Genomic DNA, 71,923 nt, shown 5'->3' on the forward strand with positions numbered 1-71,923 from the left:
GCCCTGGGAGCAAGCGGGTCCCCAGGATGTCACAATGGGTCCTGGGGACAATGGGAGGTTCCCAAGATGTCACAATGGACCCTGAGGACAAGCGGGGGTTCTCCATGGTGTCACAATGGGTCCCCAGTGACAAGGGGGGGTCCCCTTGGTGTCACAATGGGCCCTGGGTACAAACGTGGCTCCCCTCAATATCAAAATGGGTCCTGGGGACAAAGTGGGCTCCTCGGATGTCACAATGGACACTGGGGACAAAGTTGGTCCCCACGATGTCTCAATGAGCCCCAGTGACAAAGGGGGGTCCCCAGAATGTCACAATGGGCCGTGGGGACACTGAGGGGTCCTGGGACATCACAATGGGCCCTGGGGACAAGGGGGGGACCCCTGAATGTCACAATGAGCCCTGGGGACAATGTGGGGTCCTGGGATGTCACAATGGGCCAGAGTGACAAAGGGGGTCCCCTGAATGTCACACTGGGCCCTGGGGAAAATGGGGGGTCCTGGGATGTCACAATGGGTCCTAGGGACAAGGAGGGATCCCCAGGATGTCACAATGGGCCCTGGGGACAATGGGGGGTCCTGGGACGTCACAATGGGCCCTGGGGACAAAGAGGGGTCCCCAAGATGTCACAATGGGCCCTGGGGACAAAGAGGGGTCTCTAAAGTGTCACAATGGGCCCTGGGGACACAGAGGGCCCTAGGACGTCACAATCAGCCCTGGGGACAAGGGGGCGTCCCCAAGATGTCACAATGGGCCCTGGGGACAAAGAGGGGTCTCTAAAGTGTCACGATGGGCCCTGGGGACACAGAGGGGCCCTAGGACGTCACAATCAGCCCTGGGGACAAGGTGGGGTCCCCTGAAAGTCACAATGAGCCCTGGGAACAGAGGGGGCTCCCCAGGACGTCACAATGGGCCCTGGGGACAATGGTGGGTCCCCTGAATGTCAAAATGGGCCCTGGGGACAAAGGGGGGTCCGCAGGATGTCACAATGGGCACTGGGGACAAAGGGGGGGTCCCCATGGTGTCACAATGGCCCCAAGTGACAAGTAGGGTCCCCACGGTGCCACGATGGGTCCTGGGGACAAGGGGGTCCCCCAGATGTCACAATGGGCCCTGGGGACAATGGGGTTGCCCAGGATGTCACAATGGACTCTGGGGACAAATGGGGTCCCCTGGATGTCACAATGGGCCCTGGGGACAAAGGGGGGTCCTGGGATGTCACAATGAGCCCTGCGGACAAGGGTGGTACCCACGGTGTCAAAATGGGCCCTGGGAACAAGGCGGGGTCCCCATAGTGTCACAATGGGTCCTGGGGACAAGGGGGTCCCCCAGATGTCACAATGGGCCCTGGGGACAATGGGGTTGCCCAGGATGTCACAATGGACCCTGGGGACAAAGGGGGGTCCTGGGATGTCACTATGAGCCCTGCGGACAAGGGTGGTACCCACGGTGTCAAAATGGGCCCTGGGAACAAGGGGGGGTCCCCATAGTGTCACAATGGGTCCTGGGGACAAGTGGGGTCCCCAGGATGTCACAATGGGTCCTGGGGACAATGTGGGGTCCTGGGATGTCACAATGGGCCCCAGTGACAAAGGGGGTCCCCTGAATGTCACAATGGGTCCTGGGGACAATGGGGGGTCCTGGGACGTCACAATGGGCCCTGGGGACAAGGAGGGATCCCCAGGATGTCACAATTGGCCCTGGGGACAATAGGGGGTTCTGGGACATCACAATGGGTCCTGGGGACAAGGGGGGGTCCCCAGGATGTCACAATGTGCCCTGGGTACAAAGAGGCATCCCTTGAATGTCACAATGGGCCATGGGGACAAGGGGGTGCCCTGAATGTAACAATGGGCCCTGGGGACAAGGGGGTGCCCTGAATGTCACAATGGGTCCTGGGGACAATGGGGTGTCCTAAGACGTCACAATGGGCCCTGGGGCCAAGCAGGGATCCCTAGGATGTCACAATGGGCCCTGGGGACAATGGGGGGTTCTGGGAAGTCACAATGGGCCCCAGTGACAAGGGGGGGTCCCCAGAATGTCACAATGGGCCCTGGAGACAAAGAGGGGTCCCCTGAATGTCACAATGGGCCCTGCGGAGAAAGGGGGTCCCCAGGATGTCAAAATGGGCCTTGGGGACACAGTGGGGTTCTTGGATATCACAATGTGACACAGTGACAAAGGGGGACCCCATGGTGCCACAATGAGCCCCGGGGACAAAGAGAGGTCCCTAGGATGTCACAATGGGACCTTGGCACAATGGGGTTCCTGGGATGTCACAATGGGTCCCCAGTGACAAAGGGGGTCCCCAGGATGTCTCAATGGGTCCTGAGGACAATGGGAGGTCTTCATGGTGTCACAAAGGGTCCCCAGTGACAAGGGAGGTCCCCACGGTGCCAGGATGTGTCCTGGGGACAAGGAGGTCCCCAGGATGGGTCCTGGGGACAAGGAGGTCCCCAGGATGTCACAATGGGCCATGGGGACAAAGAGGCTCCCCAGGATGTCAAAATGTGACCTGGGGACAAGGGGGTCCCCAGGAACTCACAATGGGCTCTGGGTACAATGGAGGTTCCCCAGGATGTTCACAATAGGCCCTGAGGACAAGGGGTGGTCCCCATGGTGTCACAATGGGTCCCCAGTGACAAGGGGGTCCCCAAGGTGTCACAATGGGCCCTGGGGACAATGGGGAGTCCTGGGATTTAACAATAGGCCCTGGGGACAAAGGGGGTCCCCACGGTGTTACAATGGTCCCGGGGGAGAAAGGGGGATGCCCAGGATGTCACAATGGGCCCTGAGAACAAGGAGGGGTCCCCATGGTGTCACAATGGGTCCCCAGTGACAAGGAGGGTCCCCATGGTGTCACGATGGGTCCTGGGGACAATGGGGTCCCCAGGATGTAACAATGAACCCTGGAGACAATGGGGGCTTCTGGGACGTCACAATGGGTCCTGGGGACAAAGGGGGTCTCCAGGATGTCACAATGGGCTCTGGGGGCAATGCGGGGTCCTGGGATGTCACAATGGGTCTTTAGGACAAAGAGGGGTCCCCAGGATGTCACAATGGGCCCTGGGGACAATGGGGGGTCCTGGGACGTCACAATGGGCCCTGGGTACAAGGAGGGATCCCCAGGATGTCACAATGGGCCATGGGGACAATGGGGGGTCCCGGGACAAAGAGGGGCCCTAGAACGTCACAATCAGCCCTGGGTACAATGGGGGTCCCTTGAAGTTCAAAATAGGCCCTGGGGACAATGGTGGGTCCCCTGAATGTCAAAATGGGCCCTGGGGACAAAGGGGGGTCCGCAGGATGTCACAATGGGCACTGGGGACAAAGGGGGGGTCCCCATGGTGTCACAATGAGCCCAAGTGACAAGGAGGGTCCCCACGGTGCCACGATGGGTCCTGGGGACAAGGGGGTCCCCCAGATGTCACAATGGGCCCTGGGGACAATGGGGTTGCCCAGGATGTCACAATGGACCCTGGGGACAAAGAGGGGTCTCTAAAGTGTCACAATGGGCCCTGGGGACACAGAGGGGCCCTAGGACGTCACAATCAGCCCTGGGGACAAGGTGAGGTCCCCTGAAAGTCACAATGAGCCCTGGGAACATAGGGGGCTCCCCAGGACGTCACAATGGGCCCTGGGAACAATGGGGGTCCCTTAAAGGTCACAATGGGCCCTGGGGACAATGGTGGGTCCCCTGAATGTCAAAATGGGCCCTGGGGACAAAGGGGGGTCCGCAGGATGTCACAATGGGCACTGGAGACAAAGGGGGGGTCCCCATGGTGTCACAATGGCCCCAAGTGACAATTAGGGTCCCCACGGTGCCACGATGGGTCCTGGGGACAAGGGGGTCCCCCAGATGTCACAATGGGCCCTGGGGACAATGGGGTTGCCCAGGATGTCACAATGGACTCTGGGGACAAAGGGGGTCCCCTGGATATCACAATGGGCCCTGGGGACAAAGGGGGGTCATGGGATGTCACAGTCGGCCCTGGGGACAAGGGAGGTCCCCATGCTGTCACAATAAGCCCTGGGGACAAAGTGGGGTCCTGGGATGTCACAATGGCCCCCAGTGACAAAGGGGTTCCCCATGGTGCCACAATGGGCCCTGGGGACAAAAGGGGTCCCCAGGATTTCGCAATAGCACTGGGGATAAAGGGGGGTCCTGGGATGTCACAATGGGCCCCGGTGACAAAGGGGGTCCCCATGGTGCCACAATTGGCCGTGGGGACAAATGGGGTCCCCAGGATGTCACAATGAACCCTGGGGACAAAGGGTGGTCCTGGGACATTTCAATGGGCCCTAGGGACAAAGGGGGGACCCTAGGATGTCACAATGGGCCCTGGGGACAAAGGGGGGTCCCCAGGATGTCAAAATGGGCCCCAGTGACAAAGGGGGTCCCCATGGTGCCACAATGGGCCCTGGGGACAAAGGGGGTCCCGTGCATGTCACAATGGGCTCTGGGTACAAGGAGGGTCCAGGATGTCACAATGGGCCCTGGGGACAAAGGGGGGTGTCGACGGTGTCAAAATGGGCCCTGGGGACAAAGGGCGTCCCCAGGATGTCACTATTGGCCCTGGGGACAAAGGGGGTCCCCACCATATCAGAATGGGCCCTGGGGACAAAGGGGAGTCCCGTGAATGTCACAATGGGCACTAGGGAAAAGGGGGTGCCGAGGAGGTCACAATGGGCCCTGGGGACAATGGGGGGTCCTAGGACGTCACAATGGGCCCTGGGGACAAGAGGAGATCCCTAGGAAGTCACAATGGGCCCTGGGGACTAATGAGGTCCCCACGGTGTCACAATATGTCCTGGAGACAAAGGGGGGTCCCCAGGATGTCACAATGGGCCCTTGGGACAATGGGGGGTCCTGGGACGTCACAATGGGCCCTAGGGACAAGAAGGGGTCCCCAGGATGTCACAATGGGCCCTGGAGACAAAGAGGGGTCCCCTGAATGTCACAATGGGCCCTGGGGACAAGGGGGTGCCGAGGATGTCACAATGGGCCCTGGGGAAAAGGGGGGTTCCCAGGATGTCACAATGGGACCTGGGGACAAGGGGGTCTCCAGGAACTCACAATGGGCTCTGGGGACAATGGAGGTTCCCCAGGATGTTCACAATAGGCCCTGAGGACAAGGGGTGGTCCCCATGCTGTCACAATGGGTCTCCAGTGACAAGGGGGTCCCCAAGGTGTCACAATGGGCCCTGGGGACAATGGGGGGTCCTGGGACGTAACAATAGGCCCTGAGGACAAGGGGGTCCCCACAGTGTCACAATGGGCCCTGGGGACAAAGGGGGTCCCCACAGTGTTACAATGGTCCCGGGGGAAAAAAAGGGATGCCCAGGATGTCACAATGGGCCCTGAGGACAAGGGGGGGTCCCCATGGTGTCACAACAGGTCCCCAGTGACAAGGAGGGTCCCCATGGTGTCACGATGGGTCTTGGGGACAAGGGGGTCCCCAGGATGTAACAATGGGCCCTGGGGACAATGGGGGGTCCTGGGACGTCACAATGGGCCCTGGAGACAAAGGGGGTCCCCTGAATGTCACAATGGGCCCTGGGGACAAGGGGGTGCTGAGGATGTCACAATGGGCCCTGGGGACAATGGGGGGTCCTGGGACGTCACAATGGGCCCTGGGGACAAGGAGGGATCCCCAGGATGTCACAATGGGCCCTGGAGACAATGGGGGGTCCTGGGACGTCACAATGGGCTCTGGGGACAAGGGGGGGTCCCCAGGATGTCACAATGGGCCCTGGGGACAAAGAGGGGTCTCTAAAGTGTCACGATGGGCCCTGCGGACACAGAGGGGCCCTAGGATGTCACAATCAGCCCTGGGGACAAGGGGGGGTTCCCCTGAAAGTCACAATGAGCCCTGGGAACAGAGGGGGCTCCCCAGGACGTCACAATGGGCCCTGGGAACAATGGGGGTCCCTTGAAGGTCACAATGGGCCCTGGGGACAATGGTGGGTCCCCTGAATGACAAAATGGGCCCTGGGGACAAAGGGGGGTCCGCAGGATGTCACAATGGGCACTGGGGACAAAGGGGGCGTCCCCATGGTGTCACAATGGGCCCAAGTGACAAGGGGGGCCCCACGGTGCCACGATGGGTCCTGGGGACAAGGGGGTCCCCCAGATGTCACAATGGGCCCTGGGGACAATGGGGTTGCCCAGGATGTCACAATGGACCCTGGGGACAAAGGGGGATCCCCAGGATGTCACAATGGGCCCTGGGGACAATGGGAGTCCCCAAGGTGTCAGAACGAGCCCTGGGGACAAAGTGGAATTCTGGAATGTCACAATGGCCCCCAGTGACAAAGGGGTTCCCCATGGTGCCACAATGGGCCCTGGGCACAAAGGAGGTCCCCAGGATTTCACAATAGCACTGGGGACAAAGGGGGGTCATGGGATGTCACAATGGGCCCTGGGGACAAGGGAGGTCCCCATGGTGTCACAATAAGCCCTGGGGACAAACTGGGGTCCTGGGATGTCACAATGGGCCCCAGTGACAAAGGGGGTCCCCATGGTGCCACAATGGTCCGTGGGGACAAAAGGGGTCCCCAGGATGTCACAATGGGCCCTGGGGACAAGGAGGGATCCCCAGGATGTCACAATGAGCCCTGGGGACAAGGGGGGGGTCCCCAGGATGTCACAATGTGCCCTGGGTACAAAGAGGCGTCCCCTGAATGTCACAATGGGCCCTGGGGACAATGGGGGGTCCTGGGACGTCACAATGGGCCCCAGTGACAAGGGGGGGTCCCCAGGATGTCACAATGGGCCCTGGGGACAAAGAGGGGTCCCCTGAATGTCACAATGGGCCCTGGGGACAAGGAGGTGCAGTGGATGTCACAATGGGCCCTGGGGACAATGGGGGTCCCCAGGATGTCACAATGGGCCCTGGGGACAATAGGAGGTTCTGGATGTCACAATGGGTCCTGGTGGACAATGGGGGGTCCTGGGACGTCACAATGGGCCCTGGAGACAAGGAGGGATCCCCAGGATGTCACAATGGGCCCTGGGGACAATAGGGGGTCCTGGGATGTCACAATGGGCCCTGGGGACAAGGGGGGGTCCCCAGGATGTCACAATGTGCCCTGGGTAGAAAGAGGCATCCCCTGAATGTCACAATGGGCCCTGGGGACAAGGGGGTGCCCTGAATGTCACAATGGGCCCTGGGAACAATGGGGGGTCCTAAGACGTCACAATGGGCCCTGGGGCCAAGCAGGGATCCCCAGGATGTCACAATGGGCCCTGGGGACAATGGGGGGTCCTGGGACGTCACAATGGGCCCCAGTGATAAGGCGGGGTCCCCAGGATGTCACAATGGGCCCTGGGGACAATGGGGGGTCCTGGAATGTCACAATGGGCCCTGGGGACAATGGGGGTTCCCAGGATGTCACAATGGGCCCTGGGGACAATAGGAGGTTCTGGGATGTCACAATGGGCCCTGGGGACATTGAGGGTCCCCAGGTTGTCACAATGGGCCCTGGGGACATTGGAGAGTGCCCAGGATGTGAGAACGAGTCCTGAGGACAAGGGGGGGTCCCCATTGTGTCACAATGGGTCGCCAGTGACAAGGAGGGGTCCCCATGGTGCCACAATAGGCCCTGGGGACAAAGTGGGGTCCTAGAATGTCACAATGGGCCCTGGGGACAAAAGGGGTTGTCATGGTGCCACAATAGGCCCTGGGGTCAAAGGGGGTCCCCATGGTGCTACAATGGGCCCTGGGGACAAAGGGGGGTCCTGGGATGTCACAATGGTCCCTGGGGACAAAGGGTATGTCCCCATGGTGCCACAATGGGCCCTGGGAGCAAGCGGGTCCCCAGGATGTCACAATGGGTCCTGGGGACAATGGGAGGTTCCCAAGATGTCACAATGGACCCTGAGGACAAGCGGGGGTTCTCCATGGTGTCACAATGGGTCCCCAGTGACAAGGGGGGGTCCCCTTGGTGTCACAATGGGCCCTGGGTACAAACGTGGCTCCCCTCAATATCAAAATGGGTCCTGGGGACAAAGTGGGCTCCTCGGATGTCACAATGGACACTGGGGACAAAGTTGGTCCCCACGATGTCTCAATGAGCCCCAGTGACAAAGGGGGGTCCCCAGAATGTCACAATGGGCCGTGGGGACACTGAGGGGTCCTGGGACATCACAATGGGCCCTGGGGACAAGGGGGGGACCCCTGAATGTCACAATGAGCCCTGGGGACAATGTGGGGTCCTGGGATGTCACAATGGGCCAGATTGACAAAGGGGGTCCCCTGAATGTCACACTGGGCCCTGGGGAAAATGGGGGGTCCTGGGATGTCACAATGGGTCCTAGGGACAAGGAGGGATCCCCAGGATGTCACAATGGGCCCTGGGGACAATGGGGGGTCCTGGGACGTCACAATGGGCCCTGGGGACAAAGAGGGGTCCCCAAGATGTCACAATGGGCCCTGGGGACAAAGAGGGGTCTCTAAAGTGTCACAATGGGCCCTGGGGACACAGAGGGCCCTAGGACGTCACAATCAGCCCTGGGGACAAGGGGGTGTCCCCAAGATGTCACAATGGGCCCTGGGGACAAAGAGGGGTCTCTAAAGTGTCACGATGGGCCCTGGGGACACAGAGGGGCCCTAGGACGTCACAATCAGCCCTGGGGACAAGGTGGGGTCCCCTGAAAGTCACAATGAGCCCTGGGAACAGAGGGGGCTCCCCAGGACGTCACAATGGGCCCTGGGGACAATGGTGGGTCCCCTGAATGTCAAAATGGGCCCTGGGGACAAAGGGGGGTCCGCAGGATGTCACAATGGGCACTGGGGACAAAGGGGGGGTCCCCATGGTGTCACAATGGCCCCAAGTGACAAGTAGGGTCCCCACGGTGCCACGATGGGTCCTGGGGACAAGGGGGTCCCCCAGATGTCACAATGGGCCCTGGGGACAATGGGGTTGCCCAGGATGTCACAATGGACTCTGGGGACAAATGGGGTCCCCTGGATGTCACAATGGGCCCTGGGGACAAAGGGGGGTCCTGGGATGTCACAATGAGCCCTGCGGACAAGGGTGGTACCCACGGTGTCAAAATGGGCCCTGGGAACAAGGCGGGGTCCCCATAGTGTCACAATGGGTCCTGGGGACAAGGGGGTCCCCCAGATGTCACAATGGGCCCTGGGGACAATGGGGTTGCCCAGGATGTCACAATGGACCCTGGGGACAAAGGGGGGTCCTGGGATGTCACTATGAGCCCTGCGGACAAGGGTGGTACCCACGGTGTCGAAATGGGCCCTGGGAACAAGGGGGGGTCCCCATAGTGTCACAATGGGTCCTGGGGACAAGTGGGGTCCCCAGGATGTCACAATGGGTCCTGGGGACAATGTGGGGTCCTGGGATGTCACAATGGGCCCCAGTGACAAAGGGGGTCCCCTGAATGTCACAATGGGTCCTGGGGACAATGGGGGGTCCTGGGACGTCACAATGGGCCCTGGGGACAAGGAGGGATCCCCAGGATGTCACAATTGGCCCTGGGGACAATAGGGGGTTCTGGGACATCACAATGGGTCCTGGGGACAAGGGGGGGTCCCCAGGATGTCACAATGTGCCCTGGGTACAAAGAGGCATCCCTTGAATGTCACAATGGGCCATGGGGACAAGGGGGTGCCCTGAATGTAACAATGGGCCCTGGGGACAAGGGGGTGCCCTGAATGTCACAATGGGTCCTGGGGACAATGGGGTGTCCTAAGACGTCACAATGGGCCCTGGGGCCAAGCAGGGATCCCTAGGATGTCACAATGGGCCCTGGGGACAATGGGGGGTCCTGGGAAGTCACAATGGGCCCCAGTGACAAGGGGGGGTCCCCAGAATGTCACAATGGGCCCTGGAGACAAAGAGGGGTCCCCTGAATGTCACAATGGGCCCTGCGGAGAAAGGGGGTCCCCAGGATGTCAAAATGGGCCTTGGGGACACAGTGGGGTTCTTGGATATCACAATGTGACACAGTGACAAAGGGGGACCCCATGGTGCCACAATGAGCCCCGGGGACAAAGAGAGGTCCCTAGGATGTCACAATGGGACCTTGGCACAATGGGGTTCCTGGGATGTCACAATGGGTCCCCAGTGACAAAGGGGGTCCCCAGGATGTCTCAATGGGTCCTGAGGACAATGGGAGGTCTTCATGGTGTCACAAAGGGTCCCCAGTGACAAGGGAGGTCCCCACGGTGCCAGGATGTGTCCTGGGGACAAGGAGGTCCCCAGGATGGGTCCTGGGGACAAGGAGGTCCCCAGGATGTCACAATGGGCCATGGGGACAAAGAGGCTCCCCAGGATGTCAAAATGTGACCTGGGGACAAGGGGGTCCCCAGGAACTCACAATGGGCTCTGGGTACAATGGAGGTTCCCCAGGATGTTCACAATAGGCCCTGAGGACAAGGGGTGGTCCCCATGGTGTCACAATGGGTCCCCAGTGACAAGGGGGTCCCCAAGGTGTCACAATGGGCCCTGGGGACAATGGGGAGTCCTGGGATTTAACAATAGGCCCTGGGGACAAAGGGGGTCCCCACGGTGTTACAATGGTCCCGGGGGAGAAAGGGGGATGCCCAGGATGTCACAATGGGCCCTGAGAACAAGGAGGGGTCCCCATGGTGTCACAATGGGTCCCCAGTGACAAGGAGGGTCCCCATGGTGTCACGATGGGTCCTGGGGACAATGGGGTCCCCAGGATGTAACAATGAACCCTGGAGACAATGGGGGCTTCTGGGACGTCACAATGGGTCCTGGGGACAAAGGGGGTCTCCAGGATGTCACAATGGGCTCTGGGGGCAATGCGGGGTCCTGGGATGTCACAATGGGTCTTTAGGACAAAGAGGGGTCCCCAGGATGTCACAATGGGCCCTGGGGACAATGGGGGGTCCTGGGACGTCACAATGGGCCCTGGGTACAAGGAGGGATCCCCAGGATGTCACAATGGGCCATGGGGACAATGGGGGGTCCCGGGACAAAGAGGGGCCCTAGAACGTCACAATCAGCCCTGGGTACAATGGGGGTCCCTTGAAGTTCAAAATAGGCCCTGGGGACAATGGTGGGTCCCCTGAATGTCAAAATGGGCCCTGGGGACAAAGGGGGGTCCGCAGGATGTCACAATGGGCACTGGGGACAAAGGGGGGGTCCCCATGGTGTCACAATGAGCCCAAGTGACAAGGAGGGTCCCCACGGTGCCACGATGGGTCCTGGGGACAAGGGGGTCCCCCAGATGTCACAATGGGCCCTGGGGACAATGGGGTTGCCCAGGATGTCACAATGGACCCTGGGGACAAAGAGGGGTCTCTAAAGTGTCACAATGGGCCCTGGGGACACAGAGGGGCCCTAGGACGTCACAATCAGCCCTGGGGACAAGGTGAGGTCCCCTGAAAGTCACAATGAGCCCTGGGAACATAGGGGGCTCCCCAGGACGTCACAATGGGCCCTGGGAACAATGGGGGTCCCTTAAAGGTCACAATGGGCCCTGGGGACAATGGTGGGTCCCCTGAATGTCAAAATGGGCCCTGGGGACAAAGGGGGGTCCGCAGGATGTCACAATGGGCACTGGAGACAAAGGGGGGGTCCCCATGGTGTCACAATGGCCCCAAGTGACAATTAGGGTCCCCACGGTGCCACGATGGGTCCTGGGGACAAGGGGGTCCCCCAGATGTCACAATGGGCCCTGGGGACAATGGGGTTGCCCAGGATGTCACAATGGACTCTGGGGACAAAGGGGGTCCCCTGGATATCACAATGGGCCCTGGGGACAAAGGGGGGTCATGGGATGTCACAGTCGGCCCTGGGGACAAGGGAGGTCCCCATGCTGTCACAATAAGCCCTGGGGACAAAGTGGGGTCCTGGGATGTCACAATGGGCCCCAGTGACAAAAGGGGGTCCCCATGGTGCCACAATGGGCCGTGGGGACAAAGGGGGTCCCCAGGATGTCACAATGGGCCCTGGGGACCAGGGGGGGTCCTGCGATGTCACAATGGGCCCTGGGGACACAGGGGGTCCCCTGGATGTCACAATGGGCTCTGGGGAGAAGGAGTGTCCCCAGGATGTCACAATGGGCCCTGGGGACAAAGGGGGGTGTCGACGGTGTCAAAATGGGTCCTGGGGACAAAGGGCGTCCCCAGGATGTCACAATATGCCCTGGGGACAAAGGGGGTCCCCACAGTATCAGAATGGGCCCTGGGGACAAAGGGGGGTCCCCTGAATGTCACAATGGGCCCTGGGGACAATGGGGGGTCCTGGGATGTCACAATGAGCCCTGCGGACAAGGGTGGTACCCACGGTGTCACAATGGGCCCTGGGAAGAAGGGTGGGTCCCCATAGTGTCACAATGGGTCCTGGGTACAAGTGGGGTCCCGAGGATGTCACAATGGGCCCTGGGGACAATGTGGGGTCCTGGGATGTCACAATGGGCCCCAGTGACAAAGGGGGTCCCCTGAATGTCACAATGGGTCCTGGGTACAATGTGGGGTCCTGGGACGTCACAATTGGCCCTGGGGACAAGGAGGGATCCCCAGGATGTCACAATGGGCCCTGGGGACAATGGGGGGTCCTGGGACGTCACAATGGGCCCCAGTGACAAGGGGGGGTCCCCAGGATGTCACAATGCGCCCTGGGGACAATGGGGGGTCCTGGAATGTCACAATGGGCCCTGGGGACTATGGGGGTCCCCAGGATGTCACAATGGGCCTTGGGGACAATAGGAGGTTCTGGGACGTCACAATGGGCCCTGGGGACAATGAGTGTCCCCAGGATGTCACAATGGGCCCTGGGGACAATGGGGGGTGCCCAGGATGTGAAAATGAGTCCTGAGGACAAGGGGGGGTCCCCATGGTGTCACAATGGGTCCCCAGTGATAAGGAGGGCTCCCTATGGTGTCACAATAGGCCCTGGGGAGAAAGTGGGGTCCTAGAATGTCACAATGGGCCCTGGGGACAAAACTGGTTGCCATGGTGCTACAATGGGTTCTGGGGTCAAAGGGGGTGTCCCCATGGTGCCACGATGGGCCCTGGGAGCAAGGGGGTGGCCAGGATGTCAAAATGGGTCCTGGGGACAATGGGGGGTGCCCAGGATGTTACAATGGACTCTGAGGACAAGGGGGGGTCTCCATGGTGTCACAATGGGTCCCCAGTTACAAGGGGGGGTTCCCATGGTGCCACAATGAGCCCTGGGGACAAAGGGAGGTCCCTAGGATGTCACAATGGGCCCTGGGGACTAATGAGGTCCCCACGGTGTCACAATGCGTCCTGGAGAAAAAGGGGGGTCCCCAGGATGTCACAATGGGACCTTGGCACAATGGGGTTCCTGGGATGTCAAAATGGGTCCCCAGTGACAAAGGGGTCCCCAGGATGTCTCAATGGGCCCTGAGGACAATGGGAGGTCCCCATGGTGTCACAATGGGTCCCCAGTGACAAGGGCGGTCGCCACGGTGCCACGATGGGTCCTGGGGACAAGGAGGTCCCCAGGATGCCACAATGGGCCCTGGGGATAAAGGGGGTCCCCAGGTTGTCACAATGGGACCTGGGGACAAGGGGCTCCACAGGATCTCACAATGGGCTCTGGGGACAATGGAGGTTCCCCAGGATGTTCACAATAGGCCCTGAGGACAAGGGGTGGTCCCCATGGTGTCACAATGGTTCCCCAGTGACAAGGGGGGTCCCCAAGTGTCACAACGGGCCCTGGGGACAATGGGGGTCCTGGGACGTAACAATAGGCCCTGGGGACAAGGGGGGTCCCCACAGTGTTACAATGGGCCCTGAGGACAAAAGGGGTCCCCACGGTGTTACAATGGTCTCGGGGGACAAAGGAGGGTGCCCAGGATGTCACAATGGGCCCTGAGGACAAGGGGGGCTCCCCATGGTGTCACAATGGGTCCCGGGGACAAGGGGGTCCCCAGGATGTAACAATGGACCCTGGGGAGAATGGGGGGGCCTTGGACATCACAATGGGCCCTGGGGACAAAGGGGGTCTCCAGGATGTCACAATGGGCTCTGGGGACAATGGGGGGTCCTGGGATGTCACAATGGGTCCTGGGGACACAATGGGGGTCCCCAGGATGTCACAATGGGCCCTGGGGACAATGGGGGGTCCTGGGATGTCACAATGGGCCCCAGTGACAAAGGGGGGTCCCCTGAATGTCACAATGGGCCCTGGGGAGAACGGGAGGGCCTGGGACGTCACAATGGGCCCTGGGGACAAAATTGGTCCACACGATATCTCAATGAGCCCCAGTGACAAATGGGGGTCCCCATGATGTCACAATGGGCCCTGGGGACAAGGAGGGGTCCTGGGACGTTACAATGGGCCCTGGGGACAAGGGGGGTTCCCTGAATGTCACAATGGCCCCTGGGGAGAAAGGGGGTCCCCAGGATGTCAAAATGGGCCATGGGGACAAAGTGGGGTTCTGGGATATCACAATGTGCCACAGTGACAAAGGGGGTCCCCATGGTGCCACAATGAGCCCTGGGGACAAAGGGAGGTCCCTAGGATGTCACAATGGGCCCCGGGGACTAATGAGGTCCCCACGGTGTCACAATGCGTCCTGGAGACAAAGGGGGGTCCTGGGACGTCACAATGGGCCCTGGGGACAAAGGGGGTCCCCAGGATGTCACAATGGGCCCTGGGGACAAAGAGGCTCCCCAGGATGTCACAATGGGCCCTGGGGACAATGTGGGGTCCTGGGACATCACAATGGGCCCTGGGGACAAAGGGGGTCCCCAGGATGTCACAATAGGCCCTGGGGACAAAGAGGCTCCCCAGGATGTCACAATGGGACCTGGGGACAAGGGGGTCCCCAGGATCTCACAGTGGGCTCTGGGGACAATGGAGGTTCCCCAGGATGTTCACAATAGGCCCTGAGGACAAGGGGTGTTCCCCATGGTGTCACAATGGGTCCCCAGTGACAAGGGGGTCCCCAAGGTGTCACAATGGGCCCTGGGGACAATGGGGGTCCCGGGACGTCACAATGGGTCCTGGGGACAAAGAGGGGTCCCCAGGATGTCACAATGGGCCCTGGGGACAATGGGGGGTCCTGGGACGTCACAATGGGTCCTGGGGACAAAGAGGGCTCCCCAGGATGTCACAATGGGCCCTGGGGACAATGTGGAGTCCTGGGATGTCACAATGGGTCCCCAGTGACAAGGAGGGTCCCCATGGTGTCACGATGGGCCCTGGGGACAAACGGGGGGTCCCCTGAAAGTCACAATGAGCCCGGGGAACAGAGGGGGTCCCCAGGATCTCACACTGGGCTCCGGGGACAATGGAGGTTCCCCAGGATGTTCACAATAGGCCCTGAGGACAAGGGGTGGTCCCCATGGTGTCACAATGGGTCCCCAGTGACAAGGGGGGGTCCCCACAGTGTCACAATGGGCCCTGGGGACAAAGGGGGTCCCCACGGTGTTACAATGGTCGCGGGGGACAAAGGAGGGTGCCCAGGATGTCACAATGGGCCCTGAGGACAAGGGGGGCTCCCCATGGTGTCACAATGGGTCCCCAGTAACAAGGAGGGTGCCCATGGTGTCACGATGGGTCCTGGGGACAAGGGGGTCCCCAGGATGTAACAATGGACCCTGGGGACAATGGGGGGTCCTGGGACGTCACAATGGGCCCTACGGACAAAAAGGGTCTCCAGGATGTCACAATGCGCTCTGGGGACAATGGGGGGTCCTGGGACCTCACAATGGGTCCTGGGGACAAAGAGGGGTCCCCAGGATGTCACAATGGGCCCTGGGGACAATGTGGGGTCCTGGGATGTCACAATGGGCCCTGGGGACAAAGGGGGCTCCCCAGGATATCACTATGGCCTCAGGACAAGGGGAGGTCCCCATGGTGTCACAATGAGCCCTGGGGACAATGGGGGGTCCTGGGATGTCACAGTGGGCCATGGGGACAAGGGGTTAGGGGGTTGTGTTAGGGGTTTGGAGGATTAGGTGGTGCAGGATTTGGGGGTGCAAGGCCAAGGGAGCAGGATTTTGCGGGGCGTGATTTGGGGCTACAGGGTCTGTGGTTGCAGGTTCCAGGGGTGCAGGATTTGGGGATTCAGGGTTTAGGGGTGCAGTGGTTTGGAGTGCAGTGTTTTGGGGTGCAGGGTTTGGGGAAGGAGGATATAGGGGTGCAGGGTTTAGGGTGCAGGATCTTGGGGTGCAGGGGTTTGGGGTGGAGGGCTTGGTAGGGCAGGATTGGGGGTGGAAAGTTTAGGGGGTAGGGCTGGGGGTGCAGGATTTGGGGGTGAAGGGGTTGTGAGGTGCAGGCTTCTGGGGTGCAGGGTTTGGGAGATCGGTACGTGGGGCTGGAGGATTTGGGGTGCAGGGTTTGGAGCAGCAGGATCTGGGGGTGCAAGATTGGGGGTAGCAGGGTTTTGGGGAGCAGGGTTTAGGGGTCAGGCTTTAGGGGGAGAGGGTTTAGGGGGCAGGGTTGGGAGGGATGATTTTGGGGTGCAGGGTTTAGGTCAGCACGATCTTGGGGTGAAGGGATTTGGGGTGAAGGGTTGGGTAGGACAGGATTTGGGGTGCAGGTTTTTAGGGTGCAACTTGTGGGGGTCAGGATTTGGGGTAGAGGGTTTGGGGGTGCAGGGTTTAGTGGTGCAGGGTTTGGGGGTGCAGGTCTTGGGGAGGCAGAATTGGGGGTGCAGGTTTTTGGAGTTCAGGGATTTGGGGGTGCAGATTTTGGGTGTTCAGGACCTGTGGGTGCAGGATTTGGGGATGTAGGTTTGGGGGGGCATGGCTAAGGGTTTCAGTATCTTGGGTTGAAGAGGTTTAGGGTGAAGGGTTGTGTACGGCAGGATTTGGGGGTGCAGGGCTTCGGGCTGAAGGTTTGGGGGTGCAGGGTTCACATGTTCAGGAACTGGGGGTGCAGGATTTGGGTTTGCAGGTTTGGGGAATTTTGCGGTAAAGGATTTGGGGTGCAGGGTTGGGGGACGCAGGATCTGAGGGTGCAGCGTTTGGGGTGCAGAGTTAGGGGCTGCAGGATCTGGGGTGCAGGGTTTGGGGGGCACTGTTTTGGGGGGAAGGATTTGCGAGATGCAGGGTTTAAGGGTTTAGAATTTGGAGGTGTCGAATTTTGGGGTGCAGGAGGTGTGGGGTTTGGGGTTGCAGGATTTGGGGGAGAATGGTTTGGGGGTGCAAGACTTGAGGGTGCAGGGTTTGGGGGTTTGGGACATGGGGCTGGAGGATTTGGGGGTGCAGGATTTGGGGTGCAGTGTGTGGGAGTGCAAGATCTGGGGGTGTACGAGCTTTGGGTGTGGGATTTGAAGGACAATGATTTGGGGGTGCAGGGATTGGGGGTGCAGGGTTTTGGGGTCAGGGATTTGGGGGTGGAGGATTTGAGGGTGCATGCTGTTGGGGCACAGAGTTTCGGGGACAGATCTGGGGGTGCAGGGTTTGTGGGGCAGCATTTAGGGCTGTAGGCTTTGGGGGGTAGAGTGTTTGGGGAGGATTTGGGGTGCAGGGTTGAAGGGTTTAGGATCTGGAGCTGCAGAGTTTTGGGGTGCAGGATCTGGGGTTCCAGGATTTATGGGTGTAGGGTGTTGGGGGCTTAGGGTAGGAGGATCTTGGGGTGCAGGGCTGAAGGGTTTGGTAGGGCCGGATTTGGGGGTGCAGGGCTTTAGGGTGAGGCTTTGGGGGTGCAGGTTCCATGTCTTTAGGAACTGGGGGGGCAGGGTTTTGTGGTGCAGATTTTTGAATCAAGTTTGAGGGGCCTTGATTTTGGGGTGCACGGTTTGGGGAAGCCGGATTTAGGGTGCAGTGTTTGGGGGTGCAGGGTTGGGTAAGGAAGGATCTGAGGGTGCAGGGTTTGAAGTTTCAGGACTTGGGGGTGCATGATCTTGGGGTGTACGAGTTTTGGATGCAGGATTTGAAGGAAAATGATTTGGGGGTGCAGGGTTTGGGGTGCAGGGTTTGGGGAGCCAGGGTGAGGGTCAGGGTTCTGTGGGGCCAGGCTTGAGGAGGCAGAATTTTGGGAAGCACAGTTTTGACAGCTAAGTTTGGGGTGCAGGGGTTGGGAATTCAGGCTTTGGGGGTGAAGAGTTTTGGGGAGCAGGGTTTGGGAGTTCATGACGTGGGGATGGAGGAACTGGGGGTGCAGGGTTTGGTGGGGAAGGGTTTGGGGTGCCTGGTTTAGGGTTGCAGGATTTGGGGGTCAAGGGTTTGGAGGTGCAGGGTTTTGGGGGGCAGGATATAGGGGTGCAGGATTTGAGGGTGCAGGGTTGTGGAGTGCAGAGATTTAGGGGTGCAAGATATGGGCTTGTATGGTTTTGGGGTGCACGTTTTGGGGAGGGAAGATTTGGGGTGCAGAGTTTGGAGGTGCCAGGTTTGTGGTTGCAGGTTTTAGGGGTACAGGCTTTGGGAGTTCAGGACGTGGGGCTGGAGGATTTGGGGGTGCAGGATTTCCAAGGTCAGGTTTTGTGTATGCAGGGTTTGGGGGTACAGGGTCCACACGTGTAGAGCCTGGAGGTGCAGAACTTAGGTGTGCAGGGGTCTGGGGTGCCGGGTTTTGGGGTGCAGAATCTGGGGGTGCAAGGTTTGGGGGTGCAGGGTTCGGAAGCGCAAGGTGTTGCAGTGCAGGGTTTGAGATTTCAAGATTCGGGGTTCCAGGATTTGGGGGTGCAGTGTTAGGGGGTGAATGCTTTCGGGGTGCAGGGTTTGGGGGTGTATGATCTGGGGTTGAAGGGTTTCAGGGTGCAGGGTTAGGGGGGAAGGATTTGGGGGTGTAGGGGTTTGTAGTGCAAGGTTTGGTTCCAGGATTTATGGGTGCAGGGTGTTGGGGGTTTAGGGTAGGAGGATCTTGGGGTGCAGGGCTGAAGGCTTTGGTAGGGCAGGATTTGGAGGTGCAGGGCTTTAGGGTGAGGTTATCGGGGTGCAGGTTTCATGTCTTTAGAAACTGGGGGGGAAGGATTTTGGGGTGCTGGGCTTTGGGGTGCAGTGTTAGGGGGCAGGTTTTGGGGTGCAGGGTTTAGGGGGCAGGTTTTGCATGTTCAGAACTGGGGGTGCAGGATTTTGCGTTGAAGGGCTCTGGGGTGCCGGGGTTGGCCTGCAGGGGTTGGGGTGCAGTATTTTGGGGTGCAGGGTCTTAGGGAACAGGATTTCAGGGGTACAGGATTTAAGGGGTGCAGGGGCTTTGGGAGAGGGATTTGGGTTTCAGGGTCTGAGGGGTGCAGGGTTTGGTGGGGAAGGGTTTGGGGTGCCTGGTTTAGGGTTGCAGGATTTGGGGGTCAAGGGTTTGGAGGTGCCAGGGTTTTGGGGGGCAGGATATACAGGTGCAGGATTTGAGGGTGCAGGGTTGTGGAGTGCAGAGATTTGCAGGTGCAAGATCTGGGATTGTAGGGTTTTGGGGTGCAGGTTTTGGGGAGGAAGGATTTGGGGTGCAGGGTTTAAAGGTTCACGATCTGGAGGTGCAGCGTTTTGGGGTGCAGGGTTATGGGGCTATGGGTTTTAGGAGGGAAGGATCTGGGGGTGCAGGGTGCAGGGATCACAGTATGGGGGTGCAGGATTCTGGGGTGCAGGATCTGGGGAGCAGGATATGGGGGAGCAGCGTTTGGGGTGCAGAACCTTGTTGTTCAGGGTTTAGAGGCAGGATTTGGGGGTGCAGGGCTTTGGGGTGAGGAGATGGGGGTGCAGGGTTCAGGACTTGGGGGATGGAGGATTTGGGGGTTGGAGGATTTGGGGGTGCAGGGTTGGGTAAGGAAGGATCTGAGGGCGCAGGGTTTGTGGGGCAGGATTTTGGGTGCAGGGTTTGGGGAGCAGGATCTGGGGGTGATGGAATTGGTTGACAAGGTTTCGCAGGCCGGCTTTGGGGGAGCAGAGTTCAGGGGTGCAAGGTTTTGGGGGACAGGTTTGGACATAAAAGATTCGGGGGCGAATGGTTTGGGGCAACGATTTTGGGGTGCAGGATTTGGGGGTGCAGGATTTGGTATTACAGGTTTTGGGGATTCATGGCTTGGGAGGAAGGATTTAGGGGTGCAGGGTTTCAAGATGCAGGATTTGGGGTGCAGTATCTGGGGTTGCAGGTTTGGGGGGTGCAAGTTGTGGGGCGGCAGGATATCGGGTATAGGGTTCTGGGCTGCAGGGTTTGGGGGTGCAGGATTTCAACGTGCAGGGTTCTGGGGTGCAGTATCTGGGGGTCCAGGGTTTGGCAGTGCATTGGCTTTGGGGGTTGAAGGATTTGGGGGTGCAGGGTTTAGGGATGCAGGATTTGGGGGTGCAGGATTTGGGGGTGCAGAGTTAGGGGGCAGGATTTTCAATGCAGGGCTTCAGGGTACAGAACTTGGTGGTGCAGGATCTGGGGGTGCAGGTTTTCGGTGGGGAATTTGGGGGTGCAGGGTGTTGAGGAAGGATCTGAGGGTACAATATTTGGGCTTTAAGGGTTTAGGGGGGCAGGATCTGGCAGTGCAGAGTGTGGGGACAGGACCTGGGGGTGCAGCGATTGGGGTTACAGGTTCTGGGGGTGCAGGGTCGAGGGAATTATTTGAGGTGCAGGGTTATGAAAGTGCAGGATTTCTGGGTGCAGAGTTTGGGGTGCGGGGTATGGGGCAGCAGCATCTGGGGGTGTAGGTTTTGGGGGTTCATTCATTTGGGGGGAGGATCTGGGGGTGCAGGGTTTAAGGGTTCAGGATTTGGAGGTGTAGGGTTTTGGGGTACAGGGTTCTGGGTTGAGGTTTTGGGGTGAAAGATTTGGGGATGCAGTGTTAAGGGGTGGAGGCTTAGAGGTGCAAGATTTGGGGATGCAGGGTGTTCGTGTGTCTGATTTGGGGGTGCAGGGTCTGGGGGTGCAAGATCCTGGAATTCAGGATCTGGGGGTTCAGGATTTGGGGGTGCACTGTTTGGGGGTGCAGGGTTTAGAAGTCAGGTCTAAGAGTGCAGCGTTTGGGGTGCAGGGGCTTGGGGGGAAATTTAAGGTTGCAGAGTGTGGGGTGCACAGGACTGGGGCAGAGGATTTGGGGGTGCGAGGTTTCAGGGTTCAGGATTTGGAGGTGTGGAGTTTTGGGGTGCAGGGGTTGGGAGTGCAGGGTGGTGGGGGTGAGAGATTTGGGGTGCAGGATTTGGGGGTGCAGAGTTTTGGGAGGCAAGGATCCGGGGCTGCAGGATTTGGGGGTTCAGTGTTTAGGGCAGCACAATCTTGGGGTGCAGGGGTTTGCAGTGAAAGGTTTGGTAGGCAGGATTTGGGGTGCAGGATTCTGGGGTGCTGGGTTTGGGGTACAGGATTTGATGTTGCAGGGATGGGGTTGAAGGGCTTGGGTTTCCAGGCCTTTGAGGTGCAGGATTTGGAGGTGCAAGGTTTGGGAGGGAATTCTTTGGGGTGCAGGGTTTGGGGGCAGGTTTAGGGGTGTAGGGTATAGGACAGAAGGATTTGGGAATGCAGGGTTTGGGGTGCAGGTTTCGGGGTTCAGGAAGGTAGGGAGGGCAGGATTAGGGGGTGCAAGGTTTCAGTTGTAGGGTTTAGGGGTGCAGAGTTTAGTGGGGCCGAATTTGGGGGTGCAGAGTTTGGGGTGCAGGGTTTGGGAAGACAGGATCGGGGGTGGAGGATTTGGGGGTGCAGGACTGAGGGGCAGGGTTTTGGTGCAGGGCTTGGGGTCAGGATCTGGGGTACAGGGTTTGGAGTTCAGGTTTTGGGGGTGCATTCACTTGGGGGGAAGGATCTAGGGGTGCAGATTTTGGGGGTCCAAGGTTAGACGGGATTTGGGGCTGCAGGGATTTAGGGTTTAGGGCTGCAGTGTTCTGGAGGAAGGATTTGGGGTGCAGTGTTTGAGGGGTAGGATTTGGGGTTTCAGTGTTTCAGGGTGTATGATTGTGGAGTGCAGGATTTGGGGTGCAGGGTTTGGGGGTGCGGGGTTGGGGCTGCAGGGGTTGGGGTACAAAGTTTTGGTAGGGCACGCTTTGGGGTGCAGGACTTTAGGGTGCAGAATTCTGGGGTGTGCAGTTTAAGGGGGCAGGACGTGGTGTTGCAGCGTTCTGGGGTGTCAGGTTTGGGGTGCAGTGGTTTGGGGTGCAGGGTTTGGGGTGCAGGGTTTAGGGAAGGATGATAAGGGGGTGCAGGGTTTAGGGCAGCAGGATCTTGGTGTGCAGGGGTTTGGGGGTGGAGGGCTCGGTAGGGCAGAGTTTGGGGGTGGACAGTTTAGGGGGGGTAGGGTTTGGGGAGCAGGTTTTGGGGGTCCAGAACCTGGGGGGGCAGGGCATTGGGGTGCAGGATCTAGAAGGGCAGGGTTTGGGGGTGCAGTGTTTGGGGCACAGGGTTTGGGGTGCAGGATCTTGGGGTGTACAAGTTTTGCAGGTAGGATTTGAAGGAAAATGATTTGGGGTGCAGGGATGGGGGTACAGGGTTTTGGGGTTGCTGGTACTGGGGATTTGGGCTGTGGGGTTGGAGGATAACGGGAAGCAGGGTTTGGGGGGCAGGGTTTGGGGAGCCAGGGTTAGGGTTCGCTGGGGGCAGAATTTTGGGTGCACAGTTTTGACAGCTAAGTTTGGGGTGCAGGGCCTGGGAATTCAGGGTTTGGGGGTGCAGAGTTTTAGGGAGCAGGGTTTGGGGGCTCATGACGTGGGGATGGAGGAATTGGGGGTGCAGGGTTTAATGGGGAAGGGTTTGGGGGTGCCTGGCTTAGGGTTGCAGGATTTGGGGGTCAAGGGTTTGGAGGTGCATGCGTTTGGGGGACAGGATATAGGGGTGTGGGATTTGAGGGTGCAGGGTTGTGGAGTGCAGAGATTTAGGGGTGCAAGATCCAGGCTTGTACGGTTTTGGGGTGCAGGTTTTGGGGAGGGAGGATTTGGGGTGCAGAGTTTGGGCGTGCCAGGTCTGTGGTTGCAGGTTTTAGTACAGGGTTTGGGGGTTCAGGTGGTGGGGGTGGAGTTTTTGGGGGTGCAGGGTTGGGGAGAAGGATTTTGGGGGTACAGGATCTTAGGGTACAGAATTTGGGCAGGAATGCTTTCGGGATGCAGGTTTGGGGAGTGCAATATTTGAGGGTGCAAGGTTACCAAACCTTGCAGGATCTTGGGGTGCAGGGTTTTTGGTATTTGGGGTTCAGGGTTAGGGGGTGCAGGGTGTTGGGGAACGATTTTTGGGTGCAGGGTTTGGAGGTGGAGTGTTTCAGGGATCAGGGTTTGAGAGGCAGAATTATGGGTGCAGGGTTTGGGATGGCAGGGTTTGGGGTGCAGAGTTTGCGAGCTCAGGACCTGGGGGTGCTGCCTTTGGGGGTACAGGGTTTGGGGTGCAGGGTTTGGGTGTTCAGGACCTGGGGGTGCTGTGTTTGGGGGTGCAGTGGTTTGGGGAGCAGGGTTTGGGGAGGCAAACTATGGGGGTCCTGGGTTTTAAGAGGACAGGATTTAAGGGCGCGGGATTTGGGGGTGCAGGGTTTGGGGACTCAGGACCTGGGGGTGCAGCTTTCAGGGTGCGAGGCTTAGGGGTGCATTATTAGAGGGTGGAATATTAGGGGTGCAGGACTGGGTGGGGAGGATCTGGGGTACACATTTTGGGCACTAAGGACGTGGGGGTGCAGGACTTGGGCGTTCAAGGATTGGGAGTGCACGGTTTGGGGGTGCAGAGTGCAAGCTGGGGGGGCAGGATTTGGGGTGCAGGGTTTGGGGGTGCATTGTTGGGGGTTTAGGATTTGGGAGGGCAGGTTTAGGGGGTGCAAGATTTCGCTTATAGGGTTTAGGGGTGCAGAGTTTGGTAGGGCCGAATTTGGGGTTGCAGGATTTGGTGCTGCAGGATTTTGTGTTGCAGGGTTTTGGGGTGAAGGGTTAACAGGGATGCAGAATCTAGGGTGCAGGATTTGGGGTTTGAGGGTTCTGGGGGTCAGGATCTGGGGTGCAGGGTTTGGGAAGAGTATTTTGGGGTGCAGGATTTTGGGTGCCGTGTCTGCGGGGCAGGTTTGGGGTGATCACTGCTGATCCGCACACACTCGCTCTCTCTGGTATTCACCTCCACTCCTGCTCCTCCACCTCCCCACTGTTCTCTCCATCTCCTCTCTTCTCGTTCCCACCACACTCTGCACACAGACCCGACCACTGAGAATGTTCCAGAACACGCTGATCCAAACCCCGCTGGGACCTCCGGGCTCCATGGCAATGTGAAAATGGAGTGTGCCACAGAATCCCTTTGGGTGTCAAACACCTTGAAGGTGCTGGAGTCCAAGCACAACCCCCCGGCACTGCCCACGGCCCTCAGGAGCTCCTGTGGAAACCCCTCCAGGGATGGCGGCTCCAGCCCTGCCCTGGGCAGCCCGTTCAGTGCCCGACAGCCCTCGCTGGGAGGAACAGCTCCCAGGCTCCAGCCAGAAGCTCACCCGGTACCGCTGGGGCCGTCTCCTCTCCTCCTGCCGCTCGTTCCCGGGCAGAGTCCCCGAAGCCCGCTCTCCGGGCGCTCTGCGGGCGGCTCCTGGCCCGGCCGCCCCCCACACTCCCGCTCTGGCTCCGCCCCAAGGCTCAGGCGGGAACGGCCGCTGCGGCCCGGCCGGCCAATCGCAGCTCGCCGCCTCAGCCCCGCCCCCTCAAACCAGCCCTTGGCCCCGCCCCCTCCCCCCAGCCTCTCAGGAGGAGCCGCACCCGCTGGTGCTGAGTGCGGAGCTCAGCGCACAAAGAGCTGCACAGGGTGAGAGGGGCAGGGGGATTCGAGCTGGGATGGGCGCTGTTTGCAGACGGAACCAAGTGAGGCACGGGCTCTGCACCTGGAGAAAGGAAAAGGTGCAGTGATCACCCCAAACCTGCCCCGCAAACACGGCACCCAAAATCCTGCACCCCAAAATACTCTTCCCAAACCCGCACCCCAGATCCTGACCCCAAGCCCTGCACCAAAACCCTGCCCCTCAATCCTGCACCCCCAAATCCTCCACCCCCGATCCTGTCTTCCCAAACCCTGCACCCCAAACCCTGCACCCCCAAATTCGGCCCTACCAAACTCTGCACCCCTAAACCCTACAACTGAAACCTTGCACCCCCTAATCCTGCCCTCCCTACCTTCCTGAACCCCGAAACCTGCACCCCAAACCCTGCATTCCCAAATCCTTCCGTCCTATACCCTCCACTCCTAAACCCTGCCCCCAAACCCTGCACCCCAAAGAATTCCCTGCCAAACCTTGCACCTCCAAATCCTGCACCTCAAAGGCCTGGAAACCCAAGCCCTTCAACCCCATCCCTGCAACACCAAATCCTGTACCCCAAACCCAGCACCCCAGAATCCTGCACCCCAAATCCTGCCTGCCAAACCTTTCACTGCAAACCCCTGCACCCCAAGATTGTGCTGCCCTAAACACTGAACCCCCAAATCCTGCACCCAAATCTCTCACCCCCAAATCCTCCCCCCACCACCCTACACCCTCAGATCTTTCAACCCCATCCCCTGCACCCCAAAACTCCACACCTCCAAATCCTGATCCCTGAAACCCCGCACCCCCAAATCCTGTGCTCCAGTCCTGTGCACCCCACAGTCTGCACCCCAAACGCTGCACTCTTAGACCTGACTTCTAAACCCTGCACCCCCAACAGTGCACCCCCAAATCCTGAAGCCCCAGATCCTTCCCTCCCATACCCTGCACCCCCACATCCTGAACCCCCAAATCCTGCACCCCTAAACCTCCACCCTCTTAACACTGCACCCCCAAAACCTGAACCACCAAATCCTTCACCCCCAAAACCTCCCTCCTCCAAACCCTGCACTTCAAAATGCTGCACCCCCAAATCCTTCTCCCCAACACCCTGCACCCCCAGATCCTGACCCCAAAACCCTGCACCCCAAATCCTGTACCCCAAAGCCCTGCACTCTGAAATCATACATGCCCAGAACGTGCACCCTAAGCTGTGCACCCCAAAATCCTAAACCCCTTAACCCTGCACCCCCAAATCCTCCAGACCCATGTGCCGAACCCAGCACCCCAAAATCTACCCCCCAAAACCTACATCCCCAAATCCTGCACCCCCAGGTCCTGAACACCCAAAATCTGCACCCCCAATTCTGCCTCCCCAAGACCTGCACCCCCAATTCTGCCTCCACAAGACCTTCACCCCCATTCTCTGCTCCACTAAATCCTACACCCCAAACCCTGCACCCCCAACCTCCTGTACCCCAAATCCTGCCCCCACAAGTTGCACCCTAAAATCCTGCACCCCCAAATCCTGTCCTACCCACCCTTCACCCCAAATCCCTTCACCCCAAGATCCTGCTGCCCTAAACCCTGCACCCCCAAATCATCCCTCCCAGCCCTGCCCCCCAAACCCTGTCCCCCTAAAGCCTGACCCCGAAACCCTGCTCCCCAAAACCCTGCTGCCCCCAATCTTGTACCCCCAGATCCTTCCCCCAACACCCTGCAATCCCAAACCCTGCACCCCCAATTCTGGTGCTAAACCCTGCACCCCCAGAACCCTGCACCACTGAACCTTGCACCCCAAAACCCTGCTTCCCCAATCCTCCCCCCCAAAACTCTGCACCCCTAAACCCTATACCCAAAACCCTGCACCCCACAAGTTGAACCCTAAAATCCCTGCACCCCCAAATCCTCCAACCCTCAGGTCCTGCACCCCCAGGTGCTGAACACCTGAACCCCTCACCCCAGACCCCTCACCCCAAAGCCCTGCACCCCCAAATCCTGCCTCTAAACGCTGAACTACAAGGTTCTGTACCCCAACAGCCTGCTCACCCAGATCCTGCACCCCAGAACCCTGCACCCCCATATTCGGATCCCTACAGCCTGCACCCCCAGCTCCTGCACCCCCAAAACCTGCACCCCTAAATCCTGCACCCTTCAACCCTGCAGCCCACAACACTGCACCCCCAACCTCTGCAGCCCCAGTTCCTTAACGTGTGAAACCTGCACCCCAAGTCCTGCACCTCAAAACCTTACACCCGGAATCCTGCCCCCCAAACCGTGCACCCCAAAATCAAGGCCCCTCAAACTTGCACTCAAAAGTCCACACCAAGAAACCCTCCCCGCCCAGTTCCTGAAGACATGGAACCTGCACCCCCAAATCCCGCACCCCAAAACCCTGCAGCCCAGTACCCCAGACCACCAAATCTTGCACCTCCAAATCCTGCCCCCTTTAGCCCTGCACTTCAAACCCTGCACCCCAAATCCTGCAACCAACCCTGTACCCCCAAATCCTGCAACCAGCCCTTGTACCCCCAAATCCTTGACCTCCACATCCCGAATCGCCAAACGTAGCAACCCCAAAACCCTACACCCCCAATCCCTGCACCCCCAAATCATTGTCCTTCAAATCCCACACCCAACGCTCGTACACCCACAGATCTTGCACCCCCACACACTGCACCCCAAATCCTGCACCCCCAAATCCTCCAGCCCCACGTCCCAAACCCCCAAACCCTGCACCCTCAAGTCTTGCACCCCCAAACCATTCTCCCCCAAATCCTGCAACCCCAAACCCCACACCTCCTGCACCCCAAAATTCGACACCTACAAATTCTAAACCCTTAAACCCTGCATCCCCCAAATCCTTCCCCCCAAAACAGTGCCCCCCAAACCCTGCACCCCAAATCCTGCAGCCCCTAACTCTGCACCCCAAACACTGCACCCTCAGATCCTGCGTCCCCCAACCCTGCACCCCAAATCCTTTACCGCAAAATTCACCTGCACCCCCAAACCCTGCACCACTAAACCCTGCACCCCCAAACCCTCTACCCCAAATCCTGACCCCCACAAGTTGCACCCTAAAAACCTGCACCCCAAATCCTGTCCTACCCAACCCTTCACACCAAACCCCTTCACCCCAAGATCCTGCTGCCCTAAACCCTGCACCCCAAAATCATCCCTTCCAACCCTGCCCCCCAAACCCTGTCCCCCTAAAGCCTGACCCCAAAACCCTGCTTCCCAAAACCCTGCTACCCCCAATCTTGCACCCCCAGATCCTGCTGCTCCAAACCCTGCACCCCCAAATCCTCCAGCCCCACGTACCGATCTCCCAAACCCTGCACCCCAGAAGCCTGCACCTCACAACCCCTTCACCCCCAAATCCTGCACCCCCAGCCCTACCCCCTAAACTTTCCACCCCCAAATCCTACCCTACCAAGTACCCCACCCCAAACCCCTGCACCCCAAGATCCTGCACCCTAAACCCTGCACCCCCATATCCTCCTTCCCCAAACCCTGCACCCCAAAACACTGCACTCCAAACCACTGCTCCCCTAAACCCTGAACCCCCAAATCCTGCACCCCTGGAACCTGCAACCCCAGACCCTGTAGCCCCAAATCAGGCTCCGCAAAATCCTGCTCCCTTGGCCTTGCACCCCCAAATCCTGCACCACCTAATCCTCCAACCCCCTAACACAACCCCCTAACCCCTTGTCCCCAGGGCCCATTGTGACATCCCAGGACCCTCCATTGTCCCCAGGGCTCATTGTGACACCATGGGGAACCCCCTTGTCCTCAGGACCCATTGTGACATCCTGGGGACCCCCGCTTTCTCCCCAGGGCCCATTGCGGCACCATGGGGACCCCCTTTGTCCCCAGGGTCCATTGTGACGTCCCAGGACCCCCCATTGTCCCCAGGGCCCATTGTGAAACCATGGGGACCACCCCTTGTCCTCAGGGCCCATGGTGAACATCCTGGGGAGCCCCTTTGTCCCCAGGGCCCATTGTGAAACCATGGGGACCACCCCTTGTCCTCAGGGCCCATTGTGAACATCCTGGGGAGCCCCTTTGTCCCCAGGGCCCATTGTGACATCCTAGGGACCCCCTTGTCCCCAGGACGCATCGTGGCACCGTCGGGACCCCCCTTGTCACTGGGGACCCATTGTGACATCCCAGGACCCCCATGTGTCCCAAGGGCCCATTGTGACATCCTGAAGAACCCCCTTTGTCTCCAGTGCCCATTGTGACACCGTGGGGACCCCACTAGTCCCCAGGGCCCATTGTGACATCCTGGGGACCTCCCTTTGTCCCCAGGGCTCATTGTGGCACCATGGGGACCCCTTTTGTCACTGGGGCCCATTGTGACATCCCAAGACCCCCAACTGTCCCCCAGTCCCATTGTAACATTCTGGGGACCCCCTTTGTCCCCAGGGCCCATTGTGACACCGTGGGGACCCCCTTTGTCCCCAGGGCCCATTGTGACACCGTGGGGATCCCCTTTGTCTCCAGGGTCCATTGTGACATCCTGGGGAATCCTTTTGTCTCCAGGGCCCATTGTGACGTCCCAGGACCCCCCGTTGTCCCAAGGGCCCATTGTGATGTCCCAGGATCCCCATTGTCCCCAGAACCCATTGTGATGTCCTGGGAAACCCCTTTGACCCCAGGGCCCATCGTGACACAATGGGAACCCCTCCTTGTCCCCAGGGCCCATCGTGGCACCGTGGGGACCCCCCTTGTCACTGAGGACCCATCGTGACACTATGGGGACCCCCCCTTGTCCCCGGGGCCCATTGTGACACCGTGGGTACCACCCTTGTCCGCAGGGCTCATTGTGACATCCTAGGACCCCCTTTTATCCCAGGGCCCATTGTGACATCCTGGGGACCCCCCTTGTCTCCAGGGCCCCTTATGACATCAGAGGATACCCCATTATATCCAGGGCCCATTGTGACACCGTGGGGACCCCTTTAGTCCCCAGGACCCATTGTGACATCCTGGGGACCTCCCTTTGTCCCCAGGGCTCACTGTGGCACCATGGGGACCCCCTTTGTCACTGTGGCACATTATGATATCCCAGAACTCCACTTTGTCCCCAGGGGCCATTGTGACATCCTGGGGACCCCCTTTATCCCCAGGGCCCATTGTGACATTCAGAGGACGCCTCTTTGTCCACAGACCCATTGTGACATCCTGGGAACCCCCCCTTGTCCCTAGGGCCCATTGTGACGTCCCAGGACGCCCCATTATCCCCAGGGCCCATTGTGACATCCTGGGGACCCCCTTTGTCCCCAGGGCCCATTGGACGACCCATAACTCCCTGTTGTCCCCAGGGCCCATTGTGACATCCTGGGGACCACCCTTTGTCACTGGGGCTCATTGAGACATCGTGGGAACCAATTTTGTCCCCAGGGCCCATTGTGACGTCCCAGGTCCTCCCGTTGTCCCCAGGGCCCATTGTGACATTCAGGGGACCCCCCTTTGTCACTGGGGCCCATTGTGACATCCCAGGATCCCCCATTGTCCCCAGGGCCCATTGTGACATCCTGGGGACCCCTCTTTGACCCCAGGACCCATTGTGACGTCCCAGGACCCCCCATTGTCCCCAGAGCCCATTGTGACATCCTGGAGACCCCCTTTGTCACTGGGGACCCATTGTGACATCCCAGGAACCCCATTGTGCCAAGGGCCCATTGTGACATCCTGGGGACCCCCCTTTTTCTCCAGGACGCATTGTGACACCGTGGGGACCTCATTAGTCCCCAGGGCCCATTGTGACATCCTAGGGACCTCCCTTTGTCCCCAGGGCTCATTGTGGCACCATGGGGACCCCCCCTTGTCACTGGGGACCCATTGTGACACCATGGAGACCCCCCCTTGTCCTCAGGGTCCATTGTGACATCCTGGGCACCCCCCATTGTCCCCAGGACCCATTGTGACATCCTGGCCACCCCCTTGCTCCCAGGGCCCATCGTGGCACCATGGGGACATACCCTTTGTCCCCAGGGCCCATTGTAGCACCATGGGGACCGCGTTTGACCCCAGGGCCCATTGTGGCACCATGGCAACCACTTTTGTCCCCAGGGCCCATTGTGACATTCTAGGACCCCACTTTGTCCCCAGGGCCTATTGTGACACCATGGGGACCCCTCCTTGTCCTCAGGACTCATTTTCACATCCTGGGCACCCCCCATTATCCCCAGGGCCCATTGTGACATCCTGGGGACCCTCATTGTCCCCAGGGCCCATTGTGACATCCCAGAACCTCCTATGGTCCCCAAGGCCCATTGTGACATCCTGGGGACCCCCATAGTCCCCAGGGCCCATTGTGACACCCTCGGCACCCCCTTGTCCCCAGGGCCCATTGTGACATTCAGGGGACCCCTCTTTGTCCCCAGGGCCCATTGTGACATCCTGGGGACCCCCCCTTGTCACTGGGGCCCATTGTGACGTCCCAGGACCCCCCATTGTCCCCAGGGCCCATTGTGACATTCAGGGCACCCCCTTGTCCCCAGGGCCCATTGTGACATTCCGGGGACGCCTCTTTGTACCCAGGGCACATTGTGACATCCTGGGGACCCCCCCTTGTCACTGGGGCCCACTATGACGTCCCAGGCCCCCCCATTGTCCCCAGGGCCCATTGTGACATCCTGGGGATCCCTCCTTGTCCCCAGGGCCCATTGTGACGTCCCAGGACCCCACATTGTACCCAGGACCCATTGTGGCATTCAGGGGACCCCCTTTGTCACTGGGGCCCATTGTGACATCCCAGGACCCCACATTGTCCCCAGGACCCATTGTGACATCCTGGGGACCCCACTTGTCCCCAGGACCCATTGTGACACTATGGGGACCCCCCCTTGTTCCCAGGACCCATTGTCACACCGTGGGTACCACCCTTGTCCGCAGGGCTCATTGTGACATCCCAGGACCCCCCATTGTCCCCAGGGCCCATTGTGACATTCAGGGGACCCCTCTTTGTCCCCAGGGCCCATTGTGACATCCTGGGGACCCCCTCTTGTCCCCAGGGCCCATTGTGATGTCCCAGGACCCCCCCATTGTCCCCAGGGCCCATTGTGACATTCAGGGGACCCCCTTTGTCACTGGGGCCCATTGTGACATCCCAGGACCCCACATTCTCCCCAGGGCCCATTGTGACATCCTGGGGACCCCTCTTTGTCCTAAGGACCCAGTGTGACGTCCCAGGACCCCGCATTGCCCCCAGGGCCCATTGTGACATCCTGGAGACCCTCTTTGTCTCCAGGACCCATTGTGACGTCCCAGGACCCCCCATTGTCCCCAGGGTTCATTGTTACATCCTGGGGACCCCCTTGTCCCCAGGACCCATCGTGACACCATGGGGACCCTCCTTGTCACTGGGGACCCATTGTGACACCATGGGGACCCCTCCTTGTCCTCAGGGCCCATTGTGACATCCTGGGCATCCCCCTTTGTCCCCCGGGACCATTGTAACACCGTGGGGACCCCCTTTGTCCCCAGGGCCTGTTGTTACGTCCCAGGACCCCCCATTGTCCCCAGGGCCCATTGTGACACCTTGGGGACCCCCTTGTCACTGGGGACCCATTGTGACACCATGAGGACCACCCCCTGTCCTCAGGGCCTATTGTGAACATCCTGGGGAACCTCCATTGTCCCCAGAGCCCATTGTGAGTTCCTGGGGACCCCCTTGTCCCCAGGTCCCATTGTGACATCCTGGGGAGCCTCTTTGTCCCTAGGGCCCATTGTGACATTCTGGGGACCCTCATTGTCACAAGGGCCCATTGTGACATCCTGGGGACCTCCTTGTCCCCAGGACCCATCCTGGGGACCTCCTTGTCCCCAGGACCCATCCTGGCACCGTGGGGACCTCCCTTGTCACTGGTGACCCTTTGTGACACCATGGGGACCTCCCATTGTCCTCAGGGCCCATTGTGACATTCAGGGGACCCCCCCTTGTCCCCAGGGCCCATTGTGACTTCCCAGGACCCCCCATTGTCCCTAGGGCCCTTTGGGACATCCTGGGGATCCCTCCTTGTCCCCAAGGCCCATTGTGACATCCTGGGGATCCCTCCTTGTCCCCAGGGCCCATTGTGACGTCCCAGGACCCCCCATTGTCCCCAGGGCCCATTGTGACATTCAGGGGACCCCCTTTGTCACTGGGGCCCATTGTGACATCCCAGGACCCCACATTGTCCCCAGGGCCCATTGTGACATTCAGGGGTCCCCCCCTTGTCCCCAGGACCCATTGTGATGTCCCAGGACCCCTCATTGTCCCCACGGCCCATTGTGACATCCTGGGTACCCCCCTTTGTAACTGGGGCTCATTGAGACATCGTGGGGACCAACTTTGTCCCCAGGGCCCATTGTGACGTCCCAGGACCTCCCGTTGTCCCCAGTGTCCATTGTGACATCCGAGGAGCCCACTTTGTCCCCAGGACCCATTTTGATATTGAGGGGAGCCACGTTTGTCCCCAGGGCCCATTGTGACACCATGGGGACCCCCCCTTGTCACTGGAGACCCATTGTGACACCATGGAGACCCCCGCTTGTCCTCAGGGTCCATTGTGACATCTTGGGCACCTCCCATTGACCCCAGGACCCATTGTGACACCATGGGGACCCCTTACTCCCAGGGCCCATTGTGGCACCATGGGGACACCCCCTTTGTCCCCAGGGACCATTGTGACATCCCAGGACCCCCCTTTGTCCCCAGGGCCCATTGTAGCACCATGGTTACCCCCTTTGACCCCAGGGCCTATTGCGGCATCATGGCAACCCCTTTTGTCCCCAGGGCCCATTGTGACATTCTAGGACCCCACTTTGTCCCCAGGGCCTATTGTGACACCATGGGGACCCCTCCTTGTCACTGGGGACCCATTGTGACACCATGGGGACCCCCCCTTGTCCTCAGGAATTATTTTCATATCCTGGGCACCCCCCATTGTCCCCAGGGCCCATTGTGACATCCTGGGGACCCTCATTGTCCCCAGGGCCCATTGTGACATCCCAGAACCTCCTATTGTCCCCAGGGCCCATTGTGACATCCTGGGGAACCCCTTGTACCCAGGGCCCATTGTGACATTCCAGGACCCCCCATTTTCCCCAGGGCCCATTGTGACATCCACTGCACCCCCTTGTCCCCAGGGCCCATTGTGACATCCTGGGGTCCCCCCTTTGTCCCCAGGGTCCATTGAAATGTCCCAGGACCACACTTTGTCCCCAGGGTTCATTATGACATCCTGGGGACCCCATTTGTCCCCACGGCCCATTGTGGCACCCTGGGGACCCCGTTTGCACTGGGGCCCATTGTGACATCCCAGGACCCCCCTTTGTCCCCAGTGCTATTGTGAAATCCTGGGGACCCCTTTTGTCCCCAGGGCCCATTGTGGCACCATGGGGAACCCCTTTGTCACTGGGGGCCATTGTGACATCTGGGGGACGCCCTTGTCCCCAGGACCCATCGTGGCACCGTGGGGACCCTCCTTGTCACTTGGGCCCATTGTGACACCATGGGGACCCCCCCTTTGTCCCAAGTGCGCATTGTGACATCCTGCGGACCCCCGTTTGTCCCCAGGGCCCATTGTGACATTCAGGGGACCCACCATTGTCCTCAGGGCCCATTGTGACGTCCCAGGATCCCCCATTGTCCCCAGGGCCCATTGTAACATCCTCGGCACCCCCTTGTCCCCAGGGCCCATTGTGACATTCAGGGGACCCCTCTTTGTCCCCAGGGCCCATAGTGACATCCTGGGGACCCCCTCTAGTCCCCAGGGCCTATTGTGACGTCCCAGGACCCGCCATTGTCCCCAGGGCCCATTGTGACATCCTGGGGATCCCTCCTTGTCCCCAGGGCCCATTGTGACGTCCCAGGACCCCCCATTGTCCCCAGGGCCCATTGTGACATTCAGGGGCCCCCGTTTGTCACTGTGGCCCATTGTGACATCCCAGGACCCCACATTGTCCCCAGGGCCCATTGTGACTTTCAGGGGACCCCACTTGTCCCCAGGACCTATTGTGACACTATAGGGACCCCCCTTGTGCCCAGTGACCATTGTGACACCGTGGGTACCAACCTTGTCCGCAGGGCCCATTGTGACATCCTGGGGACCCCCCCTTGTCCCCAGGGCCCATTGTGACATCCTGGGAATCCCTCCTTGTCCGCAGGGCCCATTGTGACATCCCAGGACCCCCCCTTGTCCCCAGGGCCCATTGTGACATTCAGGGGACCCCTCTTTGTCCCCAGGGCCCATTGTGACATCCTGTGGACCCCCCCATGTCCCCAGGGCCCATTGTGACGTCCCAGGACCCGCCATTGTCCCCAGGGCACATTGTGACATCCTGGGGTGCCCTCCTTGTCCCCAGGGCCCATTGTGACGTCCCAGGACCCCCCATTGTCCCCGGGGCCCATTGTGACTTTCAGGGGACCCCACTTGTCCCCAGGACCCATTGTGACACTATAGGGACCCCCCTTGTGCCCAGTGACCATTGTGACACCGTGGGTACCACCCTTGTCCGCAGGGCCCATTGTGACATCCTGGGGACAACCCCTTGTCCCCATGGCCCATTGTGACATCCTGGGAATCCCTCCTTGTCCGCAGGGCCCATTGTGACATCCCAGGACCCCCCCTTGTCCCCAGGGCCCATTGTGACATTCAGGGGACCCCTCTATGTCCCCAGGGCCCATTGTGACATCCTGGAGACCCCCCCATGTCCCCAGGGCCCATTGTGACGTCCCAGGACCCGCCATTGTCCCCAGGACACATTGTGACATCCTGGGGTGCCCTCCTTGTCCCCAGGGCCCATTGTGACGTCCCAGGACCCCCCATTGTCCCCGGGGCCCATTGTGACATTCAGGGGACCCCCTTTGTCACTGGGGCCCTTTGTGACATCCCAGGACCCCCCTTTGTCCCCAGTACCCATTGTGACATCCTGGGGACCCCACTTGTCCCCAGGACCCATTGTGACACTATGGGGACCCCCCCTTGTGCCCAGTGCCCATTGTGACACCGTGGGTACCACCCTTGTCCGCAGGGCTCATTGTGACATCCCAGGACCCCCTATTGTCCTCAGGGCCCATTGTGACATCCTTGGGACCCCACATTGTCCCCAGGGCCCATTGTGACTTTCAGGGGACCCCACTTGTCCCCAGGACCTATTGTGACACTATAGGGACCCCCCTTGTGCCCAGTGACCATTGTGACACCGTGGGTACCACCCTTGTCCGCAGGGCCCATTGTGACATCCTGGGGACACCCCCTTGTCCCCAGGGCCCATTGAGACATCCTGGGAATCCCTCCTTGTCCGCAGGGCCCATTGTGACATCCTGGACCCCCCCTTGTCCCCAGGGCCCATTGTGACATTCAGGGGACCCCTCTTTGTCCCCAGGGCCCATTGTGACATCCTGGGGACCCCCCCATGTCCCCAGGGCCCATTGTGACGTCCCAGGACCCGCCATTGTCCCCAGGGCACATTGTGACATCCTGGGGATCCCTCCTTGTCCCCAGGGCCCATTGTGACGTCCCAGGACCCCCCATTGTCCCCGGGGCCCATTGTGACTTTCAGGGGACCCCACTTGTCCCCAGGACCCATTGTGACACTATAGGGACCCCCCTTGTGCCCAGTGACCATTGTGACACCGTGGGTACCACCCTTGTCCGCAGGGCCCATTGTGACATCCTGGGGACACCCCCTTGTCCCCAGGGCCCATTGTGACATCCTGGGAATCCCTCCTTGTCCGCAGGGCCCATTGTGACATCCCAGGACCCCCCCTTGTCCCCAGGGCCCATTGTGACATTCAGGGGACCCCTCTTTGTCCCCAGGGCCCATTGTGACATCCTGGGGACCCCCCCATGTCTCCAGGGCCCATTGTGACGTCCCAGGACCCGCCATTGTCCCCAGGACACATTGTGACATCCTGGGGTGCCCTCCTTGTCCCCAGGGCCCATTGTGACGTCCGAGGACCCCCCATTGTTACCAGGGCCCATTGTGACATTCAGGGGACCCCCTTTGTCACTCGGGCCCTTTGTGACATCCCAGGACCCCCCTTTGTCCCCAGTACCCATTGTGACATCCTGGGGACCCCACTTGTCCCCAGGACCCATTGTGACACTATGGGGACCCCCCCTTGTGCCCAGTGCCTATTGTGACACCGTGGGTACCACCCTTGTCCGCAGGGCTCATTGTGACATCCCAGGACCCCCTATTGTCCCCAGGGCCCATTGTGACATCCTTGGGACGCCCTTTGTCCCCAGGGCCCATTTTGACACCGTCGACACCCCCCTTTGTCCCCAGAGCCCATTGTGACATCCAGGGGACCCCGCTTGTTCTCATGGTCCATTGTGACGTCCCAGGACCCGCCATTGTCCCCAGGGACCATTGTGACATTCAGGGGACCCCCCTTTGTCCCCAGGGCCCATTCTGATACCTTGGGGACCCCCTTTGTCCCCAGGGCCCATTGTGACATGCTGGGGACGCTCTTTGTCCCCAGGGCCCATTGTGACATCCTGGGGACCCTCCTTGTCCCCAGAGCCCATTGTGACATCCAGGGGACCCCCTTTGTCCCCAGGGCCCATTGTGGCACCATAGGGACCCCCTTTGTCACTAGGGCCCATTGTGACATCCCAGGACTCCCCCTAGTCCCTAGGGCCCATTGTGACATCCTGGGGACGCTCTTTGTCCCCAGGGCCCATTGTGACATCCTGGGGACCCTCCTTGTCCCCAGAGCCCATTGTGACATCCAGGGGACCCCCTTTGTCTCCAGGGCCCATTGTGGCACCATAGGGACCCCCTTTCTCACTGGGGCCCTTTGTGACATCCCAGGACCCCCCCTGGTCCCCAGGCCCCATTGTGACATCCTGGGGACCCCCTTTGTCCCAAGACTTCGTTGTGACATCCTGGGGACCCCCTTTGTCCTCAGGGTCCATTGTGACAGCCCAGGACCTTACATTGTCCCCAGGGCCTATTGTGATATCTGGGGGACCCCCTTGTTCCCAAGGCCCATTGTGACATCCTGGGCAACCCCATTGTCCCCAGGGCCTATTGTGACATCTGGGGGACGCCCTTGTCCCCAGGACCCATCGTGGCACCGTGGGGACCCTCCTTGTCGCTTGGGCCCATTGTGACACCATGGGGACCCCCCCTTTGTCCCCAGTGCCCATTGTGACATCCTGCGGACCCCCCTTTGTCCCCAGGGCCCATTGTGACATTCAGGGGACCCACCATTGTCCTCAGGGCCCATTGTGACGTCCCAGAATACCCCATTGTCCCCAGGGCCCATTGTAACATCCTCGGCACCCCCTTGTCCCCAGGGCCCATTGTGACATTCAGGGGACCCCTCTTTGTCCCCAGGGCCCATTGTGACATCCTGGGGACCCCCCCATGTCCCCAGGGCCCATTGTGACGTCCCAGGACCCGCCATTGTCCCCAGGGCACATTGTGACATCCTGGGGTGCCCTCCTTGTCCCCAGGGCCCATTGTGACGTCCCAGGACCCCCCATTGTCCCCGGGGCCCATTGTGACATTCAGGGGACCCCCTTTGTCACTGGGGCCCTTTGTGACATCCCAGGACCCCCCTTTGTCCCCAGTACCCATTGTGACATCCTGGGGACCCCACTTGTCCCCAACCCATTGTGACACTATGGGGACCCCCCCTTGTGCCCAGTGCCCATTGTGCAACCGTGGGTACCACCCTTGTCCGCAGGGCTCATTGTGACATCCCAGGACCCCCTATTGTCCCCAGGGCCCATTGTGGCACCATGAGGACCCTCTTTGTCACTGGGGCCCATTGTGACATTCAGGGGACCCCGCTTGTTCTCATGGTCCATTGTGACAGCCCAGGACCTTACTTTGTCCCCAGGGCCCATTGCGATATCTGGGGGACCCCCTTGTCCCAAGGGCCCATTGTGACACCATGGGCACCCCCCTTTTCCCCAGTGCCCATCGTGACATCCTGGGGACCCCCTTTGTCCCCAAAACCCTTAGTGACATCACAGGACCCCCCATTGTCCCCAGGGCCCATTGTGACATCCTGCGGACCCCCCTTTGTCCCCAGGGCCCATTGTGACATCCTGGGGTCCCCCCTTTGTCCCCAGGGCCCATTGAAATGTCCCAGGACCACCCTTTGTCCCCACGGTTCATTGTGACATCCTGGGGACCCCATTTGTCCCCACGGCCCATTGTGGCACCATGGGGACCCCGTTTGTCACTGGGGCCCATTGTGACATCCCAGGACCCCACTTTGTCCCCAGGGCTTATTGTGACACCATGGGGATCTCCCTTGTCCCCAGGGCCCATTGTGACATCCCATGACGCCCCTTTGTCCCCAGTGCTTATTGTGACACCATGGGGATCTCCCTTGTCCCCAGGGCCCATTGTGACATCCCATGACCCCACTTTGTCCCCAGTGCTATTGTGAAATCCTGGGGTCCCCCCTTTGTCCCCAGGGCCCATTGAAATGTCCCAGGACCACCCTTTGTCCCCATGGTTCGTCGTGACATCCTGGGGACCCCCTTTGTCCCCAAAACCCTTTGTGACATCACAGGACTCCCCATTGTCCCCAGGGCCCATTGTGACATCCTGCGGACCCCCCTTTGTCCCCAGGGCCCATTGTGACATCCTGGGGTCCCCCCTTTGTCCCCAGGGCCCAGTGAAATGTCCCAGGACCACCCTTTGTCCCCACGGTTCATTGTGACATCCTGGGGACCCCATTTGTCCCCAGGGCCCATTGTGGCACCATGGGGACCCCCTTTGTCACTGGGGGCCATTGTGACATTCCAGGATTCCACTTTGTCCCCAGGGCTCGTTCTGACACCTTGGGGACTCCCATTGTCCCCAGGGCCCATTGTGACATCCTAGGCAACCCCATTGTCCCCAGTGCCTATTGTGACATCTGGGGGACGCCCTTGTCCCCAGGACCCATCGTGGCACCGTGGGGACCCTCCTTGTCACTTGGGCCCATTGTGACACCATGGGGACCCCCCCTTGTCCGCAGGACTCATTCTGACATCCTGGACACCCCCCATTGTCCCCAGGGCCCATTGTGACATCCACTGCACTCCCTTGTCCCCAGGGCCCATTGTGACATTCAGGGGACCCCTCCTTGTCCCCAGGGCCCATTGTGACATCCTGGGGACCCCCCCTTGTCCCCAGAGCCCATTGTGACGTCCCAGGACCCCCCATTGTCCCCAGGGCCCATTGTGACATCCTGGGGACCCCACTTGTCCCCAGGACCCATTGTGACACTATGGGGAGCCCCCCTTGTGCCCAGGGCCCATTGTGACACCGTGGGTACCACCCTTGTCTGCAGGGCTCATTGTGACATCCCAGGACCCCCCATTGTCCCCAGGGCCCATTGTGACATTCAGGGGACCCCCCTTTGTCCCCAGGGCCCATTCTGATACCGTGGGGACCCCCTTTGTCCCCAGGGCCTATTGTGGCATGCTGGGGACGCTCTTTGTCCCCAGGGCCCATTGTGACATCCTGGGGACCCTCCTTGTCCCCAGAGCCCATTGTGACATCCAGGGGATGCCCTTTGTCCCCAGGGCCCATTGTGGCACCATGACGACCCTCTTTGTCACTGGGGCCCATTGTGATATCCCAGGACCCCCCTTTGTCCCCAGGGCCCATTGTGACATCCTGGGGACCCTCCTTGTCCCCAGAGCCCATTGTGACATCCCAGGACCCCCCTTTGTCCCCAGGGCCCATTGTGGCACCATGGGGAACCCCTTTGTCACTGGGGGTCATTGTGACATTCCAGGATTCCACTTTGTCCCCAGGGCTCGTTCTGACACCTTGGGGACTCCCATTGTCCCCAGGGCCCATTGTAACATCCTCGGCACCCCCTTGTCCCCAGGGCCCATTGTGACATTCAGGGGACACCTCTTTGTCCCCAGGGCCCATTGTGACATCCTGGGGACCCCCCCTTGTCCCCAGGGCCCATTGTGACGCCCCAGGACCCGCCATTGTCCCCAGGGCCCATTGTGACATCCTGGGGATCCCTCCTTGTCCCCAGGGCCGATTGTGACGTCCCAGGACCCCCCATTGTCCCCAGGGCCCATTGTGACATTCAGGGGCTCCCTTTTGTCACTGGGGCCCATTGTGACACCGTGGGTACCACCCTTGTCCGCAGGGCTCATTGTGACTTTCAGGGGACCCCACTTGTCCCCAGGGCCCATTGTGACACTATAGGGACCCCCCCTTGTGCCCAGTGCCCATTGTGACACCGTGGGTACCACCCTTGTCCGCAGGGCCCATTGTGACATCCTGGGGACACCCCCTTGTCCCCAGGGCCCATTGTGACATCCTGGGAATCTCTCCTTGTCCCCAGGGCCCATTGTGACGTCCCAGGACCCCCCATTGTCCCCAGGACCCATTGTGACATTCAGGGGACCCCCTTTGTCACTGGGGCCCATTGTTAAATCCCAGGACCCCCCATTGTCCCCAGGGCCCATTGTGACATCCTCGGCACTCCCTTGTCCCCAGGGCCCATTGTGACACTATGGGTACCCCCCCTTGTGCCCAGAGCCCATAGTGACACCGTGGGTACCACCCTTGTGTGCAGGGCTCATTGTGACATCCCAGGACCTACCATTGTCCCCAGGGCCCATTCTGATACCGTGGGGACCCCCTTTGTCCCCAGGGCCCATTGTGACATGCTGGGGACGCTCTTTGTCCCCAGGGCCCATTGTGACATCCTGGGGACCCTCCTTGTCTCCAGAGCCCATTGTGACATCCAGGGGACCCCCTTTGTCCCCAGGGCCCATTGTGGCACCATAGGGGCCCTCTTTGTCACTGCAACCCATTGTGAGATCCCAGGACCCCCCCTGGTTCCCAGGGCCCATTGTGACATCCTGGGGACCCCCTTTGTCCCAAGACTTCATTGTGACAGCCTGGGGACCCCCCTTTTCCTCAGGGTCCATTGTGACAGCCGAGGACGTTAAATTGTCCCCAGGGCCCATTGTGATATCTGGGGGACCCCCTTGTTCCCAAGGCCCATTGTGACATACTGGGGACCCCCCCTTGTCCCCAGGGCCCATTGTGACATCCTCGGCACCCCCTTGTCCCCAGTGCCCATTGTGACATCCTGGGGACCCCCCCTTGTCTCCAGGGCCCATTGTGACGTCCCAGGACCCCCCATTGTCCCCAGGGCCCATTGTGACATCCTGGGGATCCCTCCTTGTCCCCAGGGCCCATTGTGACATCCCAGGACCCCCCATTGTCCCCAGGGCCCATTGTGACATCCTCTGCACGCCCTTGTCCCCAGGGCCCATTGTGACATTCAGGGGACCGCTCTTTGTCCCCAGGGCCCATTGTGACATCCTGGGCACCCCCCATTTTCCCCAGGAACCATTGTGACATCCTGGGCACCCCCTTGCTCTCAGGGCCCGTTGTGGCACCATGGGGACACCCCCTTTGTCCCCAGGGCCCATTGTGACATCCCAGGACCCCCCTTTGTCCCCAGGGCCCATTGTAGCACCATGGGGACCCCCTTTGACCCCAGGGCCCATTGTGGCACCATGGCAACCCCTTTTGTCCCCAGGGCCCATTGTGACATTCTTGGACCCCACTTTGTCCCCAGGGCCTATTGTGACACCATGGGGACCCCTCCTTGTCACTGGGGACCCATTGTGACACCATGGGGACCCCCCCTTGTCCTCAGGACTCATTCTGACATCCTGGACACCCCCCATTGTCCCCAGGGCCCATTGTGACATCCACTGCACCCCGTTGTCCCCAGGGCCCATTGTGATATTCAGGGGAACCCTCTTTGTCCCCAGGGCCCATTGTGACATCCTGGGGACCCCCCATTGTCCCCAGGGCCCACTGTGACGTCCCAGGACCCCCCATTGTCCCCAGGGCCCATTGTGATATCTGGGGGACCCCCTTGTTCCCAAGGCCTATTGTGACATCCTGGGGACCCACCCTTGTCCCCAGGGCCCATTGTGACATCCTGGGGACCCACCCTTGTCTGCAGGGCTCATTGTGACATCCCAGGTCCCCCCATTGTCCCCAGGGCCCATTGTGACATCCTCTGCACCCCCTTGTCCCCAGGGCCCATCGTAACTTTCAGGGGACCCCTCTTTGTCCCCAGGGCCCATTGTGACATCCTGGGGACCCCCCCTTGTCCCCAGGGCCCATTGTGACATACCAGGACCCCCCATTGTCCCCAGGGCCCATTGTGACATCCTGGGGATCCCTCCTTGTCCCCAGGGCCCATTGTGACGTCCCAGGACCCCCCATTGTCCCCAGGACCTATTGTGACATTCAGGGGACCCCCTTTGTCACTGGGGCCCATTGTGACACCATGGAGACCCCCGCTTGTCCTCAGGGTCCATTGTGACATCCTGGGCACCCCCCATTTTCCCCAGGAATCATTGTGACATCCTGGCCACCCCCTTGCTCCCAGGGGCCATTGTGGCACCATGGGGACACCCCCTTTGTCCCCAGGGCCCATTGTGACATCCCAGGACCCCCCTTTGTCCCCAGGGCCCATTGTAGCACCATGGGGACACCCCCTTTGACCCCAGGGCCCATTGTGGCACCATGGCAACCCCTTTTGTCACTTGGGCCCATTGTGACATTCTTGGACCCCACTTTGTCCCCAGGACCTATTGTGACACCATGGAGACCCCTCCTTGTCGCTGGGGACCCATTGTGACACCATGGGGACCCCGCCTTGTCCTCAGGACTCATTCTGACATCCTGGACACCCCTCATTGTCCCCAGGGCCCATTGTGACATCCACTGCACCCCCTTCTCCCCAGGGCCCATTGTGACGTTCAGGGGACCCCTCTTTGTCCCCAGGGCCCATTGTGACATCCTGGGGACCCCCCCTTGTCCCCAGGGCCCATTGTGACATCCCAGGACCCCCCATTGTCCCCAGGGCCCATTGTGACATCCTGTGGATCCCTCCTTGTCCCCAGGGCCCATTGTGACGTCCCAGGACCCCCCATTGTCCCCAGGGCCCATTGTGATATGCTGGGGAGCCCTCTTTGTCCCCAGGACCCATTGTGAAATTCAGGGGACCCCAACTTGTCCCCAGGGCCCATTCTGATATCCTGGGGACACTCTTTGTCCCCAGGGCCCATTGTGACATCCGAGGACCCTCTTTGTCCCTGTCGAGGTTTAAGATTACGGGGTGACAATCAAACCCTGCCAGATGTGTTGTCAACCCCCCCCCCTCCCCCAATTCCCCCTTTTTCCCCTCCCTCTCCCCCTTCCCACTCAGCACAGGCGATTGGGAGGGAAAGAAGGACAGAGAGAAGAGAGTTGGAAAAGTTAAAGATGTTTTACTAATGCTACTGATAAGAATAGAGAAAATAATACAAATATACAAATCCAATCTTGTAAGTCTGAGCAACTGCAGGGCAGGCACCCAAAGTCCTGGATTAGACTCTGTAGCCAACCGGAGCTGGATTCAGTCTCTCACTGGCCTCAGTTCACAGGGACGACCAGCAAGGTCCTCTCCTAATGTCGGCCATGAGGAAAAAAGGGCCGAGATCCTCGTGATCTCCCACTTTTATATGAAGTATTCACGTGAACGGAATGTTATACACAGTTGGTCACCGGTTTGTTATTGCCCCTCTCGCGAGATGTGCATCCGTGCTTATCAATAAGTTTTCATTCCATTGCTGGGTTTGCCAAAACATGTGTCCGGTTCTCCAGGAAAATGCAGCTGATATGAAGCTTGAGCTGACAGGCAAATTCACTAAAAGAGAAACTTGATTTTTAACAAAACCAGGACATTCCACCCCTTATAATATGACATTCACTGAATACTTAAACCTTATCAATACTATCTATCAATACAATCTAATTAATCACTAATATATATATATATATATATATATACATATGTACATATATACACAGGAGTAATTAATCAGTGGACCATCCTTTGAAAAGTTCATTAAGTTCATTTTGTCACCACAGTCTCCCAGGGCAGGAAAAATGGTCCAAGTGCATCTCATGACCCCTGTTGGTGGGTTAAGGACACCAACTTCCAAGAAGGTGTCGGGCGCCACTCGAAGAAGTCAGCGCTGGTTTCATCACCATTGTCTTGATCTGAAAGACACTTATTAAACATTGTTAGTGCGGCAATTCACATCGTACAGTTCAGCATTGCATATTTTCACCTAAAATCAAATCCCCTTGAGGTGCACACCGAACTTCTCCATCCTTAAGCATCACCCACCAGGTGCTGCCAGGTCCCTGGGCAAAAACAATCCCACGAATAGGTTTGCCTGTGCCTGAGGCAGGAGGAACCCAGACTGCCTATCCTAACATATTCTCCATGTGTACTACAGGGACTTTATCTCCTTCTACAGTCCATAGAATTTCTGATTGGGCAGGCCCGGCTCGATTGGTTGAAACCCTGGTGTTGCCCAACCAAGTGGCTTTTGCTAAATGTGAATCCCAGTTTTTAAAGGTTCCACCACCCAGTGCCTTTAGTGTAGTTTTTAACAAACCATTGCACCTTTCAGTTTTCCCAGAGGCTGGTGCATGATATGGAATATGATACACCCACTCAATACCATGTTCTTTGGCCCAATTGTCTATAATACTGGTTTTGAAATGAGTACCATTGTCTGATTCAATTCTTTCTGGTGTACCGTGCCGCCAAAGGACTTGCTTCTCAAGGCCCAAGATGGTATTTCGGGCTGTAGCAGGAGGTACAGCAGATGTTTCCAACCATCCGGTGGTTGCTTCCACCATTGTAAGTACATAACGCTTACCTTGACGTGTTTGTGGAAGTGTAATATAATCAATCTGCCAAGCTTCTCCATACTTACACTTTAACCATCGCCCCCCATACCATACAGGCTTTAACCGTTTTGCTTGTTTGATTTCGGCGCAAGTTTCACATTCGTGAATAACCTGTGATAGTGTCCATAGTTAAATCCACCCCTCGATCACGAGCCCGTTTGTATGTTGCATCTCTACCTTGATGCCCTGAAGCATCATGGGCCCATCGAGCTAGGAAAAGTTCACCTTTATGTTGCCAGTCCAAGTCCACCTCAGCTACTTTAATCTTAGCAGCTTGATTCGCTTGTTGGTTGTTCAGATGTTCCTCGGTGGCTCGACTTTTAGGCACATGAGCATCTACATGACCAACTTTCACAGGCAGGCTCTCTAGCCGAGCAGCAATGTCTTGCCACAATGTGGCAGCCCAAATGGTTTCACCTCTGCGCTGCCAGTTGCTTTTCTTCCATTGCTGTAGCCACCCCCACAAGGCATTTGCTACCATCCATGAGTCAGTACAGAGATAAAGTATTGGCCACTTCTCTCGTTCAGCAATGTCCAAAGCCAGCTGGATGGCTTTCACTTCTGCAAACTGACTGGATTCACCTTGTCCTTCAGTGGCTTCTGTAACTTGTCGTGTGGGACTCCACACAGCAGCTTTCACCTTCGATGTTTTCCTACAGACGACAGGATCCACCTGTGAACAGTGCACACTGCTTATCAGTCTCTGAAAGCGTATTATATGGTGGTGCTTCTTCAGCACGTTTTACTTCCTCCTCATCTGGAGACATCCCAAAGTCTTTGCTTTCTGGCCAGTCTGTAATCACTTCTAATATCCCTGGACGGTTGGGACTTCCAATTCGAGCTCGTTGTGTGATCAGTGCAATCCATTTACTCCATGTAACTTCGGTTGCATGATGTGGAGAGGGAACCGTCCGTTTGAAGATCCAGCTCAGCACCGGCAGTCGAGGTGCAGGAGGAGCTGTGCTTCAGTGCCCATCACTTCTGAAGCAGCTCAAACTCCTTCATATGCTGCCAGTCTCTCCTTTTCAGTTGGAGTATAGTTGGCCTCAGATCCTTTGTATCCTCGACTCCAAAAACCTAGGGGTCGACCTCGGGTTTCTCCTGGTGCTTTCTGCCAGAGGCTCCAGGTAAGTCCATTATCTCCGGCTGCGGTGTAGAGCACATTTTCAACACCTAGTCCAGTTCGGACTGGTCCAAGGGCCACCGCATGAGTTATCTCACGCTTAATTTGTTCAAAGGCTTGTCGTTGTTCAGGGCCCCACTCAAATTGGTTCCTTTTACGAGTCACTCGATAGAGAGGCTCACAATGTGGCTGTAGTCAGGAATGTGCATTCTCCAAAAACCTACAACGCCTAAGAAAGTCTGTGTCTCCTTTTTATTAGTAGGTGGAGACATTGCTGCAATTTTGTTGATCACATCCATCGGGATCTGACGACGGCCATCTTGCCATTTTATTCCTAAAAACTGGATCTCTCGTGCAGGTCCCTTGACCTTGCTCCGTTTTATGGCAAAACCAGCATCCAAAAGAATATGAATTATTCTCTCACCTTTCTCGAAGACTTCTTTCGCTGTGTCGCCCCATACGATGATGTCATCAATATATTGCAAGTGTTCTGGAGCTTCACCTTGCTCCAGCGTGGTCTGGATCAGTCCATGGCAGATGGTAGGGCTGTGTTTCCACCCCTGGGGCAAGCGATTCCATGTGTACTGGATGCCCCTCCAGGTGAAAGCAAACTGCGGCCTGCACTCTGCTGCTACAGGAATAGAGAAAAATGCATGAGCAATGTCAATTGTAGCATCGCACTTCACTGCCTTTGACTCCAGTTCAAATTGCAGTTCTAGCATGTCAGGCACAGCAGCATTCAGTGTGCTGTAACTTCATTCAGGCCACGATAGCCTACAGTTAGTCTCCACTCGTCACTAGACTAACGCACTGGCCAGATTGGGCTGTTAAAAGGTGAGCGAGTCTTACTGATCACACCCTGGCTTTCCAATTGACGAATCAGCTTCTGGATAGGAATCAAAGAGTCTCGACTGGTGCGATATTGCCGGCGATGCACCGTCGTGGTAGCAATTGGCACCTGCTGATCGTCAACCATCAGCAGTCCTACAACAGAAGGGTCATCTGAAAGACCAGGCAAATCAGACAGCTGTTCAATTTTCTCAGTGTCCACAGCTGCTATACCAAATGCCCACCTATACCCTTTTGGGTCCTTAATATACCCTCTCCTGAGGTGGTCTATGCCAAGGATGCACGGAGCATCTGGACCAGTCACAATGGGATGCTTTTGCCAGTTTTTTCCAGTTAGGCTCATTTCAGCCTCTACAACAGTCAGTTCCTGGGATCCCCCAGTCACTCCAACAATATTGATGGATTGCGTTCCTTTATAATTAGAAGGAATTATTGTGCACTGAGCACCAGTGTCCACTAAAGCTTTGTACTCCTGGGGTTGTGTTGTACCAGGCCATTGTATTTGTACAGTCCAATAAACTCTGTTATCCCTTTCCTCCACCTGGTTGGAGGCAGGGCACCTCTAATTCCTGTTTTGCACAGTCTCTGGGTGTGAATTAGAGGTTCCTTCAAGAGCATCAGAATCTCTTCTGCTCCTTTTGTAAACTGGAGCAGCCACCTTCCTAGGAGTTTTTCCTTTTATCTCACGTACTCGTTCTTGAAGTTCTGAGGTAGGCCTTCCATGCCACTTATTCATGTTTTCTCCCTGCTCATGTAGGAAGAACCACAGTGAACCTCTTCTTGTGGGCTGTCTCTGCCCTCTCTCTCGAGATTGGAAACGCCTTCTCCTAACAGCTGAAACATAGGTTTGTGCAGGTCGTGAACGGTACGAGTCTTCTCTGAGCTCTTGGATTTATTGCAGCAGCTTTTCAAACCGGTCATCAGATTTTTCACACAGTTTCTCCACAGCGGAGACACAAGCCCGTAGAGAACCAGCAAGGCTGTCCTCAAAGTACCGGAGCTGCTCAATCACTTCATTAATTTCTTGTACACCTCTAGCTGACCAGACAATTCCTGCCAATGACTTAGCATATGCAGGTGGTGCACTTTGTACAAATCTGCGCCACATAGATTTTGTACAATTGATTCTACCTGGATCTGTCCCCTCTTGGCTGTTTGGTCCTAGATAGATGATCTCTCGCACGGCTAATTCTCTCAGGAATTGGATACCTCTCTCCATAGTATTCCATTTCCCTAACTTGGATATACAATCTTCCTTGTAGGGAAATCTGACTTTCATAGCTGCAGGAGTCGGGTCCAGAGAGTAGCGGCATTAGACTCTCTTGAAATTACCCTATCAATGGCGGAATCTTTTGACAGAGATCCCAGCTGCCTGGCTTCACCACCTTCCAATTCAATTGTTTCTGCCCCATTGTCCCAGCATCGCAGCAGCCAGGTTAAAATATTCTCGCCTTCACGACGACTGAAGTCTTTTCGCAGATCTCTCAGCTCACCTGGAGAAAAGGACCGAGTGGTGGTCACTTCATCTCCACCCTGTCCTGATGATGATGCCTCTTGGGTTGATGTTGGCCCTGTGCCATCACCTGCTGCACGAGTGGTCTTTCTAGTGACTTTCTTACAACCAGCAACTGATGCTGATATGGGTTCACCATCATTTGATTCATTTTCAGAGTCTGAATGACTGTCACAGTGATTGCTGTGGTTACAGCAGCAACAGTGCCCAGTGTGTGAAGACGGGGGGGCTGCCTTGTCAGCCTTTGAGGCTGGAGAAGCAACGTTATCTGCAGCGACCTTGGCAGAGGAGCAATGCGGAGGAGCTGTAGCTTCAGCCTGTGAAGCCGCGGTTGTGGGGGCAGTGGCTGCAGCAGCAGCTTTGGCTGTTTTGCCTTTTCTCGAGCGGCCAGGAGTGCTTTTTGCTAAAGCTTCCGAAGGCGCACCGCAAATCTCAGGACTAAAAAGAGACGCAAACCTCCTATTGAACCTCATTTCTCTTAACAGTAACACAAACTGACACACATTCAGCAAACCAGATAACACCATCACAGTTCTATCAAAGCTCCAAGGATATTCAAAGTTCTCTAAAACATTTGCAAACTGTCCTAGCGAAAACACAAAAGTATTGTTAGTCAGCCTTGCTAAAGATTCGCTTGACCAATTAGCAAATATAGAGCCATTCTGCTCTTTAATCTCTCCTGGAGGTTTTTCAAGGTAAAGCAGAAGCGAGTAGAAATTCATTAGCGGCTGCAATATAATGAAATAAACCAGTGCCATACCACACAGAATCATCATGACCGCTGTCCAGTTTCTTGTTGTTATATAATGAATACTTCGATTCAGAAAGAAACACCAAGACAGATATGGGATCAGTGAGCACAATGTAGAAAATAACTGATACAACTTATGCCACAACATCTTTAAGTCAATGTAATTCACTTTGCCTTAATACCACTAAAAAATATCCGAAGCAAACAGACGCGCGGGTATCACAACTCTGAGTTGGCACCATGCCAAGAAAATTGAAAGGTACGTCAGAGCAGTAGAAAAGCCAAAAATCTCCAAATTTACCCCTTTCTCTTGCCCCACGTTGGGCGCCAATTATCTGTCGAGGGTTAAGATTGCGGGGTGACAATCAAACCCTGGCAGATGTATTGTTAACCTCCTCCCCCCCCACTTCCCCCTTTTGCCCCTCCCTCTCCCCCCTTCCCACTCAGGACAGGCGATTGGGAGGGAAAGAAGGACAGAGAGAAGAGAGTTGGAAAAGTTAAAGATGTTTTACTAATGCTACTAATAAGAATAGAGAAAATAATACAAAATATACAAAACCAATCTTGTAAGTCTCAGCAACTGCAGAGCCAGCACCCAAAGTCCTGGATTAGACTCTGTAGCCAACCGGAGCTGGATTCAGTCTCTCACTGGCCTCAGTTCGCAGGGACGACCAGCAAGGTCCTCTCCTAATGTCAGCCATGAGGAAAAAGGGAAAAAGGGCAAAGGGACGAGATCCTCGTGATCTCCCACTTTTATATGAAGTATTCACGTGAATGGAATGTTATTCACCGTTGGTCAGTTTCTCGATCACCAGTTTCTCGTTGCCCCTCTCGCGAGATGTCCATCCGTGCTTATCAATAAGTTTGCATTCCCTTGCTGGGTTTAACCAAAACATGTGTCGGGTTCTCCAGGAAAATGCAGCTAATATGAAGACTTTAGCTGACAGGCAAAAATTCGCTAAAAGAGAAACTTGTTTTTAACAAAACCAGGACAGAAGTACAGGGGAAGACTGATATTTCTTCTTCTACCCTTAGTACACTTCCCCATAATTCACTTTTTGACCTTTTATTTTTTTGAATTAATATGTTAAAAAGAACAAACCACACTCAAACCCACACAAACAAACAAACAAAAAACAATAACTAAACAAAAATCTCCAATCAAACAATCAAAGAAAGAAAACAGGGAAACAAATACCCCACAAAACCAAAGCAAAACCAACCAACCAACCAACCAAACCCAACAAAACAAAAACCAAAATCAAAAACAAAACAGCAGGAACAACAACAACAAAACAAAGCAGAAACAAAACAACAACGCAAAGGTGCACCTTTCCAAGCAGACATCAGTCATCAGCTGTCTCATCATTAACAGCCAGTGCCAGTTTAGGGGCCCCAGTGTACCTGAGGTGCTGGCCTGGGATTGGCATCTATCACACAGGACCTGGGGAGACCAGAGCACCTTGCAATGCAGGTGGAGCCTGGGCAGGGGTTCCTGGGGCACCTACACTGGCACCAGGTGTTTGTGTCTCTGGAGCTGAAGACATCTGTGTCTTAAATCCATGCCCAGTTCTGGAAAACTCTTTCCTTTTCAAAGAAAAGAAAGCCCCCGTAAAGAAAAATAAAGAGAAGTATGTTGACACCTTCCTTTGCTTTGGATCTTTGCCTTCAGTTCTTCTTATTTTAATTTTCATTGACATTAACTGACATCTGATGGGCCTACAATCATTAAGCCAAGATCATTTTGTGTCTTGCATAGCGCCCCATGCCCTCTAAACCTGCCCCGCCCAGGACTCCTCACACTTTGCCCAGAGCGAGTCACACTGAGGTGTTGGCTGGTTCCCTGGCTGAGATGTTGATTTAGATGGTCACCTACAGCACAGGTGGATCCTGCCCCAGAATCGTCTGCTCTGCTCCAGTTAGAAACAGAGCCCAACATCACAATGGGATCATAAGAGAACTGAGGTTGAAGGGACCTCAGGAGTCTGCAGTCCAACCTGTCACCAACTGGGTCACACCAAGGTGTTCAAGCCTTGATTCAATTCGAGTTTTAGCAGGACTAGAGGAGTGATCATCCCTTTGTACTCGGCACTGGTGAGGCTGCACCTTGAATCCTGGGGTCAGTTTTAGGCCCCTCAGGACAAGGAAGACATTGAGGTGCTGGAGAGAGTTCAGAGGAGCGTGACAAGGGTGGTGAAGGGTCTGGAGCACCAGTGTTATGAGGAACGGTTTAGGGAGCTGAGGCTGTTCAGCCTTGAGAAAAGGAGGCTTATTGCTGTCTACAGCTACCTGAAAGGAGGTTTTATCATGGTGGGTGTCAAAGGCTTTACTGCAGTCTAAGGACACAACACCCACAGCCTGTGTGGCGGATTCACTCCCCACGACAGACTTTCCCTCATCTGCTCAGCCGGTCACCTTGTCATAGAAGGAGATCAGGCTGGTCAAGCAGGACCTGCCTTTCACAAAGCCATGCTGACTGGGCCCGATTGCTCGTCTGGTATGTGTGACCTCACAGTCCTTTCCCAGCCATGTTCCTGCTGTTGGCCTGTCCCCTGCAGAGGCAGAAGTGACCTCACAGTGCCCTGCACAGCCATTGGCTTCCTACTGGACTACGAGCTCCTGAGACACAAGTGACCACATGGCATCGTACCCAGCCATCACCCTCCTTGTGCTCCAGTGTGTGAGCAGATCGAACTGAGCTGCTTTCATCAAATGTATCCAATAGATTTCCTATCAAGGGTTTGAGTGGAGAAACGTTCCTCAGAGGAGCTGCTGTATTTACACTGCTTCTGACTCCGTTTTTTTCTTCATCTTCCTTTGTCTCTTCTGACGTGAAAGAGCTCTCCAAGGAAAAGATTAATGGAATCCTACAATAGCGCAGGTTGGAAGAGACCCCTGAACACCATCTCTGTCCCACTGACCTTTATGGCACCCCAAGGAATAGCTGACAGCATCAGTGCTCCCTTGGGTTCATCTCACCACATGCACACAGTGGACATGCACACGATGTGTATGGTTACATCTCATCTGTGCAATGAAAACATGGACTTTTGACCTATTATTTCATAGAATTACAGAATGTCCGGAGTTGGAAGGGACCCACAAGGATCATTGAGTCCAACTCCTGTTCCTGCACAGGACACCCCACAGGTCACACCGTGTGTCTGAGGACGTTGTCCAGTCTCTTCTTGAACACTGTCAGGTTGGGGCCGTGACACCTCCCTGGGAGCCAGTTCAGTGTCCAGCACCTCTGGGTGAAGAACCTTTTCCTCATGTCCAACTGACCCTCCCCTGGCACGTCTTTCTTCCATTCCCTTGGGTTCTGTCAATGGTCACCACAGAGAAGAGATCAGTACGTTCCCTTCCTTCTCCCCTTGTGAGGAAGCTGTAGCCACCGTGAGGTCTCCTTTTAGTCTTCTCTTCAGCTCTGATGCTGAGAAACCCCTTGGTTTGCTTTCTGAAGCAGAAAGGAGAAGCCATGACCTCCAGGCAATGGGAAGGGGCATCCTGTCCCTCACACACGGCTCAGGGCTCTTCCTGGGACCATGGGATGTGGGTGTGCAAGGCCCAGGGAAGGACAACACTGGGACAACAACTTCCAGCTTCCCCATGGGGCTGCAAGGAGGCAGAGAGGCCCCAGTGCCATGAGGACAACATGGCTTCTCCTGGGCCTCGGTGGCAGAGACAACTGCCATGGCCAAGGGGCAGAGACCTGGGTTCTGTGGGTCCCTTCCAGCCTTGCCAGCGCCCTTTGCCATCTCCACCACAGGCTGTTCTACACGGTCCTACCCCTGCCCCTCTTTCCCTGCAGGCTGCAGACACCCATCTCGCTTCCCCACCTGCTCTCACCGCAGCATTTCTGCACCTTCACTGCTGTGTCTGCACCCTCACTGGCTGCTCTTGGAACACAAACCATGGGCTGATCCAGCTCCCTCTGGGTGACCTCCAGCACCACAGCACTGCCCTTCCAGTGACATTTCTTACTCCTCATATCCAGTCCTCACCTTCCAAGTTGCACATGTCCCTGCTGCTGTCCCATCATGTTCTCAGGCAGGATGGACATGACAACCCATCTCCAAGGCCTCTTCCTGGGTAGGGCCTGTGGGTACCTTGGCAGAGGTTCTTTCCCAGCCATGTCCCTGCTGCTGGGCTGTCACCTCCAGAGACAGAACTGACCTCACTGTCCCTTCACAGCCACACGATTGTGACTGGATTATGAGTGTCTGAGACCTCATAATACCACACCCATCCATCCCCTCCTGAGGACCCAGGACCTGACCAAGATTGAATCGTGCTCTACATCATCCTACACCTGCTCCTCTTTCCCTGCAGGCTGCAGACACCCATCTCACTCCCTCACCTTTGTCGAATTTGTCAAATATTTTTCCTACGAGCAATGTGAATGAAAAGCCTCCATCATCCTCAAAGGCACTGAAAGTGCACAGTGTTACATCCTGGAAGGGGAGAATAAAGATGTTCAACAGTGTTGGCCCAAGTGCTGGTCAATGAGACATGACACCAGTAACTGGCTGCACAGAGGACCTTGTACCACTGCTGATATTTGGGCTTGATGGTTCAGCCAACTTCCCACCCAGCATCCACTTCTTGAGCCCCATCAGCATCACTCTGGCCAGAAGGAGACCATGGCTGAGGCCTTGCAAACGCCCTGTACACAACATGCCTTTCTTTTCCCTGTCCATTTGGGTTCAGCAATCCCTTCCTTGTCCTTCACATTCCTGGAAACGGCTGCAGGAGGACGTGTCCCATCCCCTTCCCAGGGAGGGAGGTAGGGTGGCCAGCCTGTTATTCTCCCCGTTCCTATTCCTGCTCCTCTTGAAGATGGGTTTGAGATCTGCATTTCCTTAGGACCCCAGAACCATTCTGGTTTCTATGGCACTTATGAAAGCACAATGTGGAATCACAGGCAAGGGTGATGTAGCAGATTGGAGAACGATCCTGCAATGATCCTGTCCAGTGCAACTGAGATGAATCTCACTGATCCAGTGGGATCTGTTCCTGGAGTCACACAGAGAAATATCAGGGTTCTGTCTGGCATCCATATCTGAGTTGATCTCAGGACTCCTTATGCACCCAGGGATGCTCACAGACAGAGTCTGTCCCTTTTACACACAGAGGCAGGAGTCACAGTGTCCTTCTGGCTTCCTGTTGCCACTCCCAAAGGATGGGAGACACCTCACCCCTCTGCTGTGTCACCTGCTCTGGACTCATCTGAGATGTCCCACGTCATGGGGAATGGACACGGGGACCTCAGTCAAAGGAAGCACAACCCAGTTCTGCATTCAGGTGATTTCCCATAGGTTGCTCCTCCCAATATGAAGTGAGCTCAAGACCTCGTGTGTTCCACAGACCTTCACAGAATGGAAAGGAGTAGTTGATGGTGTTTGTGCTCACTCACGTTCATGTCACCTCACATACATGATGTGGATACTCACATCTCATCTGTCCAAAGCAAACATGGACTGCTGAAGCACTCATTGAGTGTCTACCCTTGGAGGGAAGAACAGCCTCTTTGGGTGAGAGCGCAGGGCTGGAAATGGTGGTTGTGAGTGGCCAGTGCATGGTGATTGACGTGAGGCACCTTCTGAAGGGGTGCACAGGGGCACAACCCAGCCCCTGTTCTGTTGGTCCTGCAGGTCTCTGGCAGGAGGCCTGGCTGTGAGAGGACACTGCTGTGTGCCAGCCTGCACACACACACTGTTCAGCTGTACCCTGGTGTTGCATCTGTGGCCACTTTCTTGAAAATGTTATTGAGAAAAACATTGTAAGAAGATCTAAACCTTCATCCCTGCCCTGAGGAGATCACCTTTCTATCTGGAAAGGCTGTTCTAAGGCCAGCTCTGTCACAGCAGTGCCCATTGCATGTCCCTGCTTTATTTTCTGGACGGGGACCAAGCTGCCAGAGCACTCAGGCCTTGCACCAACACAAGGGATGAGAAGTAGAGTGTGGGAGTGGAACCAGAACAGCTCTGGAAGACCAAGCGCTGGTGCTCCCTGGCAGGGCTGCCAGGCTGGACTCTGTTCCCCTCCACCAATGCAAACAGAAACTCCCTGTGTCTCCAAAAAGGACTTCAAAGAAGATCTCAGGAGAAAAACAAACCTAGACAGAACACTGTAGTTCCCTTTATTTATTTTTTAAACACAGGCAAAATGGCTTCTCATTTACATAAAAATTGGTCAGAAAAAAAGGTAGACAGTGAATTAGGAAAGGGATGACAACATTATCACAAAACATGACAAGAACAACAAGAGAACAAGAATGGCTGAGCCTGCAGTGAGTTAAACTATAACTGCTATGGAGAAAATGAGAGTTTGTTGCTGTTTGTTATTGAAAACATCCAGTTATCAGTTTCCACACGGAACCCTGGAGTTCCTTGTTCCTCATGCTGTAGATGAGGGGGTTCACTGCTGGAGGTATCAGCGAGTACAGAACAGACACCACCAGGTCCAAGGATTGGGAAGAGATGGAGGGGGGCTTCAGATAGGCAAAAATGCCAGTGCTGGCAAACAGAGAGATGACAGCCAGGTGAGGGAGGCAGGTGGAAAAGGCTTTGTGCCGTCCCTGCTCAGAAGGGATCCTCAGCACAGCTCTGAAGATCTGCACATAGGACACCACAATGAACACAAAACATCCCACAAAAAAAGAAGCACAAAACATGAGAAGCCAAATTTCCCTGAGGTAGGAGTGTGAGCAGGAGAGCTTGAGGATCTGGGGGATTTCACAGAAGAACTGGCCCAGGGCATTGCCCTTGCACAGGGGCAGTGAAAATGTATTGGCCGTGTGCAGCAGAGCATTGAGAAACCCAGTGGCCCAGGCAGCTGCTGCCATGTGGACACAAGCTCTGCTGCCCAGGAGGGTCCCGTAGTGCAGGGGTTTGCAGATGGCAACGTAGCGGTCATAGGACATGATGGTGAGCATAGAGTACTCTGCTATTATCAGGAACACAAATGAAAAGAGCTGTGCAGCACATCCTAAAAAGGAGATGGTCCTGGTGTCCCAGAGGGAATTGGCCATGGATTTGGGGACAGTGGTGGAGATGAAGCCCAGGTCAAGGAGGGCGAGGTTGAGCAGGAAGAAGTACATGGGGGTCTGGAGGTGCTGGTCCCAGGCTATGGTGGTGATGATGAGGCCGTTGCCCAGGAGGGCAGCCAGGTAGATGCCCAGGAAGAGCCAGAAGTGCAAGAGCTGCAGCTCCCGTGTGTCTGTGAACGGCAGGAGGAGGAACTGGGTGAAGGAGCTGCTGTTGGACATTTGCTGTCTATGGGCATGAGGACCTGTGCAAGGAGGAAAAGCCAGTGACAAGTTAGGGGAGACTTCTCTGAGGAAAATGAACAGACTGTTTCTCATGGAAAACCCCCTCCCTGACGGAGGGACGTTTCCGTTCATTCTCTCTTTCTACCAAGTGAGAAAAACAGCTCATCACAGTTTAAAATGCAGCTTGGGAATGCAGTTTCCATGAACACAGCTCTGGGACAATATCCACTGAATAGGTGTCAGGAACAAAAACTGAACCACACTCCCACCCCAACCCCAGAGAGCAAGAGCTCCAGGAACAGGTGGAGAAACAGGAAAGAACACTGTAGTGCTTCTGAGAAATAAAGCAAGGACAGAAAGGCAGACAGGCATGCTGTGGAACCTTCTCCTTACCCGACTGTGCTGCTGCCACTCATGAAATGACACTGTAGAGCAAGTACTTTTAGCACCTTTTTTGTGTTTCACGTTCCAGGAACCCTTCCCCTGGAGGTCCAGCTGCTGAAGTGGAGACTCGTGACCTGGACCCCATTGCTTCGGGGCAGAGGCTCTGATGGAGAGGAGAGGAGACCAGGGGTTGCACTGGGAAATGTGTCTGCACTGCAGGGGATGTGAGAGAGGTTCCTAAATCCTGTCCCCAGCATTTCTGGTAGCAGTTAACTCTTCCTCCCCATGGCTGTGCTGCCTGCAGCTGTGTCTCTGTCCCTGGGTCTGCTCCCTGTCAGTGTCACAGACCCCGTCCCACCCGCTGTGTGCTCAGCTCTGTCCTGCTCACACCTCCTGGCACTGCCCAGGGGCAGCTCTGTGTGTGCAGGGGCTCAGGAGCAGCTCAGACAAGTCCTAACGAGAACTGGGGTCTCAGTGTCTTCTCCAAAGAGAGAAATAAATCCCCATCTTCCACTGCACACCAGACAACCAAGAGTGGAAAACTGAAAGCACAGACTCCTTCCCTTGCAGCTGTTCCTGTCTTGATGTCGTTGTTCAGAAGGACCCTCTGCCATGTCTGTGGAGTTGATCTGGAGCTCTGAGCAGCCCTGACCCACACAGCACCCTTCAAGCCCACAAGTTCCCTGCCTGCCCTGCCGGGGGTCGCTCCTTCCACCCACAGCTGCTGCCATGGGATCTCCCCGGGCAGGCTGAGCGCTGACCCTGGCAGGCGGCAGAGTCCCTGCCCTGGCACAGCCCTGGGGAGCAGGGACCCTGCTATGTAGGACAGCCCTGGGCACCCCTGGGGGCTCACCGGGCTTCACAGCTGTTCAAAATTGAGGTGCAAGATCCCCCACCTTACAGATCCCACAAGCTGTGCCTGTGCCAGTTTTAGGAGATGCCTCCATTAGCTACAGCTGCATTGCCCTGCACCCAGAGACTTACCATGGCAAGGGCTGCAAAGGTTTCTCCTCCAGTGAGCTCTCAGTCATCCTCCCAGTCCTGACCACCTTTAATCTCTCTCTGCCTTGCTCGTCTCCCTGAGATCCCCAGGCAGAGCCCTCAGCCCTGCTGCGCTGTGCAGAGGAGCTGCTCCTGGGCAGAGCTGTCTCTCTGCAGCGCTGCCGCTTGCCAGGAGCTCCCTCTGTCCCAGGAGCCCAGCCCAGCTCAGCAGCACAGGAGCAGCCCAAGGCGCTTTAATGACCCCTCTGGTGGCTTTGGTGCAGAGTCCATGAACATCAGACCTTGAGGGGAAGAAGAAGAAACTTCTCAAGAAATCAAAGTCAGATTCAAACTCCATAGTTTCTGGTATTGTTAATGGGTCTCACTGAGGGACACTACTGAGCAACGGTCTCCAGGATCTGGTTAGAGTAGAAAACCGGAGGCAGTGATGACAGTTCAGGAAAAGCAAAGTAAAGGTCTCTCTGATGCTGAGTAAACCTGGATGTGTTTCATTAACCAAAGGTCAAGCCCTGACCACCAGCCCTGGGAAGGCAGATCCTGTCCCTCACACGTTGCCCAGGGCCCTTCCTGGACAGTGTGATGTGGGGCTGTGCAAGGCCAAGGGCAGGACTATGGTCCCACAGCTCCCAGGTTCCTGGCTGGGGACAAGGAGGGTTTTGGAGCTCATTGACAACGTCTTCCTGACATGGGTGACTCAGGAGTCAGTGAGGTGAGGTGCCCAGCCACTCTCACCCCCAGTTCCAAGACTTAGCCATGTACATCCAGTTGGATGTTACAAATTACTTGACCGTGGAGAAGAAATGGAAAACATCTTCTGTCAGTAACCTTAAGATGTCTCCAGTCAATGAGCAGGTTCCTATGGAGAACTGTAATTACCCTGACACTCACTGGCCAGGAGGTGATCTTGGGCCGACTTCTTAACATGTCTGCCTGGTGGGCCAATAGGGGTGATGTTCACCTGGATCTATTCCTGATCAAGAAGGAAGAGCTGGTGAGGGATGTGAACGTCAGTGTCCACCTTGGCTGTTGTGACCAGGAAACAGTGGAGTCCCAGGCACCAGAGGGGAGGGAGGAAGGCCAGCAGCAGAGCACAGGCTGGTGGGCTGCAGAGAAGACTTTGACGTACTGGAGGATGGCAGATGAGGTGGTTACGTGGAAGCAGGCCTGAAAGGTGAAGAAGCTCAGGAAACAAGAGCAGCCTTACAGGACAGGCTGCTCCAAGCACAAGAATGATTTATTTGAGAACCCATGAAAAGAAGCATTTATCTTGTGAGGCTGCTCATCTGAACTGATGGAGCTCCAGGACAAAAAGGCAGCACACAGGAGGTGGAAGCAGGGGAAGCTGCAGAGGAGGAATTCAGAAACCTTGTCCATCGATGTAAAGATGATGCCAAAGCTGATCTGAACTTCATAGCTGCAGGGGAGAATGAAGGCAGCAAGACGAGCTTACACAGTTTCCTTAAAATAAGAGACGTGGGCCTCCTGCTCAACTTTGTAAGAGTACAATCAGACAGGACTGAGGTTCTTCATAGCTTCTTTGCCCCCATCTTCGCCAGCAAGGTCTCCTGGGAGTTCATTCCTAAACTCAGGAGTCTGGAGAAAACCCAGCAATGGATGGGGCTCAAGTCAGGGTGACCTGAGGCAACTCAGATACTCAGACACCATTACAGAAAATGAAAACTGAGCATGGAAGGAAATAGAAGAAATTTAGCTTTATTGCTATTTATTATGGAAATGCTCTCTGTTTTACTATTTCTGAAATCTCCCTAATCATCAACAACAGACTTGAAGCCTTTAGGAAAAAGATGCACAGAGCCTTGCCTTGTAAGAGCATTTCAGATGTTAATGAGCCCTCTGCTGCCATGATCCTGAACTGCAGATGCTGAAACAACGAACAAACCTCTAATGAAGTGAAAGGCAGAAGCAAACCCCAAGTTTCTGAGGGTGTGTGGGACCCCATGAAGGGCTATCACTGACACAGCTGTGAAGGAAACAACCAGTGCAGGTCCCTGTCCGTGAGGGCCGGTGAAGGAAAGACTTGGAGACACTGGTTAAAGGTGGTGAGGGCCATGGGGAGGTGGCTCTGATGCCATGTCAGCCCTTGATGCTTGTTCATCATCACAATGGGTGAGCCCTGACCCCTGGGACCTGGTAGATTTTTCTCAAATGTTTTACAAGGCTTCTCCTGTGGTCACTGTGAGTGTTTCATGCTTTGGGGGTGGGTTTTATGTCAAGTGCTGTCGCTTTAACTGCAAGGCTCTGGTTTTCTGTGGAGCTGCAAATGCCTGTGAGTTCTTCACAACTCACCCAGCTTCTTTCATACACCTGGCAATGGTCACCAATCACCTCAATGTCCCAGTCCCAAACTTGCTTGAATCCTCTATTTGGATCCATACCCATCACTCCAGGAGGTTCATGGATCCACCAGGCTCATGGATGATTCCTGAGGACCATCCAAGTGTGGGCAGTGTGAGAGGAGCAGAGCAGGGTCAGCTCATGGACCATGACTGAGCACAAACACCCCAGCAGCAGCCATTCCCCATCTCCCAGGCACAGCCATGCCCACAGGATGGAAATGACACTGCCATACATGATTAGCCCAAGAGAGGCCTTTCTTCCTTCCATATTCCCAGGAAATTCTTCCTCCTGTTCCTCCTCCACCTGCAGACATCTACTGCTTTCCATTTCTGGGTTCAGACATGGCTGGAAGGGTTCACTGAAGCCATCAGCCATCTCATTGCTTCTCCCTGACATGCCCTGACCCTCTCCCACACCTACACATGGCCAATCACGGCTGCTCAGGCCTCCCGCTCTTCAGAAGAGGCCTTAAGCTTCTCTGTTCTTCCTGGTGCTTATTATAAACTTCCTCGCTCTCTCCAGAGTTTATGGTGAGCTTTCTTGTCCATAACAGCCCCTTTATGGCCATGTCTTACTAAATGGTTGTCTTTGTATGATCATTTGTGCAGAAAGGGCAGTCACAGGACAGCACCCAATGTGTCAAAACTGATGCCAAGTGAAATGCAGTAAAGCCCTGATGAGTTCCCCCTGTGTCTGTGTCTCTCCTGGAAGAAGTCTGTCCCGAGAAGGGGATCCAGCTCCTGCCACTCTCTGCAGAGGCACATGAGCAGTGTCCGTGCACCTGGGGACACAAAGGGTGACGTTTGCCAGACCACCCTTCATCTGAACCACTTAGATGTGTGCTTGTGGGTGGGGTATCATGCCTTATAGTGCAAATATCTATTTAATTGTCATTGCCAGAGGGGCTATCACGGATACAGAGTACTATTTTACAGATATTTAAATATTAGCCTGTTAAACTTTTATTTTTCTTTAAAAACTGACATTCCTAGACGTATTACACAAACACTTGAAGGATGCTTTTTAACATGATTATCCACAGAAGCCCACCAGCTGTGCAGCTCAAGGAATTGGATTTCAAGGGCAGGATGGTTTGGGCTCTGTCCTGGGATCTGGAAACTGAAACGTGCTCCCATCTCCCAACCCCCTGCCCTCCTCAGTGGGGGCTGTGAGACATTCTGCCAGCAGGAAACACAGGTCAACCAGGAGTGGTGGTGGAGCTGCTCTCTATGTGAGAGAGCAACTGCAATGTACTAAATTCTGCCCAGGAGCGGATGAGGAAAGAGTTGAGAGTGTATGGGTCAGGATCAAGGGACAGGCTGGCAGGGGTGATACTGTTGTAGGTGTCTATTACAGGCCACCAGATCAGGCTGAGGAAGTTGATGAGGCCTTCTATGCGCAGCTGAGAGTGGCCTCACAGTCACAGGCCCTGGTTGTTGTGGGTGATTTTAACTTCCCTGATGTTTGCTGGAAGGACCATTCAGCCAGCCAGCCACAGTCCAGGAGGTTCCTCCAGTGCCTTGATGATAACTTCCTCATGCAGATGGTGGAGGAGCCGACCAGGAGAGGTGCACTGCTGGATCTCATCCTCACTAACAAAGAGGGTCTGGTCGAAGCACCTCTTTGTGGTTTGTAAGTGTGAAGTCCCACAGGGCACCTCACCTCACTGACTCCTCAGTCACCCGTGTCAGGAAGATGTTGTCAATGAGCTCCAAACCCTCCTGGATGGCTGGTTCCTTGCAGATATTGGGATATCTCAGGTCTGCCACAAGGACATGGCCCTGGAAACATGAGGCTTCTTTTGTTTCTCTGAAGGAGGCCTCATCTAATTCCTCTTCCTGATCAGGGATCCTGTAGCTGATGTCCAGTCACCACAACACTGCCCATGTTGTTCTGCCCTCTCATGCTGACTCCTCAACCTTCAGCTGACATTGTCTGTCCCCAGGCAGAGCTCCTCGCATCTGGTATTTACCCATCAGAAAACTCTGAATATTGACAAGATGAAGTGACCAGTTCTGTATTAGGGTGGGACAATAACCCCATCCATCAGGACAGAGCAGGACCTGACACGCTGAGCAGTGACCCTGAGGAGAAGGGCCTGGGCACTCCAAGGTCCCCACACCAGCCCGTGGTGCACGCTCACCATGAACAAGGCAGCTGCACACGGGGCTGCATGAGGAGGAGCGTGGGGACCCAGACACCTGGAGTTCTCATCCCATTCGGTTCAGCACTGCTGTGACCCCACACACATGGGGGTGTGCCAGTGTGCGGCTTCCCAGTTTGGAGAAGCAGGGAGGAACTGGAGAGTGCAGGGCTCTGCTAAGGCAGGTTCAGAACCTTGTGCACACGGTGTGCGATGCTGAGGGACCTGGGCTGCTTTGGCCCAGCAGGGCTGTGGAGGCTGCAGCAGTGCAGGAGTAGCCTGAGAGTGCTTGAAGGGTGGTTTCAGAGGTGGTGGAGGTTTTCTGCATAGTGGGAAAGAGCATGAGAAAGAAATAATGGCCCAAAGTGCAGCTGGGGAGGTCCAGGCTGGACATGAGCAGCAAGGAAGGTGACTGGAAGGGCAGTGCTGTGGTGGAGCAGGTCAGCAGAGGGAGTCTGCATCAGCCCAAGGCTTTGTGCTTCAAGGAACGGCTGGGGAGGATGGAGAGAGCTCAGCAAAGGAAGGAAGATGCTCAGACAAGAGCAAGGTGGGGCAGCAGGGGGGATGTCTGCAGCCTGCAGGGAAAGAGGTGCAGGGGATGCCACAGCACAGGACAGGCTGTGGTGGAGATGATCAAGGGATGTAAAGAGGCTGAAAGCCCCCACCAGACATGAGCTCCTTCTCCCCTTGGCTATGGCTGTTGTCTGCACCTCTGATGCCTGTGAGGAGACACCTTGTCCTTCCAGCACAGGGGCCTCATGGCCTCTTTGTCCCCAGCCCGGACCCTGGGAGGTGTGGGACCATAGTCCTGCCCTTGGCCTTGCACAGCCCCACATCACACTGTCCAGGAAGGACCCTGGGCAACATGGGAGGGACAGGATCTGCCTTCCCAGGGCTGGGGGTCAGGGCTTGGCCCTTTGGTTAATGAAACACATCCAGGTTTACTCAGCATCAGAGAGACATTTACTTTGCTTTTCCTGAGCTGTCATCACTGCCTTCAGTTTTCTACTCTGAACAACGCTGGGGACAATTTCTCAGTTGTGTCCCTCAGTGAGACCCATTAACATTACAACAACCTTGGAAGTTTGAATCTGACTCTGACTTCTTGAGAGGTTTCATCACCTTTTCCTCAGGTTCTGAGGTCCATGGACACAGCACCAAACCTACCACAGGAGTCATTAAAGTGCCTTGGGCTGCTCCTGTGCTGCTGAGCTGGGCTGGGCTCCTGGGACAGAGGGAGCTCCTGGCAAGCGGCAGCGCTACAGAGAGACAGCTCTGCCCAGGAGCAGCTCCTCTGCACAGCGCAGCAGGGCTGAGGGCTCTGCCTGGGGATCTCAGGGAGACGAGCAAGGCAGAGAGAGATTAAAGGTGGTCAGGACTGGGAGGATGACTGAGAGCTCACTGGAGGAGAAACCTTTGCAGCCCTTGCCATGGTAAGTCTCTGCATGCAGGGCAATGCAGCTGTAGGTCCTGGAGGCGTCTCCTAGAGTTAGCACAGGCATAGCACGTGGGATCTGTAAGGAGGGGATCTTGTCAGGCGATGTTGAACAGCTGTGAAGCCGGGTGAGCACCCAGGGGTGCCCAGGGCTGTCCTGCAGAGCAGGGTCCCTGCACCCCAGGGCTGTGCCAGGGCAGCGACTCTGCCGCCTGCCAGGGTCAGCGCTCATCCTGCCCGGGTAGATCCCCGTGGTGCTGTGGGGAGAAGCTTCTGGGGAAAGGAGCATCCCACATAAGGGCAGGAAAGGTGCCTCTGCTGTGGAGGGGGTGCTGTGTGGGTCAGCACCACTCAGAGCTCCAGATCACCCCCAGAATTTTTCCAAGGGCAATAACAATGCAAGGATTACCTGACAGAGAAGGATCTTTCCTGACCCTGTCTTTTCAGTTTCCTATCCCAAGGGGTGGGGGTGCAGGAAAGGATAAAACAAAAATGAGCTCTCATGCTTAAAACAAGTCACTGCGACTCTGAGTGATCAGTACATCTGCCAGTGGGTTTGGGGGGATCTCCGATGGGTTTGGGGGATCTCCAGTGGGTTTCGGAGATCTCCAGGGAATTGGGGGAACTCCAACGGGATTGGGGGGATCTCCAATGGGTTGGGGGAGGGGGTCTCTAATGGGTTTGGGTGGGGGTCTCCAGTGAGTTGGAGTATCTCCCATGGTTGGGGGGATCTCCAATGGTTGGGTTGAGGGATCGCCAATAGGTTGGGGGGGATCTTTAATGGGTTTAAGAGATCTCCAATGTGTTAGGGGATGTCCAATTGATTGGAGGATCTCCCATGTTTGGGTTTGGGGGCATCTCCAATGGGTTTCGTGGCATCTCCAATGGGTTGGGTTGGGGGATCTCCAAAGGGTTGGGGAGATCTCCCATGGTTGGGTTGGATGATCTCCAATGGGTTTGGTGGGACCTTCAATGGGTTAGGGGATCTCCAAGGGGTTTGGGGGATCTTCCGTGGTTGGGTTGTTGGATCTCCAATGGGTTGGGGTGGATCTCTAGTCGATTGGGGGATCTCCAATGGGTTGAGGGATCTCCCATGGTTGGTTTTGGGGGATCTCCAGTGGGTTTGGGGGGATCTCCAATGGGTTTCAGGGGATATCCAATGGGTTGGGGGAACTCCCATGGTTGGTTTTGGGGGTCTCCAATGGGTTTGAGGGGATATCCAATGCATTGGGAGATCTCCCATGGTATGGTTTGGGGTGTCTCCAATGTGTTTAAGGGATCTCCAATGGGTTGGGGGATGTCCAATGGGTTTGAGGGGATCTCCCATGTTTGGGTTTGGGGGGATCTCCAATGGGTTTTGTGTGATTGTTAATGGGTTGAGGGATCTGCAATGAATGCTTGGGTTGGGGTGATCTGAGAGAACTGAGGCCCTGACTGAAAGAACAGTTGGATGATGATTTGGAGAGAGGCCCAAGGAGAAGCATTGTGTTGAACTGTTTTCTCCGATATGGGGGGGCTCCTGCTTACAATGGCTGCTGTGTGGACTTTGCCTGCTGCTTCAGCCAAGCCAGCCCCTGCCTCCTGAAAGCTGTTGTTATGAGGGTCTCTTCAACCCAGGGACAAGAGCTGCCGTCCAGAAGATGTGTTCTCACCTGCAGCCTCAGTTACACATGTCCCTCACCTGCTCCCTCAAACAATGGCCAATGAAGAGGAGCATGCCCAGGAGCTTGCCAAGGGTCCTGAGGTCACCCAATGGACCAGAAAAGGACCCCTGAATGCAGGCCACATAAGCGTTGGGAAAAGAAAGCGTGAACCCTTCGAGCCTGCACAGTATGAGCCTGGGTTGTGAAATCAAGGCGGAGACTGGCCTCAAACAATGGGAGCGAGGGGGGGTGAAGAAGCATAAAAGGTGACTCCAGAATGGACACAATTGAAGATCTTCCCACCAGAGGATCCAGAACCACAATGGAGGACTGGCAGGACTTCTTTTTCTTTCTCTCTCTCTATCGCGTGCCGCTTTATGGGCAAATTAATAAAGTTACACTGCTTGATTGAACTATAAGCCCTTGGCATTCTGGTCACCGTAATTTTGCACTCTGAGATCAAGGTGACCAGAACCATCACAAGTCCATCATTGAATGGACCGTGACAGATGGGCATACAAGCCACCAGACAGTTGAGAGCAACCTCGCAATCACAGGCCCTGGTTGTGGTGGGGGATTTTAACTTCCCTGATGTTTGTTGGAAGGACTACTCAGCCAGCCAGCCACAGTCTAGAAAGATCCTCCAGTGCCTTGACGAGAACTTTCTGATGCAAAGGGCAGAGGAGCCGACTAGGCGAGGAGCTGCTGGACCTCATCCTCACTAACGAGGGGCTGGTTGAAGCGGTAACGGTTGAGGGCTGCTTTGGCTGCAGCGACCATGAGATGGTGCAGTTCAGGATCTCCTGTGGCAGGAGCAGGATAGCAAGCAGAATTGCAACCCTGGACTTCAGCAGGGCAAACTTTGGCGTTTTCAGGCAATTGCAGGGGGAAATCCCCTGGGCAAGGCTGCTTGAAGGTAAAGGGGCCCAAGATAGTTGGTCAGTGTTCAGGGACTGTTTGTACCGGGCACAAGATCAGAGCATCCCGACACGTAGGAAGTCAAGGAAGGGAGCCAGGAGACCTGTGTGGTTGAACAGGGAGATGTTGGATGTGCTCAAGTGGGAGAGGAGAGTTTCTAGATCATGAAGGAGGGGCTGGCCACTTGGGGAGAATATCAGGCTGTTGTCAGAGGGTGTAGGGAGGCAACTGGGAAAGCTAAGGCCTCCTTACAATTAAACCTGGCGAGAGGGGTCAAGGACAACAGGAAGAGTTTTTTCCAATACGTGGCAGATAAAACTAACAGCAGAGGCAATGTAGGCCCACTGATGAACGAGGTGGGTGCCCTGGTGACAGAAGATACAGAGAAGGCAGAGTTACTGAATGCTTCTTTGTCTCTGTCTGCTCTGCCAGGGGCTGTCCTGAGGAGCCCCGTACCACTGAGACCCATGGGGAAAGCAGGACAATGGAGGAGTTTGCCTGGGTTGATGAGGACTGGGTTAGGGAGCAGTTGGGCAATCTGGACATCCATAAATCCATCGGTCCGGATGGGATGCACCCGCGGGTGCTGAGGGAGCTTGCTGAGGTCATTGCTGGACCGTTCTCCATCATCTTTGCCACGTCTTGGGAAACAGGAGAGGTGCCTGAAGACTTGAGGAAAGCAAATGTCACTCCAGTCTTCAAAAAGGGCAAGAAGGAGAACCCAGGTAACTATAGACTGGTCAGCCTCACCTCCATCCCTGGGAAGGTGATGGAACAACTTACCCTTGGTGCCATCTCAAAGCATATCAAGGATAAGAGGGTCATTAGGGGCAGTCAGCATGGCTTCACCAAGGGGAAGTCGTGCTTGACCAACCTCATAGCCTTTTATGAGGACATAACAAGGTGGATGGATGATGGCAAAGCAGTGGATGTGATCTACCTTGACTTCAGTAAAGCATTTGACACCGTCTCCCACAGCAACCTTGCTGCTAAACTGAGGGAGTGCGGTCTGGATGAGCGGGTAGTGAGGTGGACTGTGAACTGGCTGAAGGGAAGAAGCCAGAGAGTTGTGGTCAATGGGCAGAGTCCAGCTGAGGCCTGGATCCAGTGCAGTGCCCCAGGGGGCAGTGCTGGGGCCAGTATTATTCAATATACTCATCAATGATTTGGACGAGGGAATAGAGTGACTGTCAGCAAGTTTGCTGGTGACACCAAGCTGGGAGGAGTGGCTGACACTGGAAGCTGTGCTGCCATCAGAGACCTGGACAGGCTGGAGAGTTGAGTGGGGGAAAATTTAATGAAATATAACAAGGGCAAGTGTGGAGTCTTGAATCTGGGCAGGAACAACCCCAGGTTCCAGTATAAGTTGGGGAACAGCCTGCTAGAGAGTAGTGTAGGGGAAAGGGCTTTGGGGGTCCTCGGGACAGCAGGGTGACCATGAGCCAGCACTGGGCTCTTGTGGCCAGGAAGGCCAATGGTACCTGGGGTGGGTTAGAAGGGGGTGGTCAGTAGGTCAGAGAGGTTCTCCTGCCCGTCTGCTCTGCCCTGGGGAGACCACAGCTGGAATATTGTATCCAGTTGTGGCCCCTCAGTTCCAGAAGGGCAGGGAACTGCTGGAGAGAGTCCAGCGCACCCACCACGATGCTGAAGGGAGTGGAGCATCTCCCATGTGAGGAAACACTGAGGGAGCTGGGGCTCTGGAGCTGGAGAAGAGGACACTGAGGGGTGACCTCATGAGTGTTCATAAATATATAAAGGGTGAGTGTCAGGAGGATGTAGCCAGGCTCTTCGCGGTGACAACCAATGATAGGACAAGGGGTAATGGGTGCAAACTGGAACACAGGAGGTTCCACTGAAAGATGAAAAGAAACTTCTTCCCGGTGCGGGTGGCAGAGCCTGGCCCAGGCTGCCCAGGGAGGTTGTGGAGTCTCCTTCTCTGCAGACATTCAAACCCGCCTGGACACCTTCCTGTGGAACCTCAGCTGGGTGTTCCTGCTCCATGGGGAGATTGCACTGGATGAGCTTTCCAGGTCTCTTCCAATCCCTGACATTCTGGGATTCTGAGATCTCGTCCCCCAGTCTGTCTGTACAGCCAGGGTTGCTGTGTCTCAGATGCAAAATGTTACCCCCGGTATATCTGACAGCATTTGTGCTCACTTCTGTTAATCTCATCTCACGTACATGATGTGCATGCACACATCTCATCTGTAGAACACAAACATTCTTCTTCTTACCAACTCATTCATTGTCTTTCCATGGAGGGACAAAGAACCGCTCTGAGCTGGGGTGAGAGGCCAGTGATGGAAATGGACATTGTGAGGGATTAGTCCATGATAATTGGGGCAGATTGTGTTGGGTGTCCAGTGCACAGGGGCACAGCCCAGACCCTGCTCTGCTGGTCCTGCAGGTCTCTGGCAGGAGGCCTGGCTGTGAGAGGACACTGCAGGAGGTTCTGAGAAAAAGTTTGAATGAAGACCTAAGCCTTTCTTTCTGGAAAGGCTGTTCTGAGGCCAGCTCTGCCACACAATCCCCATCGCCTGTCCCTGCTTGCGATCACAAGTGATACACAGCAGGATGGTGACAAAGGTGCCAGAGCACGCAGTGCTGGTGCTCCCTGGCAGTGCTGCCATACTGGACTCTTTTCCTCTCCATCCAGACACACAGGAACTGTCCCTGCAGCTCCAAAAAGGCCTTGGAGTTAGGATGTCAGCAGAAAAATATTTCCTGAAGGGCCCTTTATTTTGTTTATACACAGAGAGCACCATTCCTCATCATCACAGCCACTCAGTGAGAAGAGCAGACAGTGAATTTCAAAGGGACTTAAAACATTATCACAATAAAAAAAACACAAATAGAGAAAAAAAGTACTGCAGACAGGATGAACCTGCAAAGAGTTAGACTATAACTCTTACGTAGAAGAAGATAGATACAGTTTATAGCTTCAGAAGAAATCGAGTCATATGTTTCTGCAGGGCGTCCTTGAGCTCCTGGTTCCTCATGCTGTAGATGAGGGGGTTCACTGCTGGAGGCACCACCGAGTACAGAACAGACACCACCAGGTCCAGGAATGGGGAGGAGATGGAGGGAGGTTTCAGGTGGGCAAACATGGCAGTGCTGACAAACAGGGAGACCACGGCCAGGTGAGGGAGGCAGGTGGAAAAGGCTTTGTGCCGTCCCTGCTCAGAGGGGATCCTCAGCACGGCCCTGAAGATCTGCACATAGGACAGCGCAATGAACACAAAACACCCAAATGCTAAACAGACACCAGCCACAATAAGCCCAAGTTGCCTGAGGTAGGAGTGTGAGCAGGAGAGCTTGAGGATGTGGGGGATTTCACAGAAGAACTGGTCCAGCCCCATGAGATAAATGCTTCTTTTCAGGGGTACTTGGAAAGATCATTCTTGTGCTTGGAGCAGGTTGTCCTGTAAGGCTTGTTTAGGTTTCCTGAGCTCCTTCACTCTTCAGATCTACTTCCATGCCACCACCTCTATTGGTCGCCACCCCTCAGTATGTCAAAGTCTTCTCCTCTGGAGCCCACCAGCCTGTGCTCTGCTGCTGGCCTCCCTCCCTCCCCTCTGGTGCCTGGGACCCCACTGTTTCCTGGTCACAACAGCCAAGGTGGACACTGATGTTCACATCCCTCACCACCTCTTCCTTGTTTCACAATTCACGTTCACCAACGTCAGACAGAACTGATTTCAGCTGCTCCAAGATGGACCCACACCTTCCAAATCTGAGCCACTCAGTGATGCTGGCAGCACCTCTGGGATATTGAATTTGAGAAAGGGTAAAAAAAGCTGCACAACAGCAGGTGGGAGAGAGGAGGAAGGAAATGTGAGAGAAAAGCACTGCAGACACCAAGGTCATATCCCATAGGACCCAAGCAGGTCCCTCAGCAGGTCAAAGCTTGCTCTCCTGAAATCCTGCTCTTGGCCTTGTGATCATCTCCCAGGAGCCTCAGCTCCACTTTCCCATCCCTGACTGTTCCATCCTGACCAACTCTTTGTGGTTTGTAAGTGTGAAGTCCCACAGGGCACCTCACCTCACTGACCCCTCAGACACCCGTGTCAGGAAGATGTTGTCAATGAGCTCCAAACCCTCCTGGAAGGCTGGTGCCTTGCAGATATTGGGATATCTCAGGTCTGCCACGAGGACACAGCCCTGGAAACATGAGGCTTCTTTCGTCTGTTTGAAGAAGGCATCATCTAATTCCTCTTCCTGACCAGTGAGTCTGCAGCTGATGTCCAGTGACCACAACATTGCCCATGTTGTTCTGCCCTCTCATGCTGACTCCTCAAAATTCAGCTGACATTGTCTGTCCCCAGGCAGAGCTCCACACATTCCTGCTGTTCTCTGACATAAAGGACAACTTGCCCTTGGAGTCCAGACATGGCATTACGAGTACCAGGCCCCCAAGACCCCACAGTTTCTCCAGGAGATGGTATTTATAGTGCCCTGCAGCTCCTTATCTTGTTATCTTGGGAGACACACCCCCATCAGGACAAGCCCTCTACATGCAAACAATAACAGCTGAGCAAATGGAACTTCAGTCCAGGGAGAGGCACAACTTTGAGGAAATCTGGGATTCACCCGTCAGAAAGCTCTTCAGTTTTACAAGGAGAAGTGAAACATTCTGCATAAGGGTGGGAGAATTACCCCACACATCAGGATAGAGCAGGACCTGACATGCTGAGCAGTGACCCTGAGGAGAAGGGCCTGGGCACTCCAAGGTCCCCACACAAGCCCATGGTGCATGCTCACCATGAACAAGGCAGCTGCACACGGGGCTGCATGAGGAGGAGCGTGGGGACCCAGACACCTGGAGTTCTCATCCCATTCGGTTCAGCGCTGCTGTGACCCCACACACACGGGGGTGTGCCAGTGTGCAGCTTCCCAGTTTGGAGAAGCAGGGAGGAACTGGAGAGTGCAGGGCTCTGCCAAGCAGGTTCAGCACCTTGTGCACATGGTGTGGGATGCTGAGGGACCTGGGCTGCTTTGGCCCAGCAGCGCTGGGGAGGCTGCAGCAGGGCAGGAGTAGCCGGAGAGTGCTCGAAGGGTGGTTTCAGAGGTGGTGGAGTTTTTCTTCCTAGTGGGAAAGAGCTTGAGAAAGAAATAATGGCCCAAAGTGCAGCTGGGGAGGTCCAGGCTGGACATGAGCAGCAAGGAAGGTGACTGGAAGGGCAGTGCTGTGGTGGAGCAGGTCAGCAG

The sequence above is a fragment of the Patagioenas fasciata genome, unplaced genomic scaffold (genome assembly GCF_037038585.1).
Source record: "Patagioenas fasciata isolate bPatFas1 unplaced genomic scaffold, bPatFas1.hap1 Unplaced_9, whole genome shotgun sequence".
In the NCBI taxonomy this organism is placed as follows: domain Eukaryota; kingdom Metazoa; phylum Chordata; class Aves; order Columbiformes; family Columbidae; genus Patagioenas; species Patagioenas fasciata.